Genomic DNA, 72,089 nt, shown 5'->3' on the forward strand with positions numbered 1-72,089 from the left:
GAAAATAACAGCTGTGCACACTGATAATTGGAGGTGAAAAACAATACGGAGCAAAACCAAGCATTAGCTTCTAGATTACGGAGAAATAAAATATACCTCTGTGCTTCTTTACTCTTCTTTATCTTTACATGCATTTCCTCCTCTCTCCACCTTGCTTCTCTTTGGCCAACCTCAGATTTTGGAGGAACATCTCCAATCTGATGCTTCTTAGTTTCAAACAGGGAAAAAAAAGGCTCTTACTTCACGCACATCAGTAGAGAAACCTCTCTTCGATCCCCTCCCCACATCTGTCTACTGACAAGAAAGAAGTTTTCAGATCTACAAAACTGCAAACAAGAGGTAAGTTTAAAAAAAAAAAAAAAAAAAAAACCACCTTTTCCACACACATTTTCTGATTCAGAACTGCTTCAGAAAGACCTTATGGATACCAGAAAAAGAATGTGTGTGTTTACATGCACACAAGCGTTACTGCTTAATTGAAGACAATTTAAAGCTGACCTTCATGAGCCAGCAAAAGCAATACTGCTACCACCTCACTGTCTCTTCAACTCCGAATAAAGAATCAGTTTCAAAATCTTATTGTGGTCACATCTGTGGGGCAGGAGGGGGGATATCAAAGCAACTATTTCCAATCTTTACACTGAACGTTTCACAAGATCCCTAGGCTGTCTCCGTGATTTTCTGACCTGGCTTATTTTTATCCTCGTGTTTTATCTAGGATCACACTGGAGTAGTGCAGATAAACATTTTACTTCCAGATGCAAGATTTGGACTGAAAAATATTGTCTGAGCAAACTGAAAATTGTGGATTTCTGCTCCTATTTCTCTAAAGGGGTATTTTTTGTGTGAAATATTGTAGGGTTCCTCTATTGCCAGGGAATAAAGATGGAAAGAGATTCCTCAGCCAGCCATACACAGGCTTAATTCCCATCCTCAAAAATCACCAGAACCACCACGGTTTCCTTACTTCCATAACATTATGCAGATACTAAGGAACTGGCAGGATGCCTACAGGGGGTCTCAAGGAAACGACAAAAAAAGTTTGCATTTTAAACAACAAAACACAACCAACCAAACCACAAACTCACACCCTGACCTTAATTATGGGTAATATCATGCTTGATGAAGCCTGGCTGGACTCCCATTTTTATAAGATTGCTTGCACCAGGCTGCAATGCCATAGTCAAAGAAATCTGATCTTTTATCACTGAAGGAAGAGGGAGAACAGGCTCTCCTTCTCAGGCAATGCCACACTCGAGATTGCGTTGACAGAATTCAAGATTAAATAAGGAAACTGACAATAATAACCTACAAACAGAGCATTTCATGGCTAGATATATAGCGTGGATGAGGCTTCACTCTTACTGTCAAATTATAAATGTATCAGTTTCATGAAAATTTGTCCAAAGCCAAAGAACATTAAGCATTTGCCATTAAAAAAGTGGAAAAAGAGTCACACAAGTATGTAAAGGACAATCCAAAGCTAGTTATTTACTAGTTTATAATAAGTACGTGGAAGTTTTTGCACTATAAAATATTTGTGCTTGCCCCAAAATACAATGAAATGACTAGAATCTATATGGAAGGTTAAGGAAAAAAAATCAAGGTTTTTTCCTCCTATTTTAATTGCTGTCAATATTTAATTTAATAAACAGTCAAAGCCATAACAGGGATTTCTTTTGACGTGAAAAACAGTTAAAGTTTCTGTTCACATAGCAAGCTGTCCTCCTCAAGGTTACATTATGATTTGAACAGTAAAAGTCTTCTCTTAAAACCTACGTAAACATCACCGTAATTTGTTGAACTACGGAAGTCATAGAAATATCTGCTCTTTAATACAAATACTGTATGAAATATTTAGGAGCAAGCAGAAGCTCCACGTTCGGTTTATCCCTCCAGTAACGTAAGGAATAATCCTGTACCACTGTCTTCACTATTAGCTTTTAAGTATGCATATGTAATTGTCTGTTTGGTATTCAACCGGTGCTCAGGAAAGAGGTAACGAGAAGCAATGAGGCAATAATGTCTATCAGGAGGATACACTGAGTGACGGATTTGGGATGCCGTGACCAGCAAATACTCAACTGGGAGCAAGCTTCATTTACACCGCTGCTTGTTGTTGAAGGGAGAAGATATTGAGCATATGTGAGTCAGCAACACAAAGCCCCATGGGGGAATATCACACCAAAATTGATTAACTGCTTAATTTGTAAGCTGATGAGGCAAGTGCGTCAGCCTCTAATTTACATTCTGACTAACAGTAATAATGTGTTGGCTGAACATTTGGTGAAATTATCTGAGCAAGGTGTAATAAAGAATAAATAAAGCCTTTTTACTTAAAAGCTAGAACTAATTCTGATATAATCAAAATTCTGCTGAATACGAACAGATGAAATAAAGCTGGGTGGCATTGTAAGAACCTGAACATCAAGAAGTAGTTTCAAAGGAGACTGATGATAAGTACAGACAAAACCTAGCATGCAGATTTCATACCAAAGTTGTCCATGTATGTATGAGCTTTGAAGTATTATGGCAGAAGTAATTTTTAGTTTTTGGTTACTAGAACAATTAAAAATAATGGCACAAGTCTCATGCAGTAATTTCGTCTTTACTTTCACTTCACTGGACAGTTCAGACACAGCACAAGAATAAATTAAAATACAGCTGATTTGCAAAATGCCCGTGGTTAGAGCAATAGCATCAGCCCCAAAAAGCAAGTATGAACAAAGAATGATTAAGAGTATTTATAAACATGACAACAAGTCAAGAATGGTTTAAGGCAGACATTGTAGGAGAAGGAGAAACCTGAAAAGCAAGACAGAGCAGTGTTGGAGAAGAGCCTAAACCAGACATTTCAACTCAGCATTACAATTAGGGAGATGAATGTCATTTTGGTTTCACTAACATGTAACATTGTGGTACTGTGGTAGCCAACTCCAGCCTTGGGATTCATCTGGTAACAAAGCAACGTGCAAGACATGCACTGCAAGCATTTTGTCTAACCCAAGAAGAAGTGAGGTGGATTTAGAGCAGTGGCCAAGAAGCACGTATTAATGGGCAGACTACTAAATGGATCTCTGTCTGTCAGTCTCCCTCCACTTACTGCTTTCAGTACTGAAAGCCAATGGCACACAGCAAAGAAGCCCAGATCAAGAGTCAAGAAAAGATCTGCAGAGTCCAAGGAGGTGGTGGTAGAAGCTGAAAAACAACCTGGATCAAAAGGATGAAATAAAATAAATCAACAGCTACCATCTTTAGTTGGGACGCACCAGGATCCAGCAGTCAGAGGCTGAGCTCCATACTCCTGGTTTTGGAGCCAACAGCAAGAGGCAGAGGTTGTTTCCTTGTGAGAATCCAAGGCACATGAAAGAGGAACGCTTCAGAACTTGCATCATCCTGCCGGGAGGCACCACTGGTGCAGCAAAAGGAATCTGAGAAAGTGACTGAGGGAATGAGAAAGTAGCAGCCACTGACAGCAAGGTTCATGTTAATTGTGTACATTGCATAATTCTGTCAGAGGCATTTAAAGAACAGTAAGGGAGACAGAAGACATCATGCAAGGTGATGGAAACAAAGCTGAAAGGTAGAAAACAGGCCCTCTGCACAGCAAAGCCTCTTTACTAATCCTTTAGTAAAGGATACTTTACTAAAGTACCATTACATTGGCAGGAACTACACAGACTTGCAGAGCTGCGCTAAGACTGGAAGGCCAATGTGTGCCTTTGCAACCCCTAAGGGGTTTTGTACTACGTGTTTAATACTTTCCTTTCCCCCTTGATATGAAAGAAGACATTAGCCAATGACCTTTCTGAAAGCAAGGCAAGATGTATTGGAAACGCAGTAATTGCATACAAGAACACGTCCAACAATAAGCTTAGCCTCTGCACAGGCTAGCTGAACAAACTGGTATGAAACGTGGTAAAAGTATTTAAATGCTAGTTATGTTAGCATCATCATGGCCAAAAGAATACAAGGTTGTTGGTCAGAGATACCTGCTAGTGCTGACAATCTGCCTTTTCAGGCTTGGCTATCAGTTACGTATGCACTCCTAGAGCACAGGAGCTTTTTTTTTTTCCCCCCTCTCCCTATAAAATCTCCACTTCGTTAACGCTGAAAAAGCACGCACACAAAAATCACACCCATGGTTTCACTGTGTGTGTATTTTTTTTATTACTTTTCTCCAAGAGGAAAGGACTTCACTAATCCAAACACAAAACGTACCACTTCGTATGTTATCAGTCATCAATTCAACTTCAAACTATTTCCTTGAGAAGAGTCAAGGAATGTGAAAACAAGCAAAAAGAAAAAACAACAGTCAAACCCAAACACCTATAATACACAGCCACCCACATTATCAAAAGCTTTTGACGAGTTTGGTTACCAGCAGTTTTGGTACCAAAGTCAGTTTGGAGCATCCCTAATCCCCTCTCATCTCATAGGAGGATGAACCAGATCTGTGATGTGAGACAGATTATATATGGTTATTATCATAGTGACATAGCTGGACAAGAGGCTTTAAAGAAAAACGTGTTTACTTCGTATACACAAGATGCTTCAATGAGGCGATGCCTCCTTATTTCTAAGGAATTGTGATACATGAATAGTCACTGAGTGATACATGAAACACATGAGGCACAGGTGAATCAGGTGATTTGTTTTGAAACACACTTAAGACATCTCTTCAACCCCGTGGGAGGTACAGCAGAAGAACGCCCGTAGCTAGAAATCTTCAGAAATCCCCATAACATTTAGCAATGGCAAGAATGCAAAAATCCTAAATTCAGAGTTTTACAACTGAGCTGTAGGCTTGGCACTAGGCTTGGATAAATGAAAAGGGTATGGGGAAGAAATCAAAATACACAGAACCATCTGGTTTGGAAGAGACCTTCAATATCACCAAGTCCAACCTCTGACCTAACACTAACAAGTCCTCCACTAAACCATATCCCTAAGCTCTACACCTAAACGTCTTTTAAAGACCTCCAGGGATGGTGACTCCACCACTTCCTGGGCAGCCCATTCCAATGCCTCACAACCCTCTCAGTAAAGAAGTTCTTCCTAATATCCAACCTAAACCAATAAATTAACTGTATTATTCTCTCACAAGGAATACAGCTCTCGCTACATTTGAATAAGCTGTTACCAGTAAACACAATCAATACAAAAGCTTTGTGAGCTGCCAGGTAATATTCAGTGTGGTACTAAAAGTGAATAAGCAGAACAAAGATGACAGGTTACATCAGACTTAAGTTTTTACTTCTGAGATGCACAATGGTCACAAAAAAAATAAAAAAGTACCATTATAAAAAGAAAAGAAAAGAAAGATTTAAATATTTCAAATGTTTGATTAAGGCAAGCAGATAAAAATATAAGAGGGAAAATGAAGGCAAAAAAAAATCACAAGTCAGTATGACAAATGTGTCTTCACTACTAGGTCTATTACAACAAGGATGATTTCTCACCTCAGGAGAATAGAACTACTAGAGGAGTGTGTGTTTTATAATGTGGTTTTAACAGGCTAAATGCTTAGACATGAAATATGAGACAATGCCAACTAAACCGATAAGTCATTGAAATATGAAGAAAATGCACGGCACCTACTTAGTATAGAGTTTATGCAGATTCTCTTCTATAACTCACCTGGATCCACAGTAGTATATCTCAGTATTATCATTCAGGATTGATGTTAGGCTAATAAATAATCTGCCAATACCTATTCCAACTAAAGTTGGTACACAAGACACCCTTCTTAGAGTGACCGAACACATAATATTTGCTCAAACTTAGCACCAACAAAGAAATATCAATTCTAGCCACTAAAGCTAGACACTGTATGAGCATTGCAACACCAAGTCAAGCCTTTAATGTGAGAATTTCCACAAGGATCAGGTGTTGAGAAAGATCAGGAGAAGAACTGTGTTCCACCTAAAGCGTTAAAATAACAATGAATTTAGTCGTCAGTAATACATAAGTAAAATAATTCTACCACCATCAAATGAGGGTGAAGCAGACCAGGACATGATAAGCAGCAGCTTTCAGATGACAAAGAAATGATTGGCATTCAATTTGTACAAAGACAGTCAGAAAACAGCACTGGGATGCTCTTCAACAAGCACCAAAGACAGCTACCTTGAAGGCTGCCTGAGGCTGAAAAGAGAACTCTTCCAAGAATTTGTAATACAAGAATTGCAGGCTTTTGTGCAAAACACGCCACCACGCCTAACCATCAAGCCACCCAAGCCTTAGGAAACTGTCTAGCTGAAGCCCTGTTGGCAAGTCTTCACATACACTGATTGTAATATGTTTGATGTGTAAACAGTCAGTACCAAAGGGGTTGGAGTGCTGCCCACCAAGCAAAACAAGTAGCATGACCAAAGCTAAACCAGAGCTAGGAATTCAGTTCTGCCCATCTCTCATGTTAAATACAAGACTTGGTATGCCATGTTAAATTTTGATTGGGATTTTCCCCCTACCCCCATACCTGAATCCCAGCTTTGGTTGGCTAACTCTATTTTAATCACAAAGAATAAGCTTCCAGGCAATCCCAGGAGATAAGCAAGTACGCAACAAAGCTTTAACTAAAACAAAGCTGTGCTTTTGAGAACAAAACCCTAAAACCCATCCTGTTCTTCTCACCGGGGACAGAAGCACAGAGAAAACAAGAATGTGGCCGACTATAACTCCCATGTGCCCAATAATCCCATATGCTACAGTAGTAACCTATGAGAAAAATATGTATTTGGGCACCTTAACAAAATACAGACTCCTGCTACTTCTTGTGGAAGGCGCTTCTATCAGTAAAACTATGGGCATCATTCTGTCCCTCATTTCCTCTTCCCATACATATCCCTAGGCACACAGATCAATAACAAGTTATTAATTCCCACAACGAATATGAATAGTTTCTACAATAATCACGCAAGAAGCAAGGAATAAAGAATGGCTTTAAAAAGCAAACAAAACAACATGACAAGTGCTTGACATGTATTACTAAAGCATTCAAAGAGCCCTGGCTTAGCTAAGCTCCTGCACTGTCTTGCTTACAGTAGTGTTTCTATCCAGCTGAGTGACAGAGTTTACACTTCATAGTGCCCTGGCATGACAGGCTCTTTGAAAACAATGTACAGGATGTGTTAAAAAGCTAAGTATAGACAGCTTATGTCAGAGATAGTAACTCCTAGCGGTGAGGAACACTGATACAAGCCAAAGAACAACAGGGAACTTCGTTCCAGCTCACTTCAAAGGTCTGAAGTTAGCATTGACTGGACCACGCGGAGACCGTGACTGTCCTGCTGCTGAGGGCTGGGAATGCAGAGCCATGCTTCAGACCTAGGCACACCTACGTGTTACACACTCGGTGTGTGTTCATACAGTGGGTTTTACATGAAATCCAGAATTGTTTTTGGAATAGCTCAGTCGGAAAGGACCCACAGAGATCATCTAGTCTCAAGTGCTTGCTTCTATATACTGTCCCACACTTCCCCAATCCACAAACACACAGAAAGGTAGGCGGGAGGTATCTCTTTTCCAATTTTGACACCTCCAGACACCTCACTCAATGGAAAGCGTGAATAAAGGCTTCAGACAACTGAAATGGAAGAATTATGTGGCTGGCTCTCCTCACCCTGCTCCCCTCAAAGAGGACACACCTGAGGCCATACCACAGCCCCTGTGGCCTCAGGACCCCTTAGAGGAATAACAGAATCATAAAGGTTGGAAAAGACCTCCAAGATCATCAGGTCCAACCATCCCCCTACCACCAATGTCACCCACTAAGCCGTGTCCCTAAGCACCAGGTCCAACCTTTCCTTGAACATCCCCAGGGATGTTCTCCACCACTTCCCTGGGCAACCTGTCCCAGTGCCTGACTGCTTTTTTCTGAGCAGAAATGTCTCCTCATTTCCAACCTGAACCTCCCCTGGTGCAACTTGCAGCCATTCCCTCTAGTCCTATCACTGGTTACCTGTGAGACAAGGCCAACGCCCAGCTCCCCACACCTTCCTTTCAGGTAGCTATAGAGAGCACCAAGGTCTTCCCTGAGCTTCCTCTCCTCCAGACTAAACAACCCCAGTTCCCTCAGCAGCTCCTCACAGGACTGGAGGCATTTCAGCCGTGCCTTTGTGCTCCACCACCAGCCCAGCAGGAACCAGGCGCTTCCCGAACCCCTCTACCGAGGAGGCTACAGGGAGAATCCACCTCCTCCGGGGCTGTCAGACCAACCCCAGTGTCGGCAGCCCCCTGACACCGGGACCCCCCGGGATACTCACTCCTGCCCGCCCGGGACGCCTCAGCCTCAGCCTCAGCCTCAGCCTCAGCCTCAGCCCCGCCGCTCTCCTCAGCGCCGCAGCCGGGGCGGCCCCGCGGAGCCGCTCACCTGCCCCAGGTGAGGCGGGCGGGGCCGGGGCGGCCGCCCACCGCCCGCCTGCCGCCGCCAGCGGGCGGGCCGTGCCCTCCCGCCTCCCCCAGCGCGTGTTTTTTTTTTGTTTTCACGGTTTGACTTTATTATTATTATTTTTTTCCCTCTGTTTTCTCTCAAATCAGGCAAAAAACGAGGCCGGCTGTAGTCGTAAAGCGAGGCGGCGCGACAGATAGCGAGGCCCCCCCTCCCCCGCCTCCTTCCTCCTCCCCAGCGGAGAAGATGGCGTCGGGGGAGGCGAAGTCCGTGCTGTTCGTGTGCCTGGGTGAGCGGGGCGGGCGGCTGGGGTCGGCGATCTGGGATCGGGTGCAGGGATCAGGGACAGGGATCAGGGACAGGGATCGGGGGTAAGGGCGGCTGGAGTAGGCGATAGGGTCGGCGCGAAGCCGGGGAGACACGGTGGGGCCTGAGGTACGAGGAGCGTGGTGGGGGGCGGACATGGGTCTGTGCAGTTCTGGCCATCGTGGAAAGGAGTGAAAATAATAAAGTCTTCTTTTGTTGTTGTTGTTGTTTTGAAGAGCTGCCTAAATGGAAAGGCAGGCAGCAGGTTAAAAGAAAATTAAAGCGTGTGGCGTGTGTTTAGTTCTGAATCTCATTTCGTGAGAAGTCATGGAAACGACTGTGGAGGGATCAGAAAGGGTTTGGAGGCTTTCCAGAAGCTCGGGACAGTTGGTTCCCAACCAGCACAGCAATCTTCTGCTTCCTCACAAGCACAAAATGCCAACCCGACCGCAGGGGTTACGTGGCCATGCACCTTCCTGGGTACATACTTCCCCAAAACGTCCGCTCTCTCTCAGAGATAACAGGCTGGAGGGCTCGCAGCTCTGATCTAGTAGGGCTTTTGATATTGTCTGCCACCTAGCTTTTATAGTCTTACTTATATGCTCGAATTTCATCCCTGTGAATCCTTGGCATTTTGCCAGTTTCATTACAAAACTATTAGCTAATATTATTTATTTAATTATTTAGTTATTTTTGCTAAGTGCTTTTTTGCTGTTGTAACAGGAGAAATTGGGATTAGTCAAACAGCAAAACAAGTTTAGTTTAGTAAAATATGTTTTGATATTTACCTTACTGTAAAAGCAAGCTGTAGTCGTAACTTCGGGAAAAACATCCTTTAGATAAGGAATTATCAGTTGGTGTATGTTTGGGAGCCAGTGGCCTACATAAATATCTCTGTATAAATATCTCTGTATAAAAACATCATGTTAACATGCATGCAGTATGTTCTAAGGGCAGTGGTAGTCTTTATAAAACAATTCCTATGTATAGACAGGTCTATAAGGCCATGATGGTGATTTGCACTGTAACACGTTGAGACAATCCACTTGGGACTCTGAGCAGCCATCATTGACAGAAGATAATTTAGGTGTAGAGTGATCTATGATCCTACATTTGAGGAAAGAATGAACAAATTAAAAAGGGCTGATGTTTACAAGATGAAATTTTGAAAAATAAATGTTGCAAATATCTTTGAAATTTCCTCTTTTCTGTTACAGGGTTATAAAAAATACAACCTAATGGTATGTGGCATGTAACATACAAGCTAATAGACACAAAAGGCTCTTCTTTTTTTGTGGTCAAATAGGTATTTCAGTTAAGGCAACTTCTGTCTTCTTCCTCCAAAAAGTTTGCTTAATATTTTTAATTAGTCTTGAAAAGCAATGATTATGTCTTAATAGTTGTTCCCCCCCAACTTTCGATTAGAATAACCTATGTTTATTGCTGAAAAGACTGTTGAGTAGATGTCTTGAACTGACTTTACCTGTAATATTCCTTGCTAATTAATGAAGTGTATTAGTTCAGATGTTCTCCCACATTCAGCAAGAGCAAATCCCCAAAAGTACAAGCCTTCATGAAAAATTATATTTTCTTTCTACATTATTTTGAAAGAAACCTGTTATTAAAATATCCATTTACTCTATTCTTTGTTTGTAATGAGGTAAACAGATATTACACAACAAAATATAATCTAGTTAATGTGCATAATTACATTAATGATAAGAGTTCCTCATCCAGCAGCATATTTAATTACAGAATATGAAAAGGCACCTGGAAATATATATTTTTTTCATTTAAAGCAAAGAATTAACATTGGAGGTGGACCAGAAAGCAATTTTCTCTTTTTACACTTACGTAGCTCATCTAATTAATGATTGAGCTCTAGAAATGAACTTAATATGATGCCATGTTATATAAGTTATGCTCTTTGTGACTTGTCCACTATAACATAACAAGCTGTATGGGTATCTTAGACCAGAAGTTGGTGTCCATGCATGGAGGAGTAGTTGCTAGACAAATGGTTCAGCAAAGTGATATGGGGAGTATCCAAAAGTTGACAAAAAAAAAAGAAGTTGGTGTTTGTTGTATGAATGAGCATTCATTGAGTATGAATGCTGCCATCCAAAATTGCGTAACATCTTTTCTAAAATGACAATGAATTTATTGGGTATGAGGAAACGACACTTCTCACAAAAAGGTTTGAGTTTCCTGATTCAGTTGTCACAACCCAATATATACTTTTAAATATAGCCAATGAGAAAGCAGTAGCTTTGGTAAGACATCAAAGAGGTCCTAAACAGCTGCTTTCATGAGGGTTCTCAGTGAGCTGACAAAAAGAACTAATACAATTTTTGGATAAAGAAGAGAATGGTAGAGAGAAGTAAGGGAAATACCTTACTTCTGTGGTAAGATAGCTGTTTGAATGCAGTGTCTTGTTTAATCTGTTTCAGAATGATGCAGGAGAACTAGAGAGTTGAAAGCATGGTCATAAAAGCCATCTTAGAATAGGAAAATAAGATTATGGTGTATGCCTAAAAATAGGAGTCAGATTGTTGCGGGTGGGTGCTTATGCATCGAGAACTTATTTTTACTGAGGAGCTTTTAGCTTGCTGTGAAAAGAAAGCATAACAATCCAGTAGTGTCTGCAGACAGGCTTGACTGCAGAGAAGATACGGTGACATGACTGGGAACCATGATGAAGTTCAGGCAGGGGTTTGAGTACGTGATGGCACGGAGTAGGGAAGTTTTGAACACTTGCTGCTGAGGGAGGCCTGATGGTAAGTTATTGGACAATGCAAATTACATTAGGAAGTAGTATGATAATGACTTAGATGAACTAACTACACATGGAATTGAAAGTGGGTTTTTAAATGTGGGAGGATGAAAGCTAGTAAAACTTCTTCCTTTGTTATTCCATCTGCTGTTTGTAACAGAAGAGAAGAGCATCTGTTCACATTTGGGGAAGACAAAGAATGTGAAAGAGAGAGCGGAATAAGGAACAATGACGATACAAAACAGATTGAGAGAGTGGATGATAAGATTGGCAGTTTTGTAGAGATGACCAACAGGCCTGAGCTTGAAATGCAGTCAAGTTGTCTTTCCTGATGGGAGAAGTGACGTTTCTATTTCTGTACAGGAATAGACCAAAGATGGACTGGAAGAACTCAAAAACTGAGCTGGCTGGGTAATAAGCAGTGGAAGTCTTGTCCTTGGAAAATGAGTGAGAAAGCATGGCTTTGTAAAAGCAGGCAACAGTTTCGGTACTGATTCTGTAATTGAAGTTTGTCTTTCACCCTTGAATCATTATATTTGATGTTTATAGGATTTATTTCAATGGGAAGGCTCTTTCTGGGTACCTTGGATCCTATATGAAGAGATGGAAATCTAAAAAATGAAGGGAGGAGATAGAGATTCAGAGAACTTCAATACCATTACCTTATACATAAAGAAAGCATGATTAGATCAGTTAGAAGGAGACTGATCAGTGAAGGAAAAAGGAATACCAGAGGAGAAGATTGATAAAATCAATGCTAAGGAAGCAGTAGATAACATACAAGGAAAATATGTTTTAAGTCCAAGGAGGAAGGTAGTCCTCCTTTGAATCTTTGTGAAATTTTTCCTTTTGTTCCACAATTATGACAGTCAAACCTTAGCTTAGGAAATACGGAGCATGTGCAAAGAACCTCAGTGAAGACTGAAGAGACAACAGTGGGTTGCAAAACTGAATATAAATGGATAGAAGTTATCCTGTGGGAAAGGGGCGATGACTATAAGAAATAAGAGTTGCAGTTTGCATGTGTCACAGTAACGTTAAAGACGGGATGAGCTGTAATGTCACAAGGAGTATCACAGATAAAAATAATACTGCAGAGTATAAGGAGAAGAGAGCTGTTAAGTCAGTTCTGGGATTCTGTCCGTAGTCCCCGTGAATACACTTGAATGGTAACAATGATTCTGCAGCAGTGTTAATTAATACCTCTGGTAATACCTGGAATGTGTTGTCATGGAAGACATAAATTTTTAAATTACAAATTAAGTTACAAATATTTAATAAATTATGTGACTGCAGTTCCTAGGCATTGCTAGAAGTATGGTAGTTATATATGTAATCAATGTTTGTGTTGCCATTCGTGGTGATACCTGATGTGGTATGATCAAAGATATTCAGACATTTATTTTAAGTTGTGAGCACATTATAGAAGAGTGAAAATGATTTGGAACAAGTCAGAAGGTGATTCAAGTCAGATAAAGGAGAAGGTTAAACAGAAAAATCTGTGAAGATTTTATTTCAAAAGTATCATTCTGAAATTCTGGAATTACTGAAATATTAAGCATAGTAATTAAATTTACTGATCATGCACAGTTACATGGTAAAATTCATACAAAGGAAAAATAACATACAGGAAGAACTGAATGTCCCCAACAGCTGGTGTAATGGAAGCAGAATGTAATAGTTTGGAAGCAACAGAGCAAAAGAGAGAATGGGCAGATTAGAAGTGGGTAGTATGACCGCAAATTTGATACTCATGAAGGAAGCAGATGTGATCACAGAAGTTGTCTTAGGTTGTTTTCAAAAGGACTAAGTAAATATTTGGGGAATTTTTATTTATTTATTTATTTATTTAGTGGACCAAATTGATTAAAAAAGAAAAAGAAAAAAAGAATCCTGGAATATCATTGGTTTTATTTGCCAGTGTTTGGGAATTCAAAATTATTGAATTTATTTGTTTAAATTTGGCTTAACAGGAGCAATTAGATAAGGGTAAATTAATTTCAAAAGGAGGCCAGGAGCTCAGTTTGTTTAGATTAGCACAACTGTGCTTGACAAGAGCTCTGTATCTGTTGAAGGGAAGGAAAGTTTTTAAGCTACAGAGTGATGTTAACCAAGACCAAATGAGCATTGACTTCCAAGTATAAATATTAAGTGGGGATTGGAAAGGTTCTGGCTACTGCAGGAAATGAGTTTCTGGAGCAGCCTTTTAAGATAGATGATGCTTTTAAAAGAGAGCCTAATGTGTTTATAAGAGATGTGGTGCCGTATATGCCTGCAGTATCAGAGGATTGGACTCGCTGACTACAACGGTTCTTTTCTGTCTTAAGCTGGATGTTGCCATGTTCCATTCCTCTTAAAATTATAATTTAATGCTTAATTCATTCAATTAAATTAAGTGGTTTTTATTTCTATAACCTACCACATTCTTTATCATTTTTATAATAAATATTAATCTCTGTTCTCACTTTATAAATGCAAACAAATTTTAACTGTTTTATTTTTCTTTCAAGACCAGTTTAGTTTCCTTGCTTGGAATAAGCTAGTTCAAGTAAAGGAAATAGTATGTTTTCCCCTGGAAAAAGATTTGCCATCAAAATTAATTTAATTCATTCTATCATTTTGGTGTACTCTAAAGCTTTGTAGTTTTACTTCCCACCTACTTTTTTTAATAGTTGGCATGACTGACAACAAGTTATTTAATTATGACCTGGAGGTCAAAGCAGCTTCTTCCTCTTTAGTAGTGAAATATCCACCTTGATATTTTGCTGAGTGCTTGATCTGTAAGTCTCTTGGTGTCAGCAGTTTAGTTCCATTTGTGGGAATTTTTTTTTTAATTTTTTTTTTTTACTGTTTGAAATTTGGAAGGAATTTAATCAGTAGCAGAACTGATCTTTGTATTATTATTTTTTTTTAAGGTATAGAATTGAGTGCTACCACTTGTTATTTCATACTTCATTGATCAGAATTCAGCTATGAATGAACTATGGACTATCATATTCTTTGATGGAAAGTGGAAGTTTGTATGATTTATTGTGGATGTGGATAATGTATCAACTATAAATATGCATCTAGTTTCTCATATGAAAGGATGAAAGGATAGGAAGTTCAAGTAAAGTTGAATAGGTTTATTTATTTATTTATTGAGATGTTTTTCTTTTTTCAAAGACTGTTTTTGCATGCAGGTTTGGGAAGTGGTTAATCCAGCTACATACAGCTTCAAAATAGAGCAGAAATACTTTGGACCTATTATTTCTTCTTTTAAGTATTTTTATTAGTAGTATAATTATTTTATTATTGGGCACTACTTCATTGTTGAAATAGTTTCTGAAAATAAGGTCAGATCAACTGGCTGGTGTAACTGGTTGCCACTGGAAGGCAAGACTGAGTTTCTATTTCTGAAATTAGTACAGGCACCTTAGGCTGACTGACAGTACTTCAGCTTTGCCATGTTACCTTTCATTACTAATCCTCTGTATTTTGGACGAAAAAGAAAGAAAAAAAAATATTTTCCTGAAATTTGTTGAGAACTTGTTTCATTGATTTCTCTTTTGGGGGTGAGGAGTTGGGGGTGGAATTAATATTTGGAAGCTGCTCTTGTTGAGGATTCAGTTTGACCTGAAGTGACTTCACATCAGTGGTCAGGAGGATTTCTACTATGCGTTCAGCCGTTTCAGTAATTTGGTTCCATCCTGGTGGTGGTTGTATTTTGGAATTGTCCAAAAGGTTTCTGTTAACAGGTGGGTAGTAATGTAAATATTTGAGGCAAATATTTATAGATTCTCTAGTAATGCATTAGTTGAAATTTGCCAGTGTGGAAGAACTTTGCTGTCATTTAAATTTTGTAATTTTGCCTGCCTTTTGTCTTCTGTGATCACAGAACCTCTGTGAAGGAGGAGAAAAGAGAAATGTGCTTACACAATACTCCTCCTATTTATTTTAACAAGTTGTATGTTTTCATATAATAATACGTGTTTCAAGAGACTAATGGATATTATGTTTCCACTCTTGCAGAATCTGAGTTACAATAACATCAGCAATCCACATTCTACCCAAGTAAATAAAAATCTTTCATCTGATCTGTGCTGATAAATCCACACAGTTAGTGATTTTTTTTTGTTTTTAATCATCTTAAATTTTACTTTAATCTCCTGTTTCTATAGGAAACATTTGTCGATCTCCAATAGCTGAAGCAGTTTTTAGAAAACTTGTAACTGATGAAAAAGTTGAAAATAAGGTAAGCTGTTTATTCCTGTTCTTGCCTTTGAAATAACAGTCTTGTAGCCAGTTAGTACAAATATAAGCAGTGTGAAAGAAAACATAAAAATGTAAATTTGTTTTTCTGTAGTGGAGGATAGACAGTGCAGCAACATCTGCCTATGAAATAGGAAACCCTCCTGACTATCGAGGACAGACTTGCATGAAGAAGCATGGCATTACCATGAATCATATTGCCAGGCAGGTACTGTACTTTAATTTTCTTTAAATGTGTATATGTATTTGTTTTGTTCTTACAGTGGATGACAGACAGTGCTGCCGTTTCAGACTGGAACGTGGGGCGCTCCCCAGATGCAAGGGCTTTAAGCTGTCTAAGAAATCATGGCATTGAGACAGCACATAAAGCACGGCAGGTAGAAGAGAGTATATTTTCTTTCTTGTTCATACCCATGCTTTCTTTAGTGCTAACCATTACATCACAGAAGTCATTTGACCAGTGCGTGGTTAAGCATCAGATAATAAATACTATGTGCAGTTTCTTAAAGGACTCCCAAGTGGCCTAACCCTTGCAGTTGAGGTTAGTGAATTTCTTGTTAAGTTTCATTGGAACTATAACTAAGAAGTATTGGAGCAGCTTTTCTGTTAAAGAAAAATGCTACATTTGGGTGTTTAGTATGATCGGCATTTTTATGAAACATTTTTGAATAATATTAAAAAGTGGACTTAGTGCACTTAGAAGCATCTGTGGTGCTTCTTTCAGCAAGAAGTTGCATTTTAGCAGGTCCAAAAAGAAGCAGAATGCCTGTTTACCCATCATAAAAAGATTCTGTTCTTTCGTGAATATCTTTATACTAAGGCACTCAAACCCAGGATAGATAGTACAGTTGGTGGTGACTTCAGAGGAAAACATACCCTTGAAACATTCTTAAATCAGAGATGATTTTTTTCCTTAGTGAAATCCTCTGTTTTACCAAAGCTCATCCCAGTTTTCATTAACAAAAAGTTTAGTTCTGTGTGGCACTCCAGAGAGATGGAAAATAAACGCGCCTGCATCTATTTAAATCATTCAGACACTCAAATAAATGCACATAACTTACTTGAGTTAACTGTTCTCTGGATACAAGATATTCCTTTAGGACTTCACCTTTACTTAGCTCGACTTTATGTGACTACTTCATCTACTGACAAAACGATCAAGTAGTCTTGTTATTGTCTTTCATTTCTGATCCCTTCTGAATTTTACCAGACCTTCCTGAGGTCATATTTACTTTCTTCACTTTCAAGGAGTGCATGGTTAGTTCTTCAACTTTTTAAAATAAATTCCCTCATTAGTCAATTGCTCTCTGCTGACCTTTGCTGATGCTAATCTCTGTTATGTAATAATGCAAACAGGACTGAGCATAATACCATTCCAGATTTTTAATGTTTTGCTATTAGAATAATTAGTAGGAAAGGCCTGATGTTATGATCTTTTCCTGGTTCTGGAGTTGTTATTTATTAGTGCTTACAAACAGCGTTGTTTATCATTATGCAAGCGAAATGGTACTCAAACTAATCACTCAGTGTTTCAGTCACAGTAGTGCAACATGTTTGTATTCTTAAAAGATGAGACTTGGAAACTTGAGAACTGTCCTTGGGTATTACTAGGCCGGTTTGTGGGCAGTTAAGGCACAGCAAAGCATCCAAAAACATCTGATCCTCTTGCCTTGAAAGAACTCTGAGGAGAGGGAATGAAAACACCTTAATGAAGTTATTTGTTTATATGTCTGACAAATGAAAAGATTTCTGAAGTAGAAGAGAAACGTTAAATATGCAAGGAAGGAAAATTAAAAAGAATGAGACAATAAATAGAAAGAATAACAGGATGAAAATTTGTGTAAAAACATCCCAGCACAACCAGCTTCTTTTATTAAAAAGCAAAAATACAAAAATTGAGTCCCTGAACTGCAAGTAACTGTTTGTTTTGCACTGATATTAACTATGTAAATCCAGTATTTTTTTCAAACTTCTGTCAAATAGTCTCTGCTGATACTCCAAAATGGGTAGAGCTGACGTGGTCTTGTAGTACCTCCAGAAAGAGAGGGACTCAACAGCGTAAAGTATGACTTTGCAGAATGGTCAGGTTAGTACAAGCAGAAGTGTATTTGTTTTGCGTGTAGACACAAACTCAAGGATAGAATTTTGTGTATGATTATGCTGCTTCAGAACAGATTGAGAAAGATTTAACCTAGGAGCTGCAGAAATAGAAAGGAGGGATTTTTCTTCTCTTATCTCCAAATACTGTCGTAAGATGACTACCTCCTACAATTATCCTCTTCATTCTTGTGGGAAACTTACCCAGTGAAAAGCACTTTCCTTCATGTAATTTTGTGCATAATTATCATAATTATGGATTGTATCTCTTCTTTTAATCCAATAGCTACCAAAAGAATGATTTATATAAGATAGAGTGTTAAACTGGTTACATCCTACATAGGTGATGTTCATCATACTGATTGTTCGATCAAACTTTAAATAAAAAATGCAGTATAAATATATATATGTATATATAAAATGTTAACATTTTAGTTGATGGTACATTGCTGTCTGTTTATACACCCATTGAAATTCTCTAAGCTCGTAGTCTTCGTGCACAAAAGAGTTATGAATTCATCAGTTTCGCTTCCATTCATGCTGAGGTCAAAATTGATTTCAGTATGACTCATATCGAGCATTTGCCTTAATTGTGAAACTGAGATTAGAGGAAGGTTGTATTAAACATTGTTTCATAGTTGGATAAATTTGAAGACTACTGCATCTCTCCTTTTTTTTTTTTTTTTTTTAAGGCAGAGAAAAGAGATTACCCTTCTGAAAATAAAGGCAAATGCTTAACAGACAAATTGGAATGATCATGTGTTTCTCCACTGATGGTCTTTAATAATGGTTATATGTTTTGTTTTTTTTTTTGGATACTACACACTTTTTCTGTGTAGTTGACTGCTTGAGCTTGCCACTACTTCTCAAAAACGTACATTTATTTTTACTGCCTGTTCAGGTCCTTCCCCACAAATACCAATTTTCTGTAGTTTTGAGGAATATCTTCATCAGTATTTACTGAATTATGCTTTTTGTATCTCATATCTATGGAAGAGCACAAGCTAACCAGTAGTAATCCTGTTATTAGGACAGCATTTGGATCAGTGTTAGTGCTGATTCATAGGGTAGTAACTGTCATGTTCTCAAAGTATACAAAGATTGGGAAGTGTGGCAGGTGTGTTTTACCTTTGATCTTTTGCTTTTTGTAATTTTTGTCTGTGTCTGCACTACAAATAAATCTATGCCAACTTAGTTTTCACAGGGGCACTGTTTAGCTGTGTAGAGCAACCAGAAGAAGCTTGTAGAGATTCTGTTAGAGTTGCCAGGAAAACAGAGCTATTTCTACTGTAAAAATATTTTCTTAGGTCAAAGGCACAGCATGAATACAGCAAATATTTTTACTGTGGTAATAAACAAGTCTGCATTAGTTTTCACTATTAACCCTTTCTTTTCAAATGCTCCTCCCTTTTGCCCCTCATCCAGTTCTCTTGGTGTGAAATGTTTCATTTAAGGCCTAGTCTAGCGATAATTTCTGAAAGTCTTTTCTTATGCCCTATTATGCAGCAGCACTTAATTTGCTGTTTACACACGAATAAGCACTTTGCTATTTTTTCAAATATGTAAATATTTTTATAAATTAGTAGCTTATAGGATAATATGTCTGTTCTTTTGCTTCTTCATTTCTCTAGCCCATTCTTCCCAGACACCTGCCAGAAAAGCTTGTACTGAAGAAACTTTCAAAGTTTTTTCATTACAATACTACACCTAGGAATATGCGTGAAATGCAGTCTTTAATGTGAACTCGTAGATTTTATTCCATTTATTCTTCCTGATTATCAAAGTATCAGTAAAATAGCTAACCCACTTTTGTGTGGGAAAACTTGTAGAAATGGATAAATAATCATGGCGGATTTAAAATACCTTCAACTATTGTACAAGTTGATGAAGGATGTGCAGTTTCACTCCTTATGTGTCTTTTTTAATAAATCAGAACTACGAAACTTGAAAATACTTTTTCCTCTTTTTTATAATCATAGTTTGTAGGCTAAAACATATGTTTTTAATTCTAGATTACCAAAGATGATTTCCAGAGCTTTGATTATATACTTTGCATGGATGAAAGCAATCTAAGGTAATGTATGAATAAATGGAACAATTTGGATTGCTTGTAGTGCTAGCTCACAAGTCACTTTGAAGATGTCATGTTTTACTATTTAGCTTGTCTTGTTTTGGGGGGTATTGTAATGATACTGCAATAGAGGGATTCTTCATTTCTTATATGTTTAATGAGCTAAAATTCAGTGTTTAATTAGTGTTATACATGCCAGTCAAGATTAAGGAAAAGGAAGTTTAGTATGCTTTGTGTTAAACAAGTGTAGCTGATGCCTGTGTAGTTAAGAACAAGGACACTGTCTTTTGATCCAAGTGATCTGGTTTTCTGATTACATAGGATCTAAAAGACACCAAAAACCTGCAAGGGATTAAATACGTGTGCCTCCCTTCCCCCCGCTCTTTTTATTTTAATGGAAATAGCGAGCTCAGTAATAATTTAAGTCGTTAGCTGGGGGAAATCTTGTTGTTTGCTGCTGTTTCCCATGGTTTTAATTAAGTGCATCTTTGAGATGAGTTGAGTTTAAGAAAGATTAGGTGAAGTAGATGCCTAGATAATTTAGATGTCATTAGCAAAATTTCTACTTAATTACATACGTATTTATGATTAGGATTAAGGGAGAGAGTTTTAATAATCGCAAGTCTAAGTGTTTTTAAAGACTATAAGCTGTAAACCTAATAAAACAAGGAAATAAAACCGTATTAGTAACACTTAAAGACTTTAAGAACCAGAACCTCTTTTCTGAAGGAAGTATCATTTGTTGAATTTTCCAGAATGTTTTGAGTGACCTCTGTTATGCCCTTTATTCACGGATGCCGTGCACTAAAACTTGGCTTGATTACAGTGCGTCAGGCGAAGAGGTGACTGCTTACTGTAGTTTCATTCACATTCTTAAATTGTTAATACCAAAGTAAGTTTTCATTTATAAAATGAAAGCTGTAAAGCAGACAAAACATAACAACTATGACAGAATTAGGGGTTTTGCTACTGCCACACTTCTAAGTTTCATCTTAAATGTGAATCTAATTCAGCCATTGTCCCAGGAATACATGTTTGTAGCTGGTTCCAGGTGCTGATGGAGTGAGTGCCTGTCATATCAGAAAAGGGAGATAAGGAACATCTCTTTTTCTGTAGTACCAGAGCCACTTGGCCCCCTCCTGTTCATTAGGTGGTATGCCAAAAGACTTGAAGCAAATGACTGTAATTGGGTGGATGTATAACATGACAGTCTTCAAACATCCTTCTTGTCCTCTAAAAATAAAAATGTTGTCAACATGCAGAGGGCTGCCTTTCTTTTCTTTTCTTTTTTTTTTTTTTTTTTTTTATAAATCTATAAATTCAAGCAATAACTTCTTACTTGATAGAGTCCTGACTTTTATTTATAGAAAAGCAGTATTGTAGTCTCACTGCTGTTTTGTCTATCTAAAAGCTATGAAATTAATTTCTTCATTAATTAGAATTAATAAATCAGAAATTAAGTTCTTGAAACTGATTATGCTTATGACTAAGTATGTATATTTTTTTTCCTATGAACTATAAAAAGTACTGTCAGTTGTAGTGTACTTTGCATTCTATTAAAGGGAATGTTATACTTGATATATGCATCTCATCCATAGGACTGTATGAAATTTAGAAATACAGTCTGTGCTTTCGGAAGCTCTGCTCAGTACTTAACTATTAGAAAGAATATTCTGCAGAGAATTATTTCTTATTACCAGTTGCAAACCACTTTAAACTTTTTCAACACTGAGTAAGTAAAATGATGATTTGGTATAGAGATATATAGATAAGTTAAAAGAACTTAACATGTTCCAGCTGTTTGTCAGAATCATGGTACTTAGCATCTTTTAATCTGAAGGTGATGAGAGGTGCATTTTAACTGCATTTGGAGTGATGGATGGCTGTTTGTAAGTATATGGGGAAAAGACTGGTTCAAAAAAAATATGCTCTGTCAATGGGAGGCAATGTAAAAGATGTGATGATTGCTAAAATGTTAAAATATGTCAAAGGGAAGACATCTAATGAATTTATTGTTCTCTGCTAACTAACTGTAGAAGGACTTCACAGGAGTTAGAGGCAGCATCAAAAGACCTTGCAACATACCAATTAAGAAAATTTTTAACCCATGAAGGAAGCTTCCTCAATTTTGAAAAAAATATGTAGATAATCTTCGTTATTGTTATTCAATGTGAGCTAAAGGTGGACATTGAAAATACTAAATGAATTATTTGAGGAAGAAGGTGATAAACTTACTGCTAAAAGCTTCTGTTAAGCCTTGAGTTAAGTGCCTGTTTTCTTATACTCTGAACTAAATTTACATATGCCCTTGATTCTCAATTAAAAAAAAAAAAAGAAAAAGAAAAAAAGAAGGAAAAAAAAGGAGCAGCATAGAAAGTCGACAGAATTAACTGAGTTCAGAAGGAGATTATTTTCCTGTGTTCTCTAGAAACATTAATATCTAATACCAACAAATTCTGAAGAGAAATTGATAACATTTACTTTTTTTTTTTTTTTTTCTCCAGAGATCTGAAAAGGAAAAGCAACCAGGTTAAAGACTGCAAGGCCAAAATTGAACTACTTGGGACATATGATCCACAGAAACAACTTATTATTGAAGATCCATACTATGTAAGAATTTCTCTGGTTAGCTTGATTAAAAATCCTGTATGTATAGTACATAACCTTGCTAGATCCCGCAGTTTTCTTATAATGTTTAATCTGATAATATGCAAAGCCAAATGTTTTTTGTTTTTTAAAGAATTAACAAACTGATATAAACTACTGAAATATGAAAGGAAACCATCTTTATTATTACAGAAATTATTTAAGTTCATAATGCACCTGTATTTTGAATATTAAGCGAAGCTCTCCATGGTCAGTGTCCTTGCAAAGATAACATAATTAGGAAAAACAGAGACAAAGATACAGGGGGGTGGTCAAAGATGTTGAATAATATTAGCCAAGAGCAATCAATTAGATTAGTATCCTTCAGTTTAGGACAGAGAAGTGGAAAAAGATGTAGTGGGGTTCTGTAAAACTGGTATTAATGGAAGAAGGTACCAGTAAGGAATTGCTATTCATTACACAAGAAGTAGAGAACATCAAATGGGTTTGTAGGAGACATGTTCAAAACAAAAAGAGGTATTTGTTTCCACATGGTGCTTTGTTTAACTGTGAAACTCAACATGACAGGATACTGTGAATGTAAAGAAGAAAAAAAAATAAATCTTACAAAGGCTTCAAAATTGAATGGGGAAAAAAAAAACATGAAGGAAAGATCATCCAGGGCTCCTGACTAAAAGAGCGTTCAGCTATGGAAATTCCTGAGACACTGGTAGCTCAAATTAGGGAGGAAACATGCTACAACTATTACCATGTATTTGTACTGTTCTTGTTCCTTAATTCAAGTTATTTGCCATTACTGACAACAGAAAACCAGCTTGCAAAATGTTTTTGTTTGAGATGGTATTAGTATACTTACATTCTTTTTCCTCTTTTTTTTTTTTTTTTTTTCTAGGGGAATGAAAAGGACTTTGAAACTGTTTACGAGCAGTGTGTTAGATGCTGTAAAGCATTTTTGGAGAAGCCTCATTAATGCTTCATCATTTTGTTTCTAGAATAAAATAATTAGCTTCTCCTGAAATATGTATGGTTTACTTGATTGATGTATTTAAATTGTAAAATTATGCCTCTTCTGTAGGTTGAAAACTTTTTCAGTTTAATTTTTATTGTAGTTTTTCTGTCATCTAATTAGAAAAACATAGAGAAGTTTTAAAGTTGGATTAGATGATCAACCATTTTCTCACACATTAATGTAACAAAGTACTTGTTCAGAATAAATTTATCTGTTAACCCTTCCAGTGCTTTCTCAGAAGCACTGTAAAAAGTAATGTCTTGCTTCTTTATGTGTTATACAAACCAAAGTTAGGTCTTCTTATTGTGCCATTAGTTAATTTAAACGAACTGGAAACTGTGAAATGATAGTTGATGTGTGTTAACTTAGGCATGTTATCCTAGTATCCCTAGACAACTTTTGGAATGAAGCTGTTTCACATGGAGGCTGGTGGACAAAAAGGGACTGCCTGCCACAAGACAGGCATGGTTTTGACTGTTTTGACTCTTAGCGTTATTTCAGAGCTCAAGCAAGTAAAACCTGTTGTCAGGATCCTGTGAAAATGGGCTGTTGTATAGTTTTAAATGCTCAGCTATCAAAGAAGCAATCATTTTGTGCAAATAGATCTTTGTACTAGTTAAGATGAAATCAGAAATAGCCACTGATGTTAATAGGACTTCTCTGGTTCATCTGCCTATCTTCTTGTGGCCAACTCCTGGTACACTGATATAAGTACATACAACGTTAACATTTACTTTCAGGACAAAACATGTCAGCTTAAAAGCTGAAACATCAAGTGTACATTTTGTATCTCATAGTAGTAAAATACTCAAATCCCTGCTATATTCCCAGTTTCTGTATGAGTGACAGACCATATTTTCAGATTTACCCGGGAGAATGGATGGCTTGTCAAAAGCGTATAGTTCAACCTGAAGACAGACCACTTGTATGTAATATAATATGCAATATGAAGCTGTATGAAAGCCAGTAAATAGAAAGTTCTGCTCTTGGACAAAAACGGAATGCATTGTAAAAATCCATGCCTGTTTGTCTGAACATCACATTCAATCTCTGCCTAAGGCAGAAACATAACTGAGAAATGTAATATAACTGATATGATATTTTTTTTTATTCAGAATAATGCTAATACTAGTATGAATTATCATTACCACATGCTCTATAAACTCTATCTGTAAAATTTACTTTGTTATTTATTTAGTTGTGTTGTGGTTATTCTTATATCTGCCATCCAAACTAATAGAATAGCCTCTAGACTTGTCACCTCCTTTCCTTCTGGGAGAGGGATTTGCATAGAGGACTGTGTTACTCTTGGGGAGGGAGGTATTCTGGTGTCACTGTGCATATACTGCAGCCTTCAAAGTGGGGATTGCATTTCTTGGGACTCATTATGTAAAACAGCTGGAAAGTATTTGTGTAAGCTTTCAGTTGGACACAAAACGTTAAGAACCTGCTTACAAAAAAGCAAGTGGTAGAGAGAACACTTGAGTACAGAGACCAGGATCTTGTGTATTACTGGGTTACCAGTGGTTGTGATTTTTGGGGTACAAGTTAGGAATTTGCAAGTTAAGAGCTGTTTCACTTCAGGGACAAAAAATAATATACATAAAATGTTTTTCAATTTCTTTTATTAATGCTTTAATGAAATAAATGAGGGAAAATGAGCAGTTAGGGACAAACCACCTCAAATGTGGTTTATGCACTAGCCTCAGAAGTGGAAGTATTTAGGCATAATCTAATGTTATTCTTGCCAGAAAGATCATTTAAAATATTCTAGTGAAAGTAAACTAACTCAGATGATTGAGAACATGATGGTTTGTGCTTTCCCACTCATGGCTGACCTGAAGTAGAACCTGTAGTTTCCTACGTATTGAAGTAAAGATTTAAGTCTTAACTCTGTATCTTTGGGCTGCTGGGATAACAGAAATGAGATAAAAGGGTATGGTTGTTTACCTTTACTAGGCTTAGGAAAATTCCTCTAAAGTGATACTAAGTCAAAATTATTTGTGTTAAATTCACTTCTGATTGTGAAGTATCAGGCTTGACCCAAGTTATGTTTTCAGCAAGTAATCTATTGGCTAAATAATTCACCAGCTCCACTGGGAGGATAAAAGCTGATTTATTTATTTATTTTATCTGTGCTGGGTTTCTTTTGGAGGAAGGGGAGGAGAGCAACATGATATTGCACAGAAATTTGTAGAATATGAGAATATAGAGCAGGAATTGCCTTCAAGAAGACCAGCTGCATAGTACCATTCCATGCTTCCAAGAGAAACAGTGAACGTGTGGTACATATTTTTGTATTAATCCTACAAATGACTAAGCCCCTGGATTGTTTCAGTTAAGGTAGTAAGCCTACATCCAGAAAAAATAAGTAAAATTTGCTGTACTGAAATTTGCATCTTTTGTCAAAACCTGCTGACTTCTGCTAAATCTAGGAGAAAAACAAAACAAAACAAAACAAAAAACACCTTCCATGGAATTAAGTTGTTTATATTCATTTATTAAGCCATTAAATGAATTACTGTTTTCCCTTTACAATACATTTTTTCTAGAAAATTCCAACTGAACCAGATTTCAGGTGTCCTACTGCAAACTGAAATAATCATACTAATTTAAACTCCCTTATTGAGTAGTATGTTCTGATCTGACGTCAGTCAGTGGAGCTACAGAAAGGCACAGAGTTCCACTGACATGTTTACTGCAGGTGAGCTGCTAAGTGAATCCTGTAGCAGTACGTTCTTAACTCCATGTTTTCAGTATACACGTATTCCAGTGAGAAATGAAACTTTGGCATTTAGTGATGACTGTAATCAAATTAGAACTACATACTTCTCCCTTAGTAAATACAGCCATGTTCTAAAATGGAGTCTTGTACTTCTCCGCCAATGTTTTATCTTTTTTTCTTCTAAAGAGCTAGATGCTGAAGGCTCATAAGTGTGAATTTCAAGAAGTCTGCTAACTTCATGGGGAGGGAACAGGGTATTCAGTGTTGTGATTACATTTTGAAGATTTAATTGAGGATAAAATTGAAGCTAAATGCTTCAATTTATTAAGATAAAACTTTCTGAGGTGTTACTGAGGTGTCATTAAGCACAAATTGTGCTTAATGGTTTTCTTCCTGTTTGAGACATTTTATTTTGACAATTGGACTTAATATCAGATCGGTGGAAGAAAGGGAGATGTTAACAAGGTTTCTTGAGTGAGCGTTCACTGACTCCTCAAAAGTTAAAACTAAAATACTGGGCTCATTCGTTATAATCATTTCTTTGCAGTATTGTGAATAGATTGCAGATTTATTGATTGATTTATTTTGAAACAACCATTTGTCAAAAAAAAAAAAAAAAAAAAAGAAAAGAAAAAAGATTTGAATTTAGAATTCTGTCTGGAATTGGAGCAGCCTTGTGGGCCGGGCATTTCATGAGACTGGAACACACAGATACGGCCGTCCTACCAAGTCCGTAGAGTATGTCCAAATTACAGGACTTCGCCAAGGTGGGTGTACCTTTCTTATGCTAGCAAACTCTCATTGGAAAGATGCTTGTATGGATAAATGACAGTAACTACCTGAAAATGCCATCTGTTTTTCAAATTCTGGGTTCAGTGAACAGAAAGCAAACTGAAGACATCTTAATACCAAACACTTTATTACTTATGCCTGTTATTTACAGTATTTACATATTGCACGTTAGCTGGAATGTTTTATACATTTATTATATAAAGTAAATTAATGGCAGCTTGTGTTTTGTGTACAAAATCCATGCTCCACTGTCCCCAAAAATATGTCTACTTTGAATTACATTTCTGTTTGTCATGCAATTTGTACTCCTAGGGTACAATGTGACCCCAATGCAAGTCTGTTTTAACCAAACTTTTAAAAAATTGCATAAGCATGAAGGATATCAAGTGACCACAACTACTGTGGAGCAGATCTTTAGTAGTTCTAGATATACAAACAAACATTCCTTAAAATTGTAGAATTAAGCAATAGAACATCAATTTTCATGGTGAAATATTTGTGTTTACGTAATTTTTGGCAGCATTACACATCAGTTGTAGTGTGTTTTTTAAGTATTGAGCATTATGTACTACTGGCAGTTATGCTACTGTAAAGAGAATGTCAATCTGCCAACTGTTGACAACCTACAAAATGCATGTTAAAAGAATTATGGGAAGTAGTCTGTCAATCTGCAAAAATAAATCTCTTGTTCACAATGGAATATGTTATAAAGGTAGTAAGTTCTATTTCCCTGTTGGTTTCCAAGGCACTTCTCTTGGTTCTTGGTTTTTCTTTTCATGGTAATGATATCTGGTGGATTAAAAGAAAGAAGAAGATTGCTTTTCATCATTTTTATACTCACATACAAGTGTTTAAGAATATATTTAGCATACTGAAAATAGTAAGTAAATAAAAATGTCAAATTTAGTGATGACTTCATAAAGATCTAATAGTGCATGTAGCTGTACTAAATTACTGTTTTGTTCCTCAAGGATGAAGCTTTGGAAGTCATTCTTGTTTTTGTGTTGGTTCATTTTAGGTAGACTGAAGAGATTTGGATACTACAGTTCTGCTTACCCAAAATGTGCTTGTAGGTAAGTTTAGCCTGTACCTTTGAGTATAACAGTGAGGTCAAAAAGTGAATAAACATCAAGTACAGTTATTAACATATTGTAAATTTCTGTCTTAGTGTCTTGATATCAGGAAGCTGTTGGTACAATGTCCAGTAATATAAATCTGTTAAGATTAGGTTTAAAAGACCAGTCTCTTGTCCCTGGGACCTGCAAACAGTGAGGCCACACAACCCGAGTAGAAGCTGGATCAAACTGAGAAGAAGCGGATCAATTTGCTGCCAGTTCTAGTAACTCTTCCTTGAGTAGGTTCTTGGAATTAAAGCCACTTCTGTAACACTGGTATCGAAATTACAGAAATGACAGGTTTGCTTATGTACACACATTGTCTAGTCTAGAAAAGTTCATTCACAAATCAAGCAGTTAAAGTTACTGCAACACTTTTCCCCCACACTTCTAAGCCAGCTGAGAAAATGCAATAGAACCATCTCTTTGTGTACATATCTAGAAATTTCCCCTCTTTCCAGTAACTTCCGAGTATGTTGACATTATCCACAGCTGCATTTTATATACAGGTGACCATCAAATGCTGCAAGTGGTCTCTACCCAGCTTTGTGTGTTTCTGAGACAACCTTTTAAAGTCTTTATTGAATGAAAAAATGCAGAATAAATGTTCCTCGTAAATGTCAGAAATCCATGTGTAAGATGGAAAAAAGCAGTGGATTAAAGTGCTTCTTACGTCATTTTTAATAGTTAAAACTTTCATACCGTTTATCTGAACATATGTATCTCTCTGCCGTGATCCTGTGAATTCTCTGCTATTTTGAGTTTCTCTATATTTTCTACTGCTTAAGTATAATTTGTAATAGAATCATTTGAATGCAAAGTCTGACTTGACATAACCCATTGGAAATCAAGCTATCGATGCATACAGAAGTACTTGTTAGTATTATTTAAACATATATTTAATTTTGCAATGTTTTAAAAACTGTTAGGAAATGTAATAACGTTACAGACAAGCTTAATATAATTTAGCTTTGGAGATAGCACACTTTTTTATGTCCTTGCTTTAGAGGGGAAACTGATAAAAATTTTCAGTCTTACATTTTCATCTAGCTTAGTTTCTTTATGTGTACCTATACTGTGCTTTATTTAAGCTGAAAAGTGATATTTAAAAGCTAATACGCTTTTAGTCTGATTACAGTGTGGTACAACTGACAATTTAAAAATAGAGAATTTAATAAATAGTTTGTTCATTACTAATAGTAATGGGAATATGCAGTTTACTGAGGCTGGAAAAAATAGCAGTGGTTGAACTTGCATAGTATGCTTACTTGTTGTCTCATCTATACCTGCTTTTGTATGGCTATCTGATCAAAAGCCATTGGTCCTAGATTCTCAGTGCTCAGGTAGTTTGCAGTTCTCTAAATCCCTGACATTTGCAGTACCCATGAAAAGACCCTAGGTTTTGAGCATGAATTGATCTATTGTACTATTATTTTATTTAATTTTGTATAGTCTGTGTTATGCATTGGTCTAGGAAAATTGAAATTTAGCTGAAGGATGGCAGGTAGTATTCTTACTGGAGATCCTGAATGCTACTTGACTGCAATATTTCTGGGAACATAGACAGTCATACAATTTCTTTTTCTTTAATTCAATTATTGGTTTTCCTTTGTTAATACAAGGGAGAAAAAATAAAAAATAAAAAAATAAAAACACCCCACCCACCCACCCCCCTTAAAAAAACAAAACACAACAAGCAGCAATGTTAGCTGAAACCATCTGAATGATACAGTTGTTCCAGTTTTAAAAAGCACAAATGAAAGATACTGCAAAGGCGTATTACAGCTTTCCAAATTTGGTTCTAGTCATTATCTGTGCATGATGATAAATACTAAGAAAAAGCTATCCAAGAGAGGAAGTTGGTGTTTTAAATATCAATGTAAACTTTAAAAAACACTGCGCTAGTAGGATTCTGTAGCAGAATTTCCATATGCTAACATCAGAAATTCCTTTTTGTTTCCCAGCAGTGAAAGCCCAGCCCAGGTGGACATCTGCTCCAATGTGAACATCAGATCTCAGAGATCCATACAGGGAAGATAAAGCTGATAATGTTAGATCTGGTACTAGCCACAGAGGTTCCCCTAGTCGATAAAACTCAGAACTGTCTATTACAAAGCTGAATTACACCACACTAGTAACCATGTACGCTGGCTATTTAATTCAGAGCAGTGGTTCTGATAAAGTCTTAACTGAGTTAACTTGGGGACTATTTTGTGTGACCAAGCCGACATGATTGAATATGTTGTGAGAACTTGGATACGATGGATCAGTGTATGCTTTCTAGAAAAAAAAAAAGGATCTGCTTTCGCTTGGTTACATGCAAAACCCACATCTTAATCCCATGTTTGCTTCTTTTAAGAAATGAAAGTGTCTGACATTTCTTGAGTGCACTCGGTCTTAGTATGAATGAGAAACTAAGAGAAAGCAATTAAAGGCTCTACAGTTAGAAAACATTTGAAGTAAAACTTAAGAGTCCGAACAATATATTGGTTTAAAGATTGTTTTAAATAGTTAATATAGAATGTGGATTATGGGAATGGGATGTCTTGTGTGGTACTTCAGTTTTCTCCTTTTATATTTAAAATTTCCAAATTTATATTGTCCTTTCAGATTTCTTAATGTACATTACTAGTATGGTTAACACATCTTAAAAAGTTTATACAGATTTTTCAAATTAAATTTAAGTTATCAGTATACTTTAGCTTATTAGGAATTTTATAGAGAATCTTTGACCTTCATATATATATGTATTTATTCTTGTCCTGTTATGGCCTTATTAAACAAGAAGCATTGATTCTATTGTTCTTTTATTTTAAATATTGCTAGTTATGTGTGTTTTTTCCTCTGGGGAAGAAATAACGTAGATTTTTCATGTACTTTTTGTATTAAAGCTCCCTTCCTCACCTAGTCTGAGACTCCCTACTACTTGCACTAATCATGTATTTACTAGTTTAACATTGTATCACTAGTTTTATCTTCATTTGAAATAACTGCAGAAACACACACACACAAAAAAAAAAGTTTACATAAATACAAGTATTTATTTATATATACTTGTATTTATATATAGTTAGATCCTTATTGTACCAGGAGGTTTTAAGAATACATTGTGAGATCACTACTGGTCTGTAGCAAACCTGCTGATGGAAAAAGGAGGGTCACAACAGTAGCACCTGTGGTTTTCAAATAAAAATAGTAAAATCTGACTGAAGCCAACATGATTGTGACAAGTGGTGCCAGGGAGGCTATATTTCCAGCTGGATCACTGTTTGTCACAACAACTATAAAAGATATTCAGTGGGAACTTTAGGTGAATACTCAGAAATCTTGTTCCTGACGTTCATTAACCTTCATTTTGGACAATGGGTGTTGGGTGTACCTGCATGGGGTGGGGCAAAGAAAATAAGTATAGGAGCTGTTAGGGAAGCTGGAGAAAAATGAGTCTGAAGGAGAGAACAAATAGTGTGGAAGATAGACTGGGATAGTTGTGTTGAACAGAGGAAGGAGAAGTGTTGCAGAATAAAACTAGTCAGAGCTGGCACTAGTGGCAGGCTGGAAAGATGGCCTGGGTTGTCTGTTAGAGAAAGGCTACTGAATGTTGTGTTAATATAGACATGCTATTCTGGATTGACTGATGCTGTCTGAACATGTAAAATTGCCCCTGCACTGCTCAAATGTTTGTGGGAAGCAAATTTGAAATTACACCCTAAAAAGGAGACAGAAAAGGGAGCCTAGTTACACATATGTACAAAAAATGAGAAAAGTGAATGCCCCACAAGACACATTGTAATTAACACACCTACCCCTCCACACCTGGCTTAAGTATGCACTGTGATAATAGATGCCTAATTCCTGCTTTCATATCTTATTTTCTTGTTTGATATTAGGACCAAGTTTAAAAATTGTGTTTTAAACTGTGATAGTCCAAAACTCATTGTCAGAACAAATCAAAAACAAATCTACCCTTTTTTGTTCTTTTACTTCTTTTCCTCCTACATTAATCTCTAATCATAGGCAGATGTCCATGGATCTTAAAAATGTGCCCAAACTACCAGTTTGCCAAAATATCAAACAGCAATTATTTTTCTTATAGCCCAGCCCAATGGTAAGCCTTCAACAAAGTTGAGCAAAATAGAAAGTCTAATTCTGTTGGAACAAAAAGGTAGGCATTAACAACTAAGAATGTCTTCTACTAGCTTGTGATACAGGATTTTTTGTATTGACTCAGATCACTGATTGATCCAATATACCACCTTAGTTAGCAACAACAAATTCTGAGGTATAAAAATGAGTGGGACTCCATATCTGAATGCAAGATTAAAAACTAACAAGAACAATGAAATCTTCTTACATTTTTGAAATAAAAAGATACAATATTTTTGCTGAACCCTATCTGTGGATATATTTTGAAGAAAACATGGTAAATCTCTAACCTAAATTTTTATTCCTTATCATTCTTGGCATATGGTCTCCAGTTAGTAGTGTATTTAGCTTCAGCATAAATTCAAGAGTTTTGTTAAATAAAAGCAATACATATTCATGGTTCCATTATTTTTAAATATTTAACATACTTCATAGGCAATAAGACTATTAAAATAAGTAAGGAAAAAGCGCAAGTATGGTGTTTTTCTTTCCTCAATGAATAATCCCTGAGTGATATCTTACTTAAGATTTTATCTTGACAGCATCTCTATATAAATCTCAGTACAAGTTGGGAGAGAGTAGAACAACAACATGAAATGTGTCGTACTTTTAAAACATTTTTAAATGTATTTGTCATTATGGTTAATATAAACTGTCAAATACTGCTTGTGAATTCAGGATTTTGGGGGAAATCACTAGAAAGTATTCACTTTTGTAGTACATGTATCACAATAAATTTTTGTTCTCTACTATTCCAGAATTAGTCTAAGCTTTAGAATTGATATAAACTGGTAGCTTTATAGCAGAAACCAGTAATGTTTACCTATTGCCAGGCTATTTAAAAAAAAAAAAAAAAAAAAAAAAAAAATTCTTATACTGGAGAGCCATCTTAAGCAAGAAATGGTTTTGAAATTTTGTTTTACCATGTGCAGCTGGTACTATGCTCAAAACTTTAAAACCCATTGAAAAGACCTTGGACAATGATAATTATCTGCTCTGGGGAGAAAAAAAAATGGACTGATAAGTGAAAAATAAAAAAAAAAAAATCAAAAACCTACATTTTTCTACTGCTGTCCATGCAATGACGAAAACAAAGTCTTCATTGTACTTCTCTTTTTGAGGATGTCTTACCCACACAAAATCGAGCTGATCCACTGGAAAAGGTTTGGGTAGGAAAGATGCTTAATTTTATGGGGACTTCAGTGGGGGTCTCAAGGCATATGTGGTGTAGGAGGAAAGGCTATTCTTTTAGTAAATGGTGCTTACGAGTGCAGATACTGTTAATGGTTTGTACCTTTGGCTTGTGGAGACCTTCAGACATGCCAGTTAGTTGAGCTAAGGAGTTCTTTGGCAAAATAAGATGGATTTTTTTTTTTTTTAATAGACTACTAGCTTGTGATGAGAACTACTTTAGTCACTGTTCCTTCATATTTACAAGTTTGTGCTTTTGTGACAAGGTGCAATGATAGATAAAATTTTTGAAGGAAAGAGAGAAAAGATCTCCCAACTCTGGTGTATTAGTATTGGTAATACACTACTCACCTACCTTTCACAGGTGAATATCATTATCAAATCATTATCAAATTCATTCCTTGCTTTCTTTGACTTGAAAGGTTAAATCCTGGAATTCCTCTAAATGAGATCAGAGGATTTACTTATTTACTAGCTTTTATTTGTCTTACTGCAGTTATTTCCATGATTCTTTCTCTGAACACAAAGTGTATGAATAAAAGATTCCTCTCGATGGCTGCGTATTTCAATTGATGACATCAAGTAATGTAACAGTCAATGGACCTTAGAAACTTTTTGACTTGAAGCTGGGCTAGTCTAGGTCTATTTTAGGAAGTCTTGGCAGAAAATACTTAAAAGTACGTTGAGGAGTTTAGTATAAAGTCAGAATCCTGAATGGTATCTAATGATTTAATATATGATCTCTGCCCTGGCTGTTAGAAAAGTCTTTTCTAACATCTAGTTGGAGTCCTATCGTTGTAATTTAAACAAAGTAAATCTTATTTATCCACACTGGATAAAGAGAATGGCTTGTGGCCACCTTTTATGAAGTAAAGTAGCTTGGTTTTGTTTTCCCATACTCATCTGTCCTTTAGACTAAATAATCCTAATTCCTTTCAGTTCTTGTAAATTGTGTTTTCTTTAGTCATCCATTTTGCTGTTCTTCAGAGCAACCAAGAAACACCCATATGGCTTCAAGTGTGGGGTCTTCAATTAAATGCTGTATTCTAAATGAGGCCCTACCAGCAACAGTGATTATTTCACGTTTTATAAACAATGTTTCTATTTATAAATTCCAGTTTGTCTTTTTTTCAAGTGTGACATAGTGGATCACAAACTAAACATGAGTCTACCATAATTCCTGCACTTTCTACAGAACTACCTATCTAGCATTTCACAGCTTGCCGTATATTTCTGCATATATATTACTCCTACATGGCTTCATAATTCTGCTTTCCCCTTATGTTTTATCCTGTTTTTAGACTATTCAGCTACATTTTCAAGATTATTTTAAATTTCAGTGATGTACTCCCTCATGGTTGCCTCTCCTACACCATAAATGTACTGACTTCTACCATGCAAATTAATTAAAGTATTGACCAATACCATACCCATAATGTAGCTGTGTGACTATGCCCAATACAAGTTTTCAGTTTGGCACTGAAGCACTAATAACTTCAATATTTGCCAACCGTTTTTGCATGTGTCTTGATCTCATATCACTAGCTTGCTTGTAAGAATGCCATGCAAAACAGTTTCCATGCTTTAAAAAGTCAAATAAGATGCTTAACCTTAATGCTTTTGTTTTTGTTTTTGTTTTGTTTTTTTTTTCCCCCCACAAAATGTGTATCTTGTCACAGAGTTAAAATACCTTTGATAGCACTTGTTACTGAAATGTCCATATGGGTTATTACTTACTCCTTTGTCAGAGGTTCACATTTCTGTCTCAGGTAAAGGCTGAGGACAGAATTTAAATTAGTTTTTTTTTGTATTCTTACAAGTAGTTTTCTAGAAATACAGATAGTTTGGATTTTTTTTTTTTTTTTTGGTTTATGCTGAGATTCCCAAAGTACTTCTAGGAATTAGAGGTACATCTAAGCAAAAAGGGAGGGAATAACCCACAGACATAGAAGTGTACATAGACATAGTGTACACAATGAAAATCCCTAGAAATCTGGACAGCTTAAAGTTAGTTTGTCAATGCTACTAATACATTTTAAGTACCATAAAAGCACCTGCAACCTATCTGCATGTATAAAGCTGTCATGTGTATAGCTACGTGTATATTAACTTATACTGAAATGTACACCAGGGATCTACAGCTGCACACATAAAAGGGCTGCCACTACCAATATAAACAATTGTATACTGAGTCAACTATTGAAAAAAATAAGCTACAGCTGTTGTTTTGTTCTATAACAACAAATTCACTAGCTGGTAACTGTATAATTCTAATTCACAGCTGATGCACATGGACTTTTATATAATGACTTCCAGTAGGGGGTAGCCTTTATTTATTGCCACTACTTGCCAGATTAAGCCAGTTACTCCAAATACTATGAAAGAGGAATATCTTAGCCAAAAAACTATTTTTATTATGAGTTTTCATGTATGAAACAGAAGCCACAGCTTTGCTATGCAGTAGAATGTCATTATTATTGTCAAAAAGCTTACCTTATCCTTCCATGCACATTGGGCTTACTGCCAACCGAGTAAGAAGCCTGGCACATCTTTTGTAGTCTGTTAGGAAAAAAAAAACACAGCATAAATATAAACATTAATGAAGTAAAAAACTTCTGCTTTTAAGAATCAAAATTGATAACAGCATGCAAAGTATTGTCACAATTAAGTTTAATGAACACCTTAGTTTGCAACAATACAGAAGTCAGTTCCTTAGACTTAAAAAGTGGTGTGTAAAAACTCCATAATGAGAGCCATGTCGAAAGGCGCACATAATTGTCTAAAGGCACATATAATTGTATGCATGGTATTTCTGCATGCATAATATCTAAATAAATAGCATGAATGTGCTTATAGGTATTCCAAGTGTATGTATGTATAAACATTTACCCATCTGTGTATGTGCTTACATGTCGGAGTCTAAATATGTGAGTGTAGTATTTCCATGCTAGAGGATGAATAAGTAGTGCTCATCCATCTTTGAATTCCAGCCATCAGTGAGCAAGTATGTCAACTTATTGGGGAGTTGCAATATTTTACGTTAACTTTTCTTCCTGTAAAAATTGTAAAACTAGACAAATAAGGTCTCTGATAGAAACATACTGTATACATTGTGTTATATCAGTGTAGAGTAACATCACCTGTATTTGTTGGTGTTTTTTTGTATATTCATAGGAACGTTGCCCATTGGCAACCATATAATATAAGTTCATTCGTAACTGTATCAAGTTCCATCTTGAAACTGGTAATTTTTTTTTTCATGGTAGGTCTGTTGTTGGTAGTTCTTGTTTTAGGTACCTTATTTATTTATTTAGATGCATTAATAATAAGGAGCTGTGTGATGATGAACAGAACCAATGCAAATCTGCAAAATTAATCAAATTGTTTTTTTGATCCCGCCCCCCCTTTTTTTTTTTAACATGGCCAATGGAAAGCAAATTATGTGAAAGTTGGTCACATACAGACAGGAGACTAAAGTAGGTCTTAGGTGTCTGTGCTACTAAGAAGATATGCCAACAAAATACATTTGTACTTGTTCCCACCTTGTGGCAGCATCACAGATGCTTTTAATTTCTTTATTGTCTTGCCTTTGAATGACATAAAATGTCAGTAGAATGAACAGTAGTTTAGAACATAATTTAGAGCATATAATGAACAGTAAGTTTAAACTGAAATCAGGATATTATCAAAAAGTAACATTATGTTGTGCATGTAGAATTAAAGGAGGTTTTTTATTTCATGTTTGTAGAAGAAAGTTACTTTAAGAAGATGCTAGTCAGTCCAGTCCAGTGACTGATGTTTATTTTCGTAGGCATTATTTCTAAGAAACATCTTATGTTTCCTAGAGATGCCATGTTAACAGTCTTTAACTCACAGCATAGGTATGCTATAATTTCCATTTGTACAAATTATCCTCCATTATCCAGGCATTATGCTGGTGGGTGTGTCACCTGTCAGAAGGATAAGGACTTAGAGGCTGACTAGGTTTTAGCTTCACAGCTTGAAGTACTCGGTTAGTGCCGAGTCAAATGATGTTTGTGATGTGATCCTTATGAAAAAGGTAATATGTCCATTTGCTTATTTAAAGCACCATTCTTATTAAGAGCTCCATCACCATCCATGTAAACTGAGCATGAGCTGGTTAGCCATTATACAAAAGTCTTTATCTCCAAGGTAGTCCTAATATGAAGATTTAATGAATATGAAGAAAGTCTGCAGGTCTTACCAAATATGCCTTTAAAATATATTTGGCTGAAATATTTATTAATATTTGAAACTTGGAATCAGGAACTCCTGTTTCTATTCCCAGCTCTGCTACTGACCCAACTGGTCAGTAGCAGAGCTGGGAATAGAAACAGGAGTTTATTTTACCTCAGAAAAGTAAAATAAAGCGTGCTTCCATTCTCAAAAGCTGCACTAAAATAGCATCTTCTTACTCAACAGGTCCACCTTGGTATGAGTCTGGAATCACATCTCCTGAGTGATAAATGTCGATTTCAGATTTAAAAAAAAAAATAAAAAATCTGTGCTGCCAACACTGATGAGATAACATAATATGAATTTTGTTACTTGTGTCCCTCAGCTGGTGGTTTGTTTGTTTTCATTAACCTCCAGAAACATTACATTTTTTGTGATTTACTAAAGAGAAAGATTGCAAAGGTTCACTTTCAGCATGACTGGTAGATTGGTAGCTGAACTTTCAAAATGTGTAATGCCTTCAAGATACATTACAGAATCACAGAATGGCTGAGGTAGGAAGGGACCTCTGGAGGCATCTGGTCCAACCCCTACTCAAGCAGGGCCACCCAGGACTATGTCCAGGAATCTTATGGAGATCTCCAAGGAGGGAGACTCCACAGCCACTCTGGACAACCTGTGCCAACTATTATATGTTCTCCATAAATAATGAACAGGAAATAGCCCCAGCTGAATTTCTGATCCTATTTTGAATTTGCAGCACTATAAGTTAAGTATGATAGGTTTGGAAAAGGAGTCACATGCTTCTATGAAAAACGCCTTTGATTTCAAACAAACAAGGCACATGCATAAATAACTAAGTAACCAGTGTTTACAGTCATTCTACGCAGTCTCTTTGCAGTGAAAATGTTGTGTTGCCATTTCCCCCACTGTAATGCTAAGGCAGTTTTAGCAAACGTGCTGCAGAGCACTACAGATTCTGCACTGCAAGAAGTATACTCTAACATTGTATCACAGCAGGTATCCCACAGAGCTACTCTACTTCAGAGTTTTCTGTTCTTTTATGAAAGTTAGCCTTTGTTTTTGGCACTTACATGCTGGGATGGTGCAGTCCCTTGTATTGTGATAAAGCCGATGAAAGTGTTTACTACATTTTGGGCTAAAGTAGAGTGGACCTGAAATACAAGGGAAAAATAAGAGTCAGTGCAGCTTACAGGATAAAATACAGTTTATGGTATGTACACGACATAATGGATACCAAGACAAAGTTAAGACGTACCTGTTAAGTGCTTTAAAAACTTGTCTTTCATCCTCAGATCTCTGGGAACTATTTCTGTTGGACAGAAAAAAAGCATAGTCACTCTGCTGTAGGAACTGTGCTTGCCAAGCACAGCATGAGAAAAATGAATAAATTCTGACCAGCAAACATCACTGCTACCTCCTGACAGATGCAGAGTGGTCAGAACTCATTTGCATACAATAGGCCAAATTGCAAGCTCTTGTTTTACATATGAAGCCACTGTAAAATGCACCATGAAACACACTGTGAGGATGAAACAAGTAGTGTCTCTTAGGTGTGCAGTTATAAATGATGTTGTCTGATAACTAAGAATCAGATTTTAGCTCTCTATAAATTACATTGTCACGTTTACCTAGATTTAAATTCTTTACAACATTTTAGTTTATAGTTGCTTGGAAAAGGCTCCTCCCACTGCTGGTAAATATCCAAAGATACATTCAAGTTTGGTTTTGTGCCTTCTAATTCTCTTACGCAACCGTATCCATTCTTTTGTCAGAGGTATGTTTGTACAAGCACTGTCCTGCTGTAATCGTGAGACTGGATTGATCTACTTACAGGAATATTTTTTTTCCCCTCTGGCAGTAAATAAAATTCACAGGAAATGATCCCAAGCAAATTGCTCTCTTCTGGCTCCCTATATTTGTGGTTTACCACCTCGCGTTTTGTGTTCAGCAGATGGCAAAATGAAACTGGTTTACTGAAATCCATTTTAGCCCTAACCCTTCCTTGTGTCTTCCTGATTTACAGCTATCTTTGATTGCTTTCCGTTACGAACTCTATGCTGATAGCCTAGTGCTGATTGTGTATGATACACTACATGGTGCTTTATTTATTTGACCATAAATGCCTGAGCAGCCTTTTTCATTCCCCTGGCACCTCTTATCAGATATAAAGCAGAGAACATTTCCATCCAGATCTGATTCACTTTTGAGGTTAGACACTTCTCGAAAGTCATTCTTCATTTACTTCTAACTTTAGTCAGTGTAAGTAAAATTGACCTTATCGTATTTGACCTAATTATGTCACGAAGAGCATTAAAAACACACATGCTTCACTCAGAAATTTCCCAGGGGACAGGCTCACTGGGAAAGTGATGCCAAAAGTGAGAGGAAGAACTTTAAGCAGTAGTTCCTTTTCAGAGTTGCTGGGAATAACTCCTTTATAAGAATAAAATGTAAAATTCTGCTTAGGAGTCAATGACACCAGTACCAACTATTCTGCTCTGAAGTGGTTTTATGTTTACGTAGATAACTGATGAATACAAGCCAGATGTTTTGCACCAGTGTGCTGATGTTGGATGGCCAAGAACCATGCCAATGTTTCTTGCTGAGATTTAGAGTTGTGCGGATTAGAGTTCACTGCTTCATCTGGCCTCTTTAACTTTTCAACATTTACAAAACAAAATGTTCTCACTGTGCTGAGCTTAAATGGAACAAAATTGTCTTCCTCTGTATATTCATTAATCGTCTAGATGGGGAAGTAACATTTTCATGACAATCATCAACAAATGCAAATCATGAGGATATTTGAATATGAATGACTGAAGTAAAGGTACAAAGGAACTTTATGAGATCAATAAAGGCAAAATAAATAGCATGCTAGGAAGATAAAAGCCAGATTGGAAGAAGGTGAGTGCATCTGCTGGAAATTATTCAGAAAGTGCCTTTCAGTAGGAGGGGTAAGAGGAGTGGCAGCAGCGCTGCAGGGGCTTGGGAGTGACAGCAAACACTAAATGAGACATGGCAGCAGGAGAAGTCAAGTCAACTTTCAGCAGGATGCACAGAGGCACATCGTGAAACTGAGCTGTAGCTATCCATCACTGCGTGGCTTGGTATGACTGCTCTGAACATCCAGCCCCGAGCATCTTACAAACACATGGGGGCTTTCACTGGAGGTTACAGATGAGTAGAAAGATGATTGAAGGAGTGACTCGGATCATGCATAGCTCGTATGGTGACAGAGGAGTGCTCTATTTGAGTTCCCTAGTATTTTTCAAAGGTGCTACCCTCCAGAATACAAAAGGCAGCACTAATAAGCAGGGTGAAAAGTTTAATGAAGCTGAGCTCTAGGACAGACTTCTCAATATCTCTAAGAGCATGGGCATAGTAGAGTCCTGCAGGGGAATTACCGCTAGGGTCATTTCCAAGAAACACTTAAAACTAGGCACATTTTAAAAAATGGTAAACTTCCAGGAGAAAGAGCATTTTCATCCCTTATTTCTTTGATCTCAGCCCATTTCACTGCTTTCCCTTGTTAATAGATTTTGTTCAAGCCAACACACAGGAAGTCAGACTTTCAGCTGAGTACATTATCCAGACAGTAAGAGGCTCTGAGATGCGAATGGAGTTTTTCTATTCCAAATTTGCCGCCTGCGTCAGTTTCTGATACCAGAGAGAGTCTGCAGGTATTTTGGGTGGTTGATCCTCGATACAAAATTAGTAACCTGATGTGATGTCTGATTCCCCAAGGCACCCTACGGAAGGAGAAAGCTCTCCTTAGTCAGGGGCTGTGACTTACCAACTCTCTGCTCATCCTGGTACCCTCCGTAGTCTGCCACTTCCCTTCGGTCTAAGTTATAGTCGTGTTTGGAGAAGTACTGCACCCCACTGTCCTTCTCCAGGTGGTACCTCTTCAGTTCCTGAATGATCTCCATGATAAGATTTAAGAGGCTTTGCCTGTCCTTCAGATCTGCGGAGTCGCTCTTCTCTTTGCAATATCCCGCCGAGAGCATTAAGAGCACCAGCCCCAGCAGCCCAGGAGACCTCAGTCCGCTCATCGCAGCCTGACCCGAAGGGCGAGCGAGCAGATGAAGAGGAACGATCCGCTGCCGGCGGGGGAGGCTTCCTATTCCGCTGCAAGAGAAAAACGGGGGTGGGTTGCAGGTGGGGAGGCACACGGGGGGTGAAATGGGAAACACGGAGGGGGGGCCGGGACACCGAGCCCGCTCTGCTTGGTGTCTGCTCGGGCAGAGCAGCCCGGCGAGCCGGGACACACCGGGACAAGCCGAGCCGGGACAAAACGAGCGGTGCCCAACTTTCCCCGAAGTTTTCCACCCTGGCTGGGCGCACCCCGCAGGCACAGGGGCTGTCCCACGCGTGGCGCCCCTCTCTGTCCCGTGCCAACTTTCCCGGCCGGGCCAGCGCTCCGGGACGGGGAGAAGGAGCAGGAGGAGGAGAAGGAGGAGGAGGGAGGCGGCCGGCCCCTTGCTGGCCGGGTTACCTGGCTCTCCGTGCCGCAAGGCGAGCTGTCTTCCCCGCGGGGGCCGCTCTCCCCGGGCAGCAGCAGCAGCAGCAGGGACAGCAGCAGTAGGAGCAGCAGCAGTAGGAGCAGTAGGAGCCTCAGGAGCAGTAGGAGCAGCAGGAGCAGTAGGAGCAGCAGGAGCAGCAGAACAGTCCGAGTTGTCGGCGGCCGGCCCGCCCGCCCCCCTCCCGTCCCTCCGCCACCTACTCCATCGCCGGCGCAGCCGCTTATATAGGCTATAGGATGGACATGAGACGGCAGATAGTATCGACTTGGAAGTGGGTGGAAAACAATAAAAGTCCACTTGGCAACCTCGGGAGCGTCGCTGCTGCACAGCCCCCCCCCCCCCCTCCCCTTTCTCTCCCCCCCCCTCCCCGGTCCCCCCCGTCCCTCCCCCGGGCAGGGCTCGGTCGCTCCTCTCCTCGCTCCGACGTAAGGAGCCGGTCCCAAGTGTGTGTGTGTGTGTGAGCGGGAGGAGGGCAGACGGGGAAAGGGGAGGGTGTGTGTGTGGGGGGGGGGGGGAGCGCAGGGCCCCAGCCTTTAATTAGAAACGCGCTGAGGAGGCGCTGAAATATTCATGGCCCTGGCGCGGCTCCCTCCGGGCGGGTCCCCGGCCCCGGTTTACCGGGAACCTGAGGCTCGGGCGGCGGCGGGGAAGGGGCGGTGTTGGGGCGGGGAAGGGGCCGGGGGCCGGCTGCTTTCTGCCGCCGCCGAGCGGGAACGGCGGCGGAGCGGTGGCCGCGGGAGGGTCCGGGCGGTGCGGCGTCGCCTCTTCTTGGCAGGGGCAGCCCCCGGTGGCTTCCCGGGGCTGCCGGCGCTGCCTGGAAGCGCTCCCCGGAGAGCCGGGTGGGCTGACGAGGAGGAGGAGGAGGGAGGAGGGAGGAAGGCAGCTCCCGGTAGGAGCCGGAGCCGTCCCGCCGTGCCACCGCCGCTCCCCGCTCGCTCCTTCTCCCCCCCCGTTAAGCCCCCTCGGAAGGGGGGCTGCCGGTGAAACGCGATCCGGCTGAACTCCTTCTATTTGCTCTGATTGTGTGTATAAACCTCTCCCTTGGCAGCCGGGGCAGGAAAATAAAGGCAAATATAAAGTTGGACGGCGCGGAGGCAGCGCTTTCCAAGACGGGGTCGGGGCGGGAGCGGGGCCGCCCTGAGGGACCGGGCGCTGAGGGGCCCGTAACGGCGGGGCGGGGAGGGGAGGGGAGGGGAGGAGAGGGGGGAGCCCCCCGGCTCCCCCCCAGCGCCGTGTCCCGGCCGTGGCCGCCGTCCGCGGCGTGCTTAAGACACCCAGAGGCAAGACCGAGCAAGAGCGGCTCGGAAAGGAGCCCAGGAGCCTGCCTTCGGCTGGGCGCTGCGCTGCCTCGGCGCTCGGCAGAGCGGTTCGGCGCTTGGCATTGGCTTGGCGTGGCGTGGTTGTGTTTGCACGCCGAGTCACGCCAAATATTGGCTCTGGTTGTGCGCTGGGGTCACCCGGTGGAGGCGGGCGAGGAGGAAAGCTGGGCAGGTAGCGCGCAGGCAGGTGTTGTGCTGTTGTGCTTCAAGGAGAACTTCGTCTCCTTCGTCGGGAAAAGGAAGGTTTGGAGTCAGCTCAATGCCCTCAGCATGAGAAGGATGTGGGGCTGTTAGAGCAGCCCGAAGGAGGGCCATGAAGGTGATCAAGGTGCTGGAGCACCTCTCCTGTGAAGAAAGGCTGAGGGAGCTGGGGATGTTCAGCCTGGAGAAGAGAAGGCTCCGGGGAGACCTCATTGCGGCTTTTCAGTACTTAAAGGGGGCTTATAAAAAGGATGGAGGGTGACTCTTTGCTCAATCAGGTAATGACAGTACAAAAGGGAATAGTTTTAAACTAAAAGAGGGGAGATTTAGATTAAAGGTTAGGAGGAAATCCTTCACTCAGAGGGTGGTGAGGCATTGGCAGAGGTTGCCCAGAGAAGTTGTCGATGCCGCATCTCTGGAGGTGTTCAAGGACAGGTTGGACAAATCCCTGGGCAACTTGATCTAGTGGGTGGCATCCCTGCACATGGCAGAGGGGTTGGAACTAAATAATCCTAAACGTCCATTCCAACCCAAGCCATTCTGTGATTCTATGAAAGATTCTCCCCTGGCTTAAAACTACACTTTCTGTGTGATTTTTGGTCACTGTACCATAAGTAAGAAGTATCTTGCATTTCAAGTATGCACCAAGCAGCTTTGCACCATTCAGCTCACAATTCTTAGACCACATCATTCCTCGTATTTTAGACGTACCAAGGCATGTCCATCATGTTTGGCACGGAGACCAGCTGCCATGGAACAACATGTGAGTCTCTGAATGATAAGACGTAGCTTTCTTCCTCCTGAAAAGCCTGGACGTATCAAAAACTGTGCAATAATCTATTTTATGAGGTAACTTCCGCATGAATCTCAGAAAGGGATGTCTAGCATGGGCCAGAAACGTGCCGAGGACAAATTAACATCATAGACAACCTCATTCCAGTTCTCAGGAATATTTTTTTTTTTTTTTTAATTAATTTACACAGACTCAAAGCATGATGGAAATATTAACTGAGATAGGAAGTAGATATGTAAACAGTCTGCTGTCTTTTTATGCATACAGAAACTGAGGTAAGGGTCTGTTTTGATTTGCTTACACTGAGTAATACAAATATGTGTAATAGTTCCCATGATTTCAGTGCAGTAAAGCAAAATTTGCACTGATCGATTTGCAATGACAATTGAATATTCCACCAGGTTTCATTTTGTTAAGTACATTTCTCAATCTAAGCTGACTACCTAAACATTAAGCACTTAAATGCTGCCAAGCTCCTGTTCCGCATACATAATGCCAAAACTGATCCTCAAGTCTTCCACCCACCTTCAGTCTGACTCCTAAGGCTTCTGGAGTGAGTAGGTGCACTGTTTGCCATTAAAGATCTTGGATTTCCTCCCTGGATACCCGGAAGCATGACTCCTATCAACACTAAGCAGCCATTCTAACTAAGCATTCTAACACACTAAGCATTCTTCCAGGATTTATAAGAAGTAAGCTCTAATCCCTTCAGATAGAGATGAAAGTTGAACACACCTTCCCAGCCAGGACAAAAACTGGCTTGCTTTCCATGAAAGAAGGTTGAGAGGGAGATATGAAACCCAAATCTCAAAAAGCAACCTGAACCAGAGAGAGCAGATAATAGACATAGTGCTAGTCAACCAGTATTTTGGCTTGTTGTGGGGGGATAGATTTCATTTAAAAACACCTGATGTGTTTTTTGTTTGTTTGTTTATTTTTACATGATGTAAAGTTAGTTGTCTACTCTGCAATCAAAATCTATAAATGTTATTTTCTGGTAAATTTACTGGTAAATAACAATGTTATTTAATGTTCTGTCTTTAAAATACACGTTGTGATCCTCACAATAAGGACCCTGTGAAGTAAGCCATACACAAATTAAAAGATCACATGCTGTATTTGGTGGATAGATCTAACAAGTATAATGTTCCCACATTCCCTTGGTTGGTTACAAAACAGAGGCACTACATTTGGAATTTGGAGCAAAAGCCAAGCAGAATTTTAGCTTTGTTAAATAACACACATTAGTCACTGTTTCTACCATGTCTACTCTATTGTGGCATGCTGACAGAGTACGGAAAAGATATCTTGACTTTTTTTACTTACATGGTGTACGTGAAAACAAGAAAATGTACCCTTCGGTTCTGTCATCTAAAACTGGTGAAATTTTCATGCTAAGAGCTTTACAGTTTCAAGCATGCTCTTGTTTTGGCTGATTATAACAGACATAAAGGTTCCTATCTATATTTAATAAAAGCAAGTGCAACATTTTCTGAAGTGATTGCAGAGCAAAGCTGATTGTCTACATCAGGCTCATAACCAATGCAACGTATGCTTAGAAGAAAATTCTGATGGACATTCATATGACTAGACTATGAAAATGTTCCTTTTTCTACTTTTTATTGACCTCAGAACCTCAAAACAGATTTTGAAATACATTTTTTTCCCTTAACCATCATAACTACTTACAATAATCTTAACATTTGAAGTTACACTGTTGGGTTAAAGCAGACTTCTCACTCCTCATGAAAGAAAAGCAGCGTTTAATCTTCAGATTGTGTGTCTATCCTGCTACAGATAAATACATGGCAATTTTTATTGAGTTGAGTAGATATCTGCTGGTTGACATGGCAACTGGACTTCCAAAATATTCACCATATGCTTTATAAAAATGAGGATTTGATAGTCACAGATACTAGTTATAATTTAAGCTGCTTATCCCATATAAAAGTTAATAATTCCTTATTGAGGAAACTTTATTCTACCTGATGATTAAAGAATAATTACACAGGCAGGTAACAAGCTGATTTTCTTTCTGGCCAGTGTTACTGTGCTATTTTTCTGTCAGTACAGTATGCAAGTAAGCATTATTTTGGAATCTACATGTATGATAGCTAGTTTTAAAATCTATGCAGAAATATACATTGCATCCAACAGATGATACTTTCCAAAATCTCTTCTCCAAGCTGTGAAAATGTATGATATGTTTTCAATATAATGTATTGTAATTCAGATAAAATAATATTTATCTTCCTGGCTCAGTCATCTCTGTGAGCCTCCAACTCTCAGAAGCAATACCCAATGACAGCTGCTGGGGAAAGTAAAGATGAGGCATTAAGAATTCCTATAGCACTAAAATCAACCAGAGAACTTGAACAAAAACTTCAACAGATGTTAAGGACATTAAAAACAATTGAGTATTTAAGGGCTTTCCCCAACTTCCTACCTGATGCAAATGCCAACAAGATTAAAATCCCATCAACCCTCAATGCAACAAAAACTGAAGAACTTTGATATAGTTCCTAAATGTTTTATTGATATTACAAACAGGGCCAGCCTGATATTTGGTAGAAATTTTTTAAAATACCACCAACAGATTTCTGGCTATATCTTTTCTCTGTGTGTAAATTCAAGGCTAAAAATGTCTCTGTGTTGGCCAACAGTCATTAAAACAGTTGCAAAATTATCTTAAAGAGTTTTACAATTTTGCTTCAGTACAAATCCTACTGAATCATCAGGAGGAATTCAAGCCTTATGAGAATAGTCTCACCTTTCTTAGCCACCTTTCGTTGAGTGAAAAGTTTCCCCTGAAATCTCAAAGTCCAGAGACCACCACTCTGAATTACGTATGTAGTTTTTCAGAGATACTTTAGTTTGCAGAGTAAGGATAAATGCCTCAGAGAAGAAAGTCAACCTTCACTTGGCTATTGACTGTGGGGGGGATGGGACACTAACATACACCAGAAACCTAACTTTTAAAAAGTTAAGAGAGGGCAGGAGGTTAATTGCATTAAAAACAAGCAAACAAACAAAACCATATATTTTAGGCCATAGGCAGTTCTATAGCTACTGTGCAGCAGTAAGCCTACTTTATGTGTGTTGATTGCTGACTTAAATCTGTTCACTTAGAGTTATACAGCTGCAGCTGCAAGAAACTGCTTTTCCATATCAAATTAAGAGTACGAGTAAAAGCCCTAGCTGATGTCTCAGTGATAGAACGCATTACATTTGCTGGCCTGCTCTGATCTCTGTGCAAAAGGAAAGAGAATGGCTTCAGTGTACATAAGAAAGTAGTTTTAGGGGCAGAGTAGCTGCTGCCTTCATTCCCAACAGTAGATCTTAACTTGAACAGGCAAGTGAATCACATGTGTTTTGTAGAGCCATTGGTGATAAATGATACCATATTTTGGTAGTACAGCCTAAATTTGAGAATGTTATCTCAATGTGTGTTTGCACCATTTCTGAAAAGATTTACGCTGAAAAACAAAGCCATCTTAGGCAATGAGAAGGTATTTCACTCATTATCAGCATCTAAATGCTATGCACAAACAATTAGAACTTTTAAAAGCCATGGTACTTTTTTCCTCCCTTTTTCCTCTTTTGGATCATCAGTAGGCAAATGTGCTACTCACTTTCTGAGCTGCCTCTGTGACTGGTGGTTCACATGTAGAGCATACCTATCAACAAAATCATGGTCTAGAGGCTGCTTGTCTAGAGGCAAGCATACTCTTTAAGACCACAGTCCTACAAAATAGTCAGTGGTTCTGTCCTTCCAGAAACCATCATTGCATTCCCCATAGGAATGCACACTGTTTACACATGCATACGAAAGTACACTGCAGCTTCTTTGTGACCAGCTTCATAATGAAAAAAAAGCTGCCTTCCAGGTAAAGTCCTAAAGTTTACTCAGCAGCAGCACAGAAACGTAAAGAATGATATTGATCTAAGATTTTGACTCCTAGCCTTTCTGCACACGTTAGGTACAGAATCATTTCAAGTCCACTTGAAATTGCCCACTAGCCCATGTGTTAGTATTGTCTCCTCTTGTGTGGACGACTGCTGTCCTTTGAAGGAAAGAAAACATCCCGAGTCAGCCAAACTGCAGGAAATCCAGGACCTGGCATATACAGGCTACATTTGTAGGAGTAAATACTATGTGCTCAAGACCATTGCTAAAGACAGTGCCAGCTGGCACAGGATAGGCCACAACCCATCCTTCTTATTCCCTGTGAGAGGACAGCCTTATGCAAACTACTCATTACTTCCTGGACTGCCTAGCTTCCCAACATTACCACAGAATCTGGAATAGGGAGAGTTGTCACAACCACATGTCAGGGACCACTATAGCAATCCAGCAGCATACACAGCTGGATTGCAGTGCCAGGAGCCCTCCCTGACAGTGTTCGGATTTGTCTTCTGGTGTAGGCACAGTCTGTGAGTTCTGCCTGTATTGCAAGGATGGATGCAAGCAGCTTCAAACCAGTTGTTCCTTTCAGGTCTCCTACCAGCTGGAAGAAATTACAAGAGTTTTTTTTGCATCATGGCTTAAACTAGAGTAAAGCAAGCATCAGAATCTGGGAGCTCATAAGCAGCTTCAAAAAGAATTCTGTATGGTCAGGCAGCTGTACACAGCCTCCACTGGAGGCAGTAAAGAATCAGTGTAAATAAGGAAGAAACACAGTGACATCAGTTTAGTTGCAAAACAGGATCTAAAAATATCTTCCCCCCCCCCCCTTTTTTTTTCTCTCCACCTTCCGTACATTGTCTGCTTGAGCATGAGATCTTTTAGATCGTGTATGGCAATGGACCAAAATAGCAAATATCTTTAGTTGTGGCCTGGGGGAAACAAAAATTAAAAAAAATAATATTGTATGACCTTGAAAAGATGGTCTTTTTCCTAAGGCAGAAAATGAGCTTGCCTCACATTACATTATTTTCAGCAAGCTGTACTGTATTTACTCAACATTTTACTACTTCAGTTGCTCTCGTCAGCCTCTTATCTGATTTCCATCCAAAATTTTCTTGTCTATTTTTTTTTAATGAAGAAATTTGCACACATGACAGAATAGTACTGTTTTGGGACCATTTGAAATGTTCTATAGATTTGAATTTGTATTATTGTTATTATAATAATTTTTGTTATTATAATAGTTTTCTACATTTTAATCTTATTCTAAGCTAAAAGACCAGGTTTGTACAAATTTGTCTCACAGAACAATTTGGCAGTAATTCAAAATGGTTCAGAAGCTTAAAATTTACTTGGATTTGACATTCATTACAAAATGAAGCCAACCTTCAATTTGCATGTGTTGTTTTAGTTGTTGGTGTTAACACTCACAGTGTTAAACTTTCATATTCCAAAAATCGCAATATACAGGTCTTTTCTACCATCTTCACTCCAATTTGTTTTTGGTTTTGCATTGCAGCTAGGTGAAGAAAATAGTAAAAAAAATATAAACTACACACATATAACTACGATTATGTTGTTGAATTTGTACCTATTCACTATGACCAAAAATCTAACTGATGATTTGCTATTTATGTTATTCATTTAGGTTTTACATGGAGTTCACCCTGGATAATGAAAACATTCATTTTCACCTTTTCCAGTTGACACTGTCATCTGGGGAAGTCTTTATGCATTTTTATAATGATGTAGAGGAAAAAAAATACCACAAGGGAAAATCTTTTGTCTTAAAAAGTTAATTTCCAATTAAAGTACTCAACTGAGAGATTGTTTCTCTTGTATGCAAATTCTATGTTTTTTTTTTTGTTTGTTTGTTTGTTTTTTGTTTGTTTGTTTGTTTTTTGTTTTTTGTGTTTTTTTTCTGGTATACCAAAGAATTTGCCTCTGTAGTGAAAGAAATGCAGGTGGACTTTTATTGCTGTCATCAGGTACTGAACATAGATATATTTACACCCATCTTCTTATACTTGTTCTACAGTGCAAATTTAGTGGAACTACCACTTCAATAGTTTCTGTTCTGTCAGCAGATGAAGTCAGATGTTCCTAATAGGGGCTGTCATGGAATGAGAATGTTCTTTGATTAGTTTTGACCAATGCAAATGTGACCTTTGCAATTATTCCTTGTGAGGAAAAAAAAAAAAACGGGGGGGGGGAATTTTAGAGTAAAAAAAATAATAATTATTGTCATTTCAGACAGAGCTATTTGTTTCCTTTTCTTTGTTGTTTTCTGGTTGTTAGAGGAGCAAGAGGACAGTGTTCAAAGGAAAAGGCTTTTGACTGTAAGCAGTTGTGATTAGGCACTAGATGGATCTTCCATTTTCTGGAAAAGTTTTCAAAAAAAAAGTTTTCTGGAAAACATGTCAAAACATCTTTCCTTTGATTTGAAGACAGCCTCATAAAAAAATATTGATGGTGGAAAGTAAATAATAAAGATAATAAGGAAATCACAGAGTATGCTATGATTTTTTTCCATAATTAAATGAGGCACCCATCTAATTCTTTAATGGGAGCACTCTTGGGAGTTCCCCAGAACAATGACTAGCACAAGGAACATCTGGAACAGAATGTCTTATGAATCAAGACTTGAAAGGCTTTCCAGAATCTTTAAAGCTTGAATCTAACTAGATTTCCCAAGGTTTTTATGTTCTTGGCTCGATGATGTCCTGCAACTACTGACTGTGCCAAGAAACTTGGTTTTGACGTTGACTGTTAAGTCTCTGAAATCCTCAGTTGATTGACTGAAGCAATTTGTTCGGTGGGACCTACTAGGAAGATGTGTCTGCAATTTATCAGAGGTTGATAAAAAGCAAAATATTTCTGCAGAAGTTTGCTTTTAGGTGAGCAGTTGACTGGGACACAAACAAACATCAGAAAGAGTTCTGGTTTGTATGTTCATGGCAAAAATAAGCATTTTAATTTCATTCTTCTTAGTGTGTATTCGAGGTGAGAAGGCAACAGCAGAATAGTTATCTGCCAGCAGTGTATCCTGTGAGAATGTCAAGTGGATCTGGTAGTTTTCTACAGGATACTTCAGAAAAGAAACAATATTCCAGTATTGCTCATATGTGTGCCCGGTACAAATGGATGCTCTGATTAGTTGTTCTAGGTAATGTGGAAAACAGGTACAATTTTATTGACTTGAAAGGGAAACTGCATGACTCTTTCTTATCATACCCAAAAGGAATACATACGGAAGATCAAACTCAAGTGATTTTTGACTCAGTGGAACCACGTAAACCTTGAAGGTCCTACTTCTCTCAGTTGATGAAATATCCATGTACTTAATCAAAGAGTCCTATTGAAGCCAGCCCCAATGAACTATTCAGACATCAGTGGATTATTCACAGATTACTGGAAGATAGCAGAGAGAAATTACTGTGCTTACTTGCCCATTTTAATAGATTTTCATGTTTTTCAAGGCAAGAACCCCTGATGACCTATCTTGTTCCAATTTAGATTAAAATGTTTCTTTTGACACTTTCTACAGCCCTTAAAATATTTTTATGTTCTTTTATGTGTTTCTTCCATTTTTTTTCACAACATCTTCTTGTGATAGGAAAAATCAAGAGTTCATAGCAAGCCAGTATCACCACTGCTGTCTTTGGATTTGCAGTTTCATATATCTCGTTTGCAAACTCCAGTGCAAATTCATCCTATCATTTTGCTACAGGTTAACACTGAGTTTTTATACTAGTAACACATATTTAACTCCTTAACAATATGATATCTGTGTGGTTACTTTTGTCAAGAAAATCTACTGTTTAAAAGTCCATCTCATCTTGTTTAACCAAGCCTATTTTTAATAAAATCTTTTTTGAATGACATTAAGTAGAATCCCATCTTTTAATTGTTCATTTTAATTCTATTAATTTACCGGAATTAGGCTAATCGATTAGCATCCATATCACTCAATTTCCTCATCATGAATGGTGACAAGAAAAAAAAGGTATTTTCAGTCTCTTATGGTTTCATTGTCACTGTAATAAAATAAAATAAAATAAAATAAAATCGGGAGGCCACATATTTCCTCAGTAAGTAATTAAGTGTTACTGGAAACATCTTATGAGCCTGTAAGATATTTATCTGTTTTTGATGTTGTCTAATATCTTTCTCAGTTACTAGTGAAGTAAGATCTTTATCTTTTCTTTATTCCTATGTGATCCATGTATCTTATCCGGCTTCCTTCTAAAGACAGAACAAAAGTATTAATTGAATAAATGTTCCTTTTCTACATTATTAATAATTTAACAATTCATATATAGTTAAAAGGCCCGTTTCATTGCTATGATTCATTTCTTTTGCAGTGCATTAGAATTCCTCACCCTTATCTGTGCCACGAATGGATTTTTTTTCCTATTGTTATCCGTTTTCCTATATTTCAGGTGATTTTAGCTGCCTATCATTTTGTATTAACACAGGTTTTGTAAAGAAAAGTCATGCCTAACAAATTTGTTGATTTGTTGTGTTTTTTTTTTTTTTTTTTTTTTTGAAGATTCTACATGTGCTAGGCAAATCTAGCTGATTTTGTCAACAAACTTTCTCAAAATGCTCCTACATTAATAATAATAATAATAATAATAATAATAACAATAATAATAATAATAATAATAATAATAATAATAATAATAATAATAATACAATAAGAACCAAAGCCTTTGCATAGGTAAATAATCGCCTAGAATGCAGAAAAGAGAGATTCAACTAAGGAGTTGATTTTCACAGTACAAGAAGACTTTAAGTAGAGCTTTTCAGGTATTGGAGCTATGATTGGTATTTTCTAGATGAGATTTTCGTAATTTCCTGATTTCACAGATGAGACATTCATTGGAAACTGTGACAGCGTTTACTGATACCAAGCTAATCAGGAAAGCCATACTATGAAAAATCAGAAAAGAACACTATGAGACTAAATGAGTGGTGACTATAACGGAAGATGAAACTTAGTATTGATACATCCAAGTAAATTGTATGGGAAATCTAAATTTTACACAGAGAGTAGATTGAGCTCTGAGCTGATTACTATTCTTATGGAATGACATCCTGGAATCACATAGTTCTGTTAAACTGAGATGTTTTGAGCACATCTCAGTGCTCAAAATCAGATAATATTAAGAACTATTAAAAAACAAGCAAACAAACAAACAAACACAACAGAGAACAAAATGAAAACTGCTTCTTTATTTTCCATGGAGGGTGGTGATCTGCAGCTGTGTTGCATCCTCCCTCCTCATTGCAGAAAGATACACTAGAACTGAAGAAGGTTCAGAAAAGTTTAACAGAGGTGACTTGAAATAACTTCTGTACAGGGAACAGCTAAATATATTAAGACTGTTCAACAAGGAAATTATATGCTAAAGGGGTACATTATGTTCTAAAGTGGTACATGATAGAGGTCTATGAAATCATGAGATTACTCAATGACATTAGTTATAAATGACAATGACATTAGTTATAAAGTGTGACAGAGATGAGACTATTGACTCTGGTATATCTGGTGCCATGATTGTCTTTTGTGGACGTTGAAGCATTTTAATGTCCTTACTGAAGTATCAGAAGGCTGACCTGGGGCTTACCTCTTGCATGGTCTACAACAACTTTAATGGGGAATAATATTGTAAGGGTAACTAACTCCCATGTGAAATGAACTGAGAGGCTAATCTGCTTTATAAGGTGCCTCTTTCCTTTTACTGTGCATTAAATCATTTCTTAATCATAGGAGTTTGTTGTGAAAACATTTGATATGTGTTCCACAGCCTTGCTGTCAGGATCCTGAGAACACCAATGCCTGTGCAATCTTTCTTTCTTTCTGACATGTTTGACCACCTGTGGTGAAGACCAGTTCTGATACAGTGAAGCCACGTAAACTGGGATCACTGCTGTGAAGAGAGTTGTGTGAGATCGCTCTGAGAAGCTATGATGGAGACCTCAGGAATTCAGCTCAGGAGCTGAATTTCAGTTCAGGCCCTTGCCCCTGGTCCTTTTCTTAGCATAGTTTTGCCCATGTCTGGCTGTGTGCTTGTCTGTGTATTATGCTGACTTGATCTTGCTTGACCTCAAACCTACCTTATCACATTGAACTTATCCAGTGATCACTGAACTATTGGTTGATTCTAGTTACTGTCAGTAGACTTTTTCTGCTCTTGGGTACTGTGGGACTGTCTGTCCTTTCAGTCAAGCTCCATCTGCTTTTCTCCCAGCTTTCCTCCTCCTGCAGAGCAGCCCACTTTTTCTGCTCCTTGATAATGTCTTGCAATAACACTCTACCAAGTCCCAGAAGCTGCCATCTGTCAAAAGAAAAGTCTTTAATAACAAAATAAATGACAGTATAGTATATATAATAATAGAAAATAATAAATATATAATAAATAAATAAATTAATTAAATAATAATAAATAAAATAATAATAAATAAGACAATGCAAAGGACTTTTTTTTTGCTGTGGTTGTTGTAAGTATGTTAATTCTATACCATCCATATTGAATAAATAATTCATGGAAGGCAGTTGTGAAGGCCCTGAGGAATTGTTAAGCTCAAGAAACATACTTACTATTCAACTCTTCACTCTTCTTTTACAATCTAAGCCTGAATCCAGCACTGGTTCTTCTTCATTCAAAACACAATAGCCTACTTTTGGTTAACTTCTGTAAAGATCTTCACCTAGAAGATCTTCCTTCTTTCATCTAGCAGAAGATTTAGGTTTTGGAAATTGTACTGTGTAGAAATCAAATGTTAAACTTCTTAACAGGGACCTGTACCAGAAACATAGTTCACCCTGTTGAAATGTTATAAGAATGTAACAGTTAACTGTTCTTGAGTCCTTGCTGTTATGCTCTATTATTTTAACCATAACGATAAGCAAAAGCAGGCAAACAATATTTAGCACAAAACTTTGTCTCACTACTTCTTCCTAATACTTTTCCTATTCAGTGGACCTTGTAAGATCTACAGATAAAGTGAGCTTTTCAAACTGCCTGTGTTGAACACTCACATTCAGCCCAAACCCATCTTTACTATACTGAAGGGTACCTGCAGTGGCTAGAGAAACAGCTATTAATCATTTACTCTATCAAATCCAGCAATCTTCTCATACTGAATTTATGTCTGTTATGCTGGCAGGTGGAACCTTTACTAAAACTGCAAGCTTATCATTTTCAATAAGTCAGTGATCCTGAGAATTCAATATATGGGAATTACAAACTGGAAGTAACTTAATTGAACATATCCACCTCTGTCAGTTCAACTTTTGCTTTTAAAAGTTTTTTTCAAGTTTTGCTGTCAGTTCAAGTCTTGTAGAACTCAGTAAAAGTTACATTTTTACCATGTCTTACACTGTCACCTCACACCTTTTTCAAAATCCTAGGCACTTAGCTATGGCCAGGATATTTCATTCCTCCCTAAATCCTTAGGTTGGATATTAGTGCCCACCAGTTTCATAGCATTATAAAGTGAGACCGGGTAGCTAATAATACAGTATTGGAATAAAGGCTCATGTTATTGGAATAAAAGCTGGTGCAAACAGGAGTGGGGGAGTCATGGTTTCTTCTGTGGCAGTTATGACTAATACATGCAAATTGAGAGCAAAGATTAGGAACAGTGATGCACTTAATGCTGGCAGAATAGACACTGAAGAATTTGATTTTGCAGGCATACTGCAAGTCGTGCTGAGCTAAGATGAGGGTTGAAACCACCACGACAAACTCTTTGTTCTTGTTTCTGGTTAAAAGTAGATATATATTTTGATTTCAGGGTAAGGTTCAGGAGAAAGAAGATACAGGTATTCCAGACCCAGCTTTCATCCAATTTCTGCATGTCCAGCAATAACCTTAAGAAATAAATCACTCCTATTAAACTTAACCTCAAAATTGGAGGAGAGGGACTGGACAGAGTTAAAAGCAATACAAAATACAGCTATGACACCAATTTTTCATCATGTCTTCTCCCCAACATTACTACCAATACAGATTTTACCTTCAGATTTATTAACAGCCTACAAATAACCCAGGACTCAACTGTAAGTTACTAGACCTTGCCAGGTCCAGCTCAAATCCCAGTTTGCCAGGTAGCATACCTTGACAATATAATGCAGTAAATTCTCATTTTGGCTTAACCCCAACCTTTTCCTGTATCTTAACTGCATACTAGCATCCTGAAGTAGCCACAGAACTATCTGCTAGATGATGCTCATTAGAGACTTTTTCCTATGGATGAGACTATTGTTATCAGAATAAAAAAAAAAAAAAAAAAAAAAAGAATCAGGATTATGATAACAGATTATGATAACAGATACTATAGAGTGGGATAATGGCTTTATCTTTCCTGCCAGATCTGTAGAACTACAGTTGTAGCTGTTTTTCATCTGAATGAGAAGTTAAGGTTAGTTCTGCAAGGAAAGGGATCTTAGCTCTATGAAAAGGTGGAGCCTGAGCTAATTTTATCATATATATACCAATATTAAGAACAGCAGGGACTGAAGTCTTTTAGCATGTATTTTGCAGAGGCAATGAGATTGAATGTTGTTAGGAAAAAGAAATCATTTTTTTGAGTCTTTAGGTATGATGGTTGCATTTTAGGAGTTACTGTTCTAATGAGGATTAGGAATAGAAATAAATTAAAGGGAAGAGAAACAGATGAAGAAATTGAGTTTGTTGCTAGGCCAATAAGGAGCCAAGAGGCTCTGCTGAGGAATTTATGGACCCCTAAAGCAAAGCTGAGGGAAAGATTTGAAATTTGAAAAAAAATTAATTCCCACACCATTTGCCTGGGTAAATGGTTTTATATTTTATTTGAAAACACTTCACATAAATCTAGGATGGACACCGTAATGATTGTAAGGCAGCATAACAGTTAATAAGTGACTGACAAAAGTTAATTGCTGCATCCTTTATGGACTAAAACAAATCCTGTCATTTAGAGGAAAACTGTGTTTAATGCTAGAGAAGGACTGGTGTCTTGGTTAGAGAATGGTACAGAAGACGCCAAAAATCTGTTTATAGTGGATCTGAAAATATAAATATCACAGGGCTAGGGTAGGATTTTAGCAATAAAGATGAGTGGGTTTTCAGTAAATTTGAGGCAGGTTTAAGTTACAGATCCTTACTTATAGCAACATTTATACCTGTGTTATAGATCAGGAACCTCTAGACCTCTAGAAGTGATCGGAGACCTCTGATTAGACCTCTAGATCCAAGACCTCTGATCACAATATAGTTCTGCATCTTCTGCATCAAGATGATGGATAGTTTTGGAAAGTCTAATATCTAATATTGATGTGATTGCTGGTAAAAGTAGGTTATATATTTCAATTATTATTGTTTGTCTGTTTGTTTCTTTTTACAAAGAGCCCACATCTCTAGTAGTTCCTGATCTTCATCTTCAAATAGAAATAACATATTAACCAAACTTTAATACGAGACTTGTTGGCTATGTGCTTCTGTATTCATTCTAACCTGTTTGACTGTGCTAATCATAACCTCTCAGGCCTTCAAATCATACATAAGGAAGTAAAAATTCAGTTTCTGCTTTCCAAAGATAAACTGCCACCCAAATCTTTTTTGTCTTCTACAGTTATGGACCGTGCCATGCAGGGGATATTTTTTATGTACATCCTTATATTATATACATATCTTTATTACAAAATACATGAATCTGTTTTTCATAACAATATGAGGATTGTCATAAAATGCTTCACGGTCCAAAATAAACTTTTCCAAAATTTCTCACATAGATTAAACAATAGACTTTGCATGACCGATTCACCATATCAGCAGGGTTGCTCTCCACCTTCAGAATAAAAAAATCAATACTCCAATCTTAATTCAAACCATATTATGTTTTCCATATCAGAGTTATGTTTCTGGCTTTTCGCAGATACTTCATTGCATTTTCTATTCATGAGTGAGTTCTTAAATGACATAACATATCCAGGAGATTTTCTAACCCAGAACCTATGCTTACTAAAAAATGCTCAATGTTCTTTTACTTTATCATAATACAATATTACACAGACCTTGGGATTCATGGTCAAAATCAAGTGTGTGTTTTTTTTTTTTTTTTTTTTTTTCCTTATAGAAACAGTCCAAATTTTTACTTGAAAAAATGTGTCAACATGAAACATTTTCTCTCACCTTATATGGTAAAGTATATATGTATATTTTGTTTTATGCTAAAGTATCAAATTTTAAAATACTTCCTTCATTTCCCTATACTGTGTAATTAAAAACTGTTTTGGATTTATTATCCGTCTGTTTGGAAAACAAAAAAATCACAAAATTAATGTTTGCACAATTGAGACCTAGAGCTTTAGATTCTGAGATGTTAATTTGTGTTACCAATGTATCTTACACTTAAAATGAAGATATTCTACTGACAATTTCAACATCAATAAACAAGTAAAACATAAGTACTACAAATATACATTGATTTTGTACTTAATAATAATAATTGAGTGTATCATTGCATGCTCTGCTCACAACTGAATAAATTTAGGAAAAACATAGATGATCATTTAATAAACATAAAGAAGTTAACCTGAGATAACACAGGAAAACTTAATTTAGATCTTTCCCAATGTTCAATGTAGAATCAAGTTTTTATCCATAAGGGTGAAGATCTGTCCCCTTGTTTTTATATGACCCAGGAAGAAGTGAGTACAATTCTAATGCTTGCTTTAGCCCTCCTAAGACACAAAGGTGCTTCTTCATTTCTTTTTGCCTCTGAGAGTGATAAGGTTCGGTTATAGTTGGGGTCTTTTCAGCTGTTACTGATGTACAAACAACCTCGTTTTATTTGAGATCACTTAGTAAAACTTATAGCCCTGTTAAGCTTAATAAATAAACTTTTTTCCTAGCAAAGCCTTAACCTCAAAAGTTCTTCTTTAGAAACAAAAGCATAGAAATGCATCTTATGAATATTTATCCTACATTTATTTCAACAAATACTTGTTTTTCTTCAATTGTATTCAAATGAGATGAAGTTATGAACACTACTGCAGTTTAAATGTAAAAAATTCTCTATTAAGAACAGTATTATCATAGTCTTTCCTTGTAAAATTATCTCTACCAACTGTCCTATCTCTATACAGCCAATGTCTCTCCCAACATTGACCCTATCAACTAGTTTGTATTTTAATCAGTTTTGCAGCTGGTAGCATTGGCAACAAAACTTTTTTTTTTTTTTGTATACAAATTTTTTCACATCTTTGTATTTCTTCATTTAGGAAAAGCAGAATTTAACTCCCTAAATGTTAAATTAACAAGCAGCCTTCCTTTCCCTAAAGTTTGCCCATTTGGCACATGCTTACTCCATAAAGATGAAGTACTCTGATCACAAAGATGAATAACTCTGATCACAAATCTTTTACTTCTGTTCCACCATGTGGCTGAGGTTGGTGGTGAGCCATTACAAAGTCCCTTGTCTAAACAAAGCCTTTGCAAGTGTGTACAATTTTGTGCCATGCTCTGCCAAGCCTGATCAAGCCTTCTTCCCCTCTGTATAGCAGTGCATAGCTACAGCCCCCATCCCAATACCAGAGAACCTGAATTGTATACCATATGCAGCCCAGGGAGTGATCATGAACTCCATTGGAAAAAAAAAAAAAAAGTGTATATAATATATATGAGAATATTATTTTACAGGTTGCTTTGGCTGGTGTTAACCAGGCATTTTGCATCTCTTGAGAAGCTGTGCTGAGAAAGAACAACTCTAGGTGAACTACCTGCATCAGTCTAAGATGTGTGTCTGTGTATGGATGTGGGTCCCCTTCAGACTGAAGAACAAAGTGAGGTCTACCCATGCTTCACAGAGGGTGTTTGAGTGTGTACACACATTTGTGCACTAATTAGGAAAAGATGGAATGATTGCATTCTTAGTATTTCACTGAAAGTAAACCATTTTATGATTCTGTGATTCTATGATTCTATGAAAGAAGACGTGAAATCCCTAGCTCTTTGACAGCATGGACATGTTCAAAGACATGCTTTTCTCCTAATAATTTTTCTAACAGTTGCTTTGAGTTGGCCTCTTCCGTGTTATTTATTTTGGGTCCTATTCTGAGGTGCCCAGCATCCCAACTTCTATTGAGAGACTGAGTTTAAGTTTCAGAGGCCTAGAAGTTAGTTGCAACGTGTAACTTTAATAGGATCTAACCTAACTATGACAATAAAAATAAATACATAATAAATAAATAATAATAAAAAGGTGTACAAGAACCAACTGAAACTTGTACTTTCACTTACTGTACTTTCTACTTACTGTATTTAATAGAGTTACCTGTCACAAAGGGAAGCTTACTAACTGGTGTATTTACTTCCTTTAATGTTTACTGTCTTCTGAAAGATTTTTTTTTTTTTTTCAGGTTTGTTTCCCTTATTCATGTGTAAATTCTTACTGAAGTTCCATCATAAAAAAGAGAGATAAATGTGGCAAATATCTGCATCCCTTATATGTTCATATTTAAAGACGTCTGACTAGGCAGTACTTAAACCCTACAGGCGTTTTCTCCCTAATAGAAGACATCTGTTGAATGTGTTACAGGGATCAGGACTCCATAAGGCTAACAGGAGTTTTTCTTTATTTAGAATGAAAAAAGTATAGCAGAAGCCCCTTGGCAATTCAAAATGCAAGAATATATCTGGACTGTTTCTCCAAATCCCTCACAGTATGTGAACTAATTTTGCAATTAGTAATGGTTTTTAGCTGAAGTTTTTTTTTTTTTTTTTTTTTTTAATAAATAGTTTTATTTGTCTCTAGACTTTTTAACAGGAGCAAAAGGACAAAATACAGATGTGTGAACCATAAATTATTTAGCAACTCAGGATTTTTTTGTCTGCAATTTGGTTATCTATCTATGCTCCCAAAATATTCCATAAAATTACCTCTGCTATTTCAGGTTACAGGTAGAAATAGTAGTGTAACCTTATATTGCCAGATGACTCCTCTCTTGACAGAACTCTTTTCCCCATCTCACATCATTTGCTTAATTTTGGGTCATAACATGTGGAAAATCATCTCTGAATTGTTATTTAAATAAAACAAGGATTAATTAAGTTAGAGACATCAAAGAAGGTAACAGGGAAAATCCTGCCCTTTAACTTGTGTTTCAAGGACCAAAGGAAAGTGATGAGAACTCTCTAATGCTGCCTTTCCTTCTCCATCTGGTGTGCTCTAGTGGCACACCACAGGGGACTGGTGTCTGCTGTATTCTTTGTGAGCTGTTGAAGCTAAAATGTTCTGGAAAATAATGTTTGAAAGCAAATTTCATCATAAAAAGGCCATAAGTCTGTTATATTAAGGGCTCAGAGATATAGCTAAACTACAGTGACTTTGTGTATAATCTATTCTTTTATACCTAAAGGGAATTCATTTGACCAAGCTTAGCTCTCATGCAAAAAGTTTGTCAAAGCTTGTCAAAAGTTCTAGGCTCCTCAGTACAAGAGACATATGAGAGACAGTCCAACAAATGATCACAAAGATCATTAGGGTACTGGAGCATTTTTCCTATGAGTAAAAGCAGAGAGAGCTGGGACTCTGCAGCCTGGAGAAGAGAAGGATCAGGGGAATCTTCATCAGTGTATATAAGTACCTGAAGGGAAGGTGCAGAGAAGATGGAGCTAGGCTCTTTTCAGTGGTGCCCAGTGACAGGACAAGAGGCAATGGGCACAGGAATTTCTTTCTGAACATCAGGCAGCATTTCTAGGCTGTGCAGGTGATGGAGCACTGGCACAGATTTCCCAGAGAGGTTGTGGAGTCTCCTCCTTGAGATCCTCAAAAGCCACCTGGATATGGTTGTGGGGAACCTGCTCTGTGTGGCTTTACTTGAGCAGAGGCATTGGACCAGATAGCCTCCAAAGGTTCTTTCTGACCTCAGCCATTCTGTGATTCTGTGGTTTTGTGATTCTGAATCAATTTCTTATAAAAAAAGGATTTTGTTACTGGCTTTAGAGACACTAGTGCTTTCAGAAAACTCAGCATGGTTGGAGAAAGGGAGGGCTGCATTACAGCCATTTACAGGGCTACATTATCATGATGTAGCTTCATCAGAACTATTACAATTAATGTCACTATGTTCTAGTTAAAGATAAACTTTTGTGACTGAGTAGACCTACTCAGCTTTGGAATATGTCAGGCTGCAAATATGGATGACAACAAGTTTTGACCTCTTACCGTGTTGGAAAGAGTTTCTCCATACTGGTTTGTAAGTGCCTGCTTAAGTATTTAAATGAAAGTATTTAAATTTATATTCAAAATTACCTTTTTATTTTTTTTTAACAATTCACTATACAATTCTCTGAGTCTTTACTGAATATTCATTGAATTTGGATTATTTTGGCTTTATATTGCCAATAAAGATAAATAACTATTACTGCCATATTTCCAACTAGAATAAAATAGTACTTGAATAATTTATTTTCATTTATTATTATTATTATTAAATGAGATAGAGTAATCAGTGGGAAAGTTTACTTGTCAAAGGTTAAAATAACTTCAGTTATGAAATAAAAGTATTTATAGAGAAATGGCAATGTAACATAAAAGGTAAAGCACAACTTTAAAAACTTCTGCCATGTTTGAACTCTCCAGAGTTTTCCTTCGGGCTATGTTTTGGAAATTGAAGGCACGATGGAAGTAATAGCAATCATATCTATGTGTACAATATTGCATTAAAGTGTGTAATCCAAAACTGCAAGTGTCAAAAATAAATAAATAAATAAAATAAAAGAAAAGAAAAAAAAAAGTTAAGAAAAAAAAAAAAGTTAAAAAAAAAAAAAAAGAGTGGAAGTCCAGGAGCTACATAAAACATGAACTTCATTAAAGAAGAGCTGCCTCAAAATACAGACCTAATCTGTGAAAAACCTATTTTTCTACATCTAGTACATCTATCTACATCTAGAGATCTAGTGATCTCTATCTTAAAGAATGAACTTTGTCAGAAGTGTGCACTTTTAGACAAATCTGACTGTGTAAATGGGATAGGGTTGTTTCATTTAAGGATTCTAGTTTAAGTTTAAAGAAAGACTCTTGTGGTTTAAAACTTCTTTCATCAAATATAGTCCTTGTAAGTTTGAAAGGATGCTCTCTAAGGACATCTGTTCTTTTCCATCCTCTGTCTGTTTTCTGCCCTACTTAACAGCACTCATACAACTCATTCTTTGCAATAGCTACAGAGAAGTAATTCAGAAAAACAGAGAACAAAAGAATCTAGATCAGACTCTAAGAGTTTGCAACTGTTCAGTTTAGCACCACTTCATCACTTGAGTCTCTTTAAAGCAACAGCATCATAGCCTAGACAATGTTATAAAGTACATCTGAATCATCAGATTGAGTGTTTTCTTTTAATGGGTGGTTTAGAGGCCAAGTTATAATAGATTTGAAAAAAAGACGTGCTGAACTTCATAGAATCATAGAATCACAGAATGGTTTGATTTGGAAGGGACCTTAAAGATCATCTAGTTCCAACTCCCCTGCCATGGGCGGGGACACCTTTTACTAGACCAGGTTGCTTAAAGTCCCATCTAACCTGGCCTTCTACCAGGAAAAATTTTTAAGAACCCAGGTTTAAGTCATATCCTTAATGTAATGCATGCTAAAGCTTAACTCTAGGATGATCTTTTGTTCTTCCTACACATTCCATTTCCACTACAATAATATTCTGAGCTAACTGCTGAAGCTTCCTATACGCTTTTGCTATTATACCTCCAAAAAACAGAAGACAAGAAAGAGAATAGAATCTCATGTAGTGCTCAAATGTCTCTTCCACCTTTGTAAGTAGAGGCAAATAATGGAACTGAATCAGAATTAAGATTCATTAATTTGTCTTTCTCAAGACTGGTGCCTGAAAGATGGCTTCAAAGTTAAAGTTTTACGCACTTCCTCTGGCTTAACACTTTGCTAAGATCATACATTCACCATTTACAGTGTTGTTATTGTCTCCATGATACCCTAGACAAGATTAATCAAATTTTAGATGACGTGATTTGCCCATAGAAAATTTGATTTATACCATTTTTCAATAGTGTGATACAAAAAAAAACTTGTGCCAAATGGAGGTAAAAGTATAAGCCTCTGCAGCAGATCAGAGGAAATTACCTTGTTCTGCATCCATGTCCTTTAATAATCTCTGTTGCCAATACCAGCTGTGAAAACAGCTGTTTAGCCATGGGATCCATCCCACTCTTCCTTGTGCTCTTCTCCTCATCAGCAGGGTTAAAGAGAAAAAACCCTGGGCCCCAATGTTCTTGATCATTGCCCCAAGAGCCTTGTAGTAAAGCTTGATACACTCCAGGCCTTCCTAGTTTCCTAGTCCAAATTCTTTGTGACCATAATGATCACCATATAATTGGAGGAATTGGGGGTAATTGTTTGAGGGCTGGACAAGCCTTGACAGTCTTTTGACAACATGATCTGAGAGCCCATCAGACAGCAAGTAGTGTGGTTAAAAAATCATGTTTTTTTTTTGTTTGTTTGTTTGTTTTGTTTTTTGTTTTGTTTTGTTTTGTTGTTGTCGTTGTTGTTGCTTTTTTTGTTTGTTTTTTTGTTTTTAGAACCCCACTTCTCTGGGCACCAGTGAGTTGTAGGTACACTCTATCCATAGTCACAGAAAACCATTAGGATGTTTAAAAAACATGCAACCCCTGAATGCATACTTACAGCTGCGCCTAGCAGCAAAGCTGGTGGTGCCTGTGAAAGTATATTTAAGAAAGGGCAAAACACTGCACAGGCAGAGGAGAAGGGAAAAACAAGAGATTGAGAAATCTCTTTGGTAACACCAAAAGTCATAGAAGAAGGAGTGGGAGGAGGTGCTCCAGGTACCATGGGATTTATTCCTGTGGAGAAGACCACAATGAAATAAGTATTTCCCTGCAGGCCTTGGAGAGGACTATGCTGGAGCAGCTATCCACACTGCAGCCTGTGGAGGACCCCACACCAAAGCAGTAGGAAATCCCTGAAGGAAACTGCAGCCTGTGAAGAGACCATGATGGACCATGCTTATCCTGAAGGACTGTGTCCTGTGGGAATGACCTCATGCTGGAGTAAGTAAAGCTGAAGGAGCTGTTAGGAACTGATCGTAATCCCCATCCCCCTGCACTACTTGAGGCTGGGGGTAGGAGGTAGAGAAGTTCAGAATTAAGTAGTGAAATTGAACCTGTGAAAAGGGGGGAAATGCAGGAAGGTATTTTAGTCTTTGTCTTTGTTTCTTATCATCCTACTCTATTTTAAATTGTCAACAAATAAAACTTTTCCCCAGATCAAGTCTGCATTGCCTATAATGGTAATTGGTAAGTAACTCCCTGTTCTTATCTTGATCCATGAAAATTTCCATCCTATTTTCTCATGCCATTCTGTTGAGGAGAGGAGTGAGAGAGCAGCTGGCTGGGCATCTAGCAGCGAAGGTCAATCCAGCTTCTTGTCTTGAAGATGAATTCAACCCTAGTTTTTTTTTCAAGATGCAGATGGAAATAAAATTTCCCACATAGCAGACACAGAAGGGGAACACAAGAGAAGTAGGACCATTTTACAAACAAGGAAATAAATGGACAATTGCACTAAATGCAACAGATACAGTGGGATTCTGGCTGCACCAGTGAGAGTTTTCCTTTAGTAGGAATTGCATTTCTGGTAAGTTGTTAAGAAATCAAGGGACTACTTGGAACTAAAATAGTGTTCTTAAATTCCTCATGCATCTTTATTGATTTTCAGTAGGATACATCAGACTCCACATGTTTAAATTTCCAATTCATTTTCATCTGTGAAATCTGTCATATTCCATCTAAAGCTAAAATATGAAATTTAATCAATCAATAAATATTAGAGCAAAAAAAAAAGGATGCTAGAATCAATCCATTCTGATATTAAATGTAATAGAGGCAGGATGTAAATTTCATCCAGTCATTCTTGTGTTAAATTAAGATTTCTTGACCATGTCATGCTCAGAAATGCAATGTATGATTTCACCTACTCAAAAATTTAAAAGAGATTATTATACAAACAGTAAGCAATTGGAACATACTGTAAATTATACAATTTATTGGAAAAATATTTTAGAGTATCCAGACAAACAAAGTATTTTTGTATCAACAATACTTCATGTTATAATAATATTCTGAATGTTTTTGTATTTTCTCAAGTGTTCTTTCTTTTTGTACTAGGAAATGATTTGAGGGTTCACAAAGTTAATAACTGACATGACATTTTGATATTTTTTTTGACAGAAAATATTATCTAGTGTTCCAGGCTTTTCTCATGGGAGGAGGGACATGGCAATTTGCAATTCCTCCAAGATACATATAATCTATATTATCCAAAACATCTATCTTGGAAAATGACAACACAATGGATAAAGCCTTACCAAATATAGACATATGAGACTATTTACCTTAAACCTAATGTAAATTCTTTTTAAGTTTTATTATTATTATTATTTTTTCTTTTGCACATGAATAACATGTACTATGCATGTCTGTATAAAGCACCTTAATCCAATACACAACCGATTTGCTCATGTCTTTATATGTCTCAGTTCTATCTTCCTTATTTTCTCTCTCCTTACCTGACCATCACAATCTAAATGAGCTTTCTGGCCTACTACCTAGACTAGCAGACAGTTCTGATGTCACACTGAAAACCCAACATCTAGTTTACCTAAGATACTATCTATGCTAGTAGCTAATAGTGGGTGCTTAGGAAATAGCATTAAAAGTGAAAAGGTACAGACCAATATTTCGTAAGTATTCCATCTCAGGACTGCGTGCAACAGAAACTTCATTATTTATCCACACCATTATATGTAATACTGCTAGGCAGACCTTTCTTCCAAAAAAATATGTCTAACTACTTTTTGAACCCATTCGCTTCTTTGCCACCCAGAATTTGCTGTGGAAATGTATTAGCATTGTGAGAAAATAATTTTATTTTAGACTTTAAAGTGATCATCTGTGGTTGATATTCAAGCTACTTTTAAGTATTCATTGGTGGTTTTCCACTTGAGGGGTGGCAATGAAATGCTTAAAAGCCTATAGGCATGGTTCTGACAGACAGGAAAGAAGTTTCAGCAAATATATATCAACCTCAGCCATTATAACCCCTCTAATTCCTCTTATGGATTTATCCTTAAGAGGAATTATTAGGGAGCCAATAGAAACTCACCCATTTAAATCCCTCTGGATTTTTAAAGAGTTTAATGAACATTTTCATTTCCCATCCTGAGACACTGTGTGGTATCTCTTTACATTCCTCCATCATGGCCCTTCACCCTTATCATAAATAAATGGATGAAAAAATATCTTCTGTCTTTTTAGCTTCTAAGGGTATTGTTCAACTCATCTCATTAATATTTGTACAGTGGCTGATCAGGGCTACTACAGAAACTTGAAGTACTAATCCAAAGCTCACTGAAGCTAATGAAAAGCTTTTCATTGACTCCATTGGGCGCCACATGGCTCTCAGACTCCAGAAGGGCAAGGACCTGACAGCCTTCCTAAGAACAGCTTCTTTTATATGTGTATCATAGGCTTTTGTAACAAGGCTAGATTTATCCTGCCTGACATCTGCTCTCAGATGCTACCATTGAAGATATCTCACAGGTGTAAATAATGACACTGTAAAGGCTGCTTAGCTGACAATGATACAGAAAATATAAAACCGTGCAGAAACAGTGCAAAAAAACAGTATGTAGCTTGGTTAATGTATCATTTTATAATAGAAGTCAGACAGTGAAGGGCACTATATCTTTCCAATCTGTTCAATTGTATTAACTTTCAGATAAAATGTTATAAACACAGAATCTGTGATCACTGTTACAACATATCTCATATTGTAGTATATGCATTTAAATATTATAGCTGATGCCAGGACTGTAAATTTACATTGATGTTTATCTGGGAGGAAAGAAAAAAACAAAACAAAACAAAACAAAAAAACTCATAATGAACTTCATAATCCTATAATGCCAGTAAATGAGGAAGTGGCAGGGTAAAAGGCATAAGGAACAAGAGTTTCCCAGTAATTTTCTTACTTGTCCTATCTTGACTAACTGAACCATATGCTGGGGTTGGCTGTCTTGTGCTCCACAATAGAAAAATTCTACACTTGTAACCCTAGCTCAGAGTCCAACACAGAACACATGATGCTGGTGTTTGTCCTTCAAGAAGACTGAAAGTAAGGAAGGGAAAAGAGTCATCGATGCGTTACATAGAAGCCTGACACAAGAGTGCCCAAGCTACGGGTTTGTTGTGGGTTAGCCCTAGCACACAGCTAAGCACAACACATCTGTTCACTCCCTCCCTCTCAGCGGGATGGGGAAGAGAATTGGAAGGATGAAAGTGAGAAAACTTGTGGGCTGGGATCACAGAATTGCAGAATAGTTGAGATTGGAAAGGACCTCTGAAGGCATCTGGTCCAACACCCGCTCAAGCAGAGACACCTGGATCCACTTGCCCAGGACCATGTCCAGGTGACCTTTGAATAACTCCAGGGAGGGAAACTCCTCAGCCTCTCTGGGCAACCTGTGCCAGTGCTCCATCACCCACACAAAAAAAGGCAGTTTAGAGGTAAACACAGCTTAACAGGTAAAGCAAAAGATACATGTGAGATCAAAGCAAAATAATGAATTCATTAACTGCTTCCCTTCAGCAGGCAAATTAGCCATTTCCAGGAAAGCAAGGTTCCATCATGTCTAATGGTTACTTGGGAAGACAAATGCCCAAATGCCTTTTTTTTTTTTTTTTTTTTTCCCAAGTGCTTTTACTTCTGAGCATGCTGACCTCATGTGGTAGAATATCTTTGTGACCAGTTTGGGTCTGTTGGTCCTGGCTGCACCCCTTCCTGTCTTGTTGCTTTAACCTCCAAATTACTTGGAGGAAGAGAAAGCCTTGACACTCTGCAAGCAATAGTCAAAACACTGGTGTATTATCAACAATGTCTCAGCCATAAATGCAAAATACAGCACCATATGGGCTCCTGTGAAAAAAGTTAACCTCATCTTAGCCTTACCCACTACAGATTTGTTCATTAAATGTCACTAACAGGACAATATCAAAAACCTACACAATAAGAGATGACAAGGATATGTGCGCACATTTCTGTTGCCCAATGATTTTGTCCTTCTGCTTGGAGGAGGGAGTCTTAAAAACTTCCTTTTTTGCCTACAATGATACAAGCTTGAAACCTTGAACATTTTTTATTTTTCTTTTGATCTTTGTTGACAAACAAATCAAAAAAAGGAGCCCAAAGCTGTTTAGAACTGCAGATGGAGAGAAACCTCCCCAGGGAAAAAGTGTTCTGCCAGCATCTGCTAGCAAGTGAAGGTAGCTGGCGGGGTAAGCTAATCCTCATTGGTAATAAGTTATGTAAGAATTTGAGGAAATAATCATTACAATACATTTTGGTGCTTGAGTTTTAATTAAGAGCTGAAAATGTATGGTGAGAGACATTTGTTCAATGTACCTGGGTGAACAATCACATAACCATGCAGCAACCGTGGCATGATCAAATTTAAAAAGACTGAAATTGAGCAAATGGGAAGGAAACACCAATTTCCTTTTCCTGTCATGCTAAGAACTTTGTCTAGACCCCCAGGTTCTGTAAGACATGAAACCAGATGAGTTTGCTGCAAAAGGTGGACAGAGAAGGTAAGTATAACAGCAGAGAGGTAGTGATGATGTACATCATAACTGAGGTAAGAGATCAGCTTTTCCAGGCTCTATCATGGACTACAAAACAGATCTGGGGAATAATGTAACAGAGTTATATAGTGATTAGTTATTCTGCCCATTCAAACACAGCAGAGCTTTATCATAAATATTATTATTATTAAAATAAATCTCTAGGAATTATAATCTCAAAGAGTCAAAGGACATATACATAATTGCAATAATGCAAATAGCAGATATCTGGGGCTTCAATGTCAGGGGGCATCTAGTGCCTGGATACTGAGATCCATTGCTGATGGCAGTGTGCTATACGACACATAAAGGGCAGGGAATGAGATTGGGAAAAGTTATTTAAACTGTACTAGAAGAGAGATCAGCTTGGTTTGAGAACAGAAGTAAAGCTAATTTCAGGAGGTAGAAAATGATTTAATGATTTCAGGAACAGTGTGATTTGTGCTTGATCTAGAGTGATTTTTATCTACTTAGCAGGTAGTACTAGTGAAAAAAATGACAAATGAACACCAGATGATTTGAATTTTGTTTACACAGTAAGTTTTCCTCCCTGTGTGCCTTTCAATTTTAAAATCATGTTGCTCTTAAATCATAAATGACTAATTCACAAATAAAAAAACTCATAGACTTACAATGAAATATATTTCCTGAACTCTTTTTTTTTTTTTTTTAATCAGTAACTTTCTTAATTAATTAAATATCTTGTTTTTGCCAATGTTGATATTCAAACTTTTATTTATTTACTTATTTAACTACAGAGCATTTTTTATTTGATCTCGGCATTCCTTTATGATCTGCAAAATTAGGCAATTAAAAATGGTGCCACGAAGACCACATGATCAAAGCTATTCAGTTATCAGACTATTTCATTAAAATTAAGCACCTAAAATTCATTCAAAGAACTCAACCATAGTTACTTATCAAAATCCTGACCTTCACTCTTTGCAAAAGTTAACCAGTAATTTGTTTTTCCATGTGATGAAATTAAAAAGACTATTATTTGCCCAAGATAAAATTTCCTATCACAACAAAAATGTATTATAATTACATTAAACAGTTTTGTACGTTGTTGTAAATGACAACATCTGAACCAAGCATTGAAAGGTTTCTCTCTAGAAAAGGAGATGTTAAAGAAAAAATGTTCTGGCATTATGTTAGCATTCTGTAATTTTCTGGGACCTAGTAATACGTACAAAAATATTCCATTTATTTCTAGAGTTCACAGGAGTTCTAAAATCCTGAAACATGGCTATAGTAGCTCTTCCAGTATGATAGCTGCTAAAACAATTGTATGAATACCACTGAGGAGATATTTCACAGAATGACTGAGCCGCAGGACGGCTGAGGTTGGCAGGACCTCTGGAGGCATCTGCTATAACACCTGCTTAACCCAGACCAGGTTGTCCAGGTGGCTTTTGAAGATCTCCGAGGAGGAGACTCCACAGCACCTCTGGATATCCTGTGCCAGCACTCAGTCACCTGCACAGCACATGTCACCTGCTGCTGCTTAATGTTCAGATGGAACTTCTTTTGTTCTGGTTCATGCCCATTGCCTCTTGTCCTGTCACTAGGCATCACTGAAAATATCAACAATTTTTATTTTTTTTTTCCCAAAATTTGTCACCAACACTAAATTAAAGCTTCCATGAAAAATGTCAGTGTAGAAATTTTACTTTGTCAAAATTGCAGTTTTGCAGAGGTGATTATGATTCAAACTCAGACTTTAAGAATTTTCTCAGTATTAACCTTTAAAAAAACAGAACAGCACAGTTGTATTAAAATCTTCAAACCACCTCTGTACCTGTGATTAGGTGTTACAAGTGAATTGTAGTTCTAGTCGATATTTAGAACTTAACTTCTTCATGGTTACTTGATGAAGAATGCTATCTCAGAAAAAAAAAATAAATCAATTTATGTAACATAGCCTTATGTTACAT

At 37.5% G+C, this 72,089-nt stretch overlaps 2 protein-coding genes across 3 annotated transcripts; one reads left to right on the forward strand and one right to left on the reverse strand.

The window, feature by feature from the left end:
- The first annotated feature begins 8,613 nt into the window (after nucleotides 1-8,613).
- On the forward strand, nucleotides 8,614-24,687 carry ACP1 (acid phosphatase 1). 2 transcript variants are annotated; one of them, XM_084284750.1, is made up of 6 exons: nucleotides 8,614-8,681; nucleotides 15,632-15,705; nucleotides 15,817-15,930; nucleotides 19,832-19,893; nucleotides 22,395-22,500; nucleotides 23,390-24,687. In XM_084284750.1, the coding sequence occupies exons 1-6, from the start codon at nucleotides 8,639-8,641 to the stop codon at nucleotides 23,465-23,467; spliced, it is 477 nt and encodes a 158-aa protein (XP_084140876.1). In that variant the 5' UTR covers nucleotides 8,614-8,638; the 3' UTR covers nucleotides 23,468-24,687. The 2 variants fall into 2 exon arrangements, with proteins under 2 accessions (XP_084140876.1, XP_084140877.1); XM_084284751.1 differs by lacking the exon at nucleotides 15,817-15,930 and adding an exon at nucleotides 15,986-16,099.
- Nucleotides 24,688-27,409: 2,722 nt separating this feature from the next.
- ALKAL2 (ALK and LTK ligand 2) lies at nucleotides 27,410-41,745 on the reverse strand (the record flags this gene model as incomplete). The annotated part of the gene is made up of 5 exons (XM_084283793.1): nucleotides 27,410-27,812; nucleotides 35,966-36,031; nucleotides 38,764-38,844; nucleotides 38,949-39,002; nucleotides 41,487-41,745. The coding sequence occupies 4 exons, from the start codon at nucleotides 41,743-41,745 to the stop codon at nucleotides 35,967-35,969; spliced, it is 459 nt and encodes a 152-aa protein (XP_084139919.1). The 3' UTR covers nucleotides 27,410-27,812; nucleotide 35,966.
- Between the last annotated feature and the right edge of the window lie 30,344 nt (nucleotides 41,746-72,089).

Source organism: Netta rufina (genome assembly GCF_964035555.1).
Source record: "Netta rufina genome assembly, chromosome: 3".
In the NCBI taxonomy this organism is placed as follows: domain Eukaryota; kingdom Metazoa; phylum Chordata; class Aves; order Anseriformes; family Anatidae; genus Netta; species Netta rufina.

Bases quoted from the DNA above. Each gene is read 5' to 3' on its own strand.
- ACP1 (XM_084284750.1), top strand. From the start codon at position 8,639: ATGGCGTCGGGGGAGGCGAAGTCCGTGCTGTTCGTGTGCCTGG. The intron at 15,706-15,816 runs GTAAGCTGTTTA...GTTTTTCTGTAG, and splicing joins ATGAAAAAGTTGAAAATAAG to TGGAGGATAGACAGTGCAGC. The intron at 22,501-23,389 runs GTAAGAATTTCT...TTTTTTTTCTAG, and splicing joins TTATTGAAGATCCATACTAT to GGGAATGAAAAGGACTTTGA.